Here is a 72,089-nt window from a genome sequence, read left to right on the forward strand (position 1 = left end):
GTATGTGGTGCGGCGAATTGTGAAAATTTGTATGAAAATATGATAATTATGCATTGGCTACTTGGCTAGGCATGGAATTAGCTTAAGATTATGTGAATCTTTTACGTTTGTTTTACTTGTACTACTAATCGAACACCAACCGTACAAAGATCTTTACGTGTCCTACCACAGAAAGTGATATGCATGTATACTAATATATAGTTTTGCTTAATATAATTTTAAGAATGGTCTTACAAAAATCCAATAAATTCATACAGATATTTCCCATGAAATTTTATAAAGCTGTAATAATTGAGAGATTGGTCTAATTTTTTTTTCTTTCTTAAATATAAGATATGAGATCTATCTGGTCCCCATCTTGGTTGCTGCGGGCTGCGGCATATTTATTAGTCTTTGTTATTTCTTTTTCATTAAAAAGGATAATTAATGAGCCACTATATTGTATTTTAATCCTAACAATTTGCTTTATTATTTTAGCGTGTCGATTTAATTGGGGTGTCAATTGTATATTAAAATAAAGGATAATTTACACAAAATATATATTTCCACTATTAGTAATCCTACAAAAATGTACTATACATTATCCATCCTAAGCTCCTAACTATTGATGAATGATAATAATAATGCTTTAGATTAGAATGTCCATAGTATATACTAATAAATAAATAAAAAATAACTATATAATAAGCATTAAAAATTGTAAGATAAATTTGAACAATTAATTTAAGCAACATCTTTCCAAAAAAATATATAAAAAAAAATATATAATTAAGCAACAACGTTTCAACGGGTTTAAATCCTGTTCCATTTTTCATGTTCCATTTGTGTTCCACTTAATAATTATTGGTTGTAATAATTACAAGGTCCCACTTCTCAAATTTTAAAAAGCAAATAAATATTTTAAGAACCAATCATATTTAGTGGAACACAAATTATGGGACAGATGATTTTCTCCCCATTTCAGGAGATCAGATATATACGTTACTTAGAAATTCTCATTGTTTCCATTTATTACGCAACAAAAAATATATTTTCTTTATTAGTGATATCACCTACAACATTTTTTTTAGCTTTATTATTTGCTTTATATTTTCATATATATTGGGAGATAATTTATTCAAATCGTCATTTTAGCTACACAATCACTAAGAAACAAAGAAATTCATCATGTAACTAGGTAAAAGTAAAGATGGACATACAATTATACAAAGTAGTAAAATAATTAAATTAGATAAACTTTGAGAGAGGGTCAAAGGATCCCACACCCGAAACAAAATCAATTACAGATAGAATATTGACAATTTGACATTCGAATATTAGCTGGAAATTTTATTTGAGGCTGGCATTACCAAATGACTGTCACGATGGAATATATATCGATCTAATACTTTTTTTTTTTTTTTTTATTTATATAATTTGTAGTATAACTTTATTCAGTCTTTTTGGAAGCTTATCCACTATCGATGGAAGGAGAAATTGAACATAATAATTTTAACGTTAGTGTTACCAACATATTACGTAATAAAAAGCAACAACATTACTTAGCTTATTGCTATGATTTTTTTTTTTTTTTAATTCATCTAAAGAATGTATGTCAGCTTATATATTACTCCGTATTGGTTTAATTTTGTGATAAATTAAAATCAGTTTTGATTGGATATATAAAATTGGATAGCAAACTAACCAACTAAATGACATCAAAAAAAGTAGGGAGGTGATTAAAATAAATAAATAAGCAGGCCAGGATAATAATCCTTTTGGAGGGAAAAAACAGTATCGCTTTAGTATTGAATATAGACTATTCTAGAAGAATATCCAATTGCGACGACATGTAGAATTATGCTAACAATGATATTGATGGTACTATGGTAGGGATTTTTTTTAATTATCCCTCAAAGTAATGGTGTATTAAAGACTACGTATATATGTAATCAAAATATACTTATACATTATTACCATGGTATACATATTCCTACAATATACTTAATACTCCATATATCTCTAATATTGTTTAGCTTATTCGCTAATTTGGCCAAGCTAATTTTTGAAGAGTTTGGATCTAATAGTCTCTTTCATTTTACCTTAATTAAATAGAATGGGAAAATAAGATTAAACGTATGCAATTATCAAATATTTAACATCTTCAGCTAGAAAGGTGGAAGATCCCATCCAGTTGTGATCGAGTTTGTGGCAAATAAAGCTCAGTTGGAAAATACACGTACTATATGAAGCTAGTTGATCAATTATAATAAGAGTTGACTTATATTTAATTTGTTGGGGTGACGAATTCAACCACTAGGTTATATAAATAATAACGACGTTATAATTTTATAATCATATAGTAATTATTTGCTAACATGAAATTATGTTTGTGTTTATGTACCTAGACTTATATCAGTACAAAAGGAAGCCTAGTCCAATGTGTACTTGTTCAATTTTTACACAATAAAAAAGGAGATTTTAAACAAATGGAAGAAGGTGATTGTCTACTCGTATTAAAAAAAGGCAAGTAGGTTATATATTTTCATTTATAATTATTTTTTCCTGTTTTGGAAAATACGATGTCGAGACACTCCAACTCCAACAACTAATTATTATTATTTCCTAAAAAAAAAAAAAATTATTATTATTATTTTTTTTTTGCTAAAACTAATTAAATTTTCAACCAAGCAAGTAAACTTGATTATTTTATTTTTTGTATCAATAATAAGAGTACAATTTGGTCTTCGTACAGCCTTAAATACTTGAATTTTATTAGTTGGTTCTTTTTCTTATTATAGTATTACGGAGTAGTAAATTTGTACTCGTATTATTAGCTGGCCTGGTTCTTTGATATGGTGTCAAAAATCATACGGATTAACAAATTGTATAAAAAGAGGACAATTGGACAAATACAATATATCTATCATCCACACTAGCTTGAAGGCTCATACTCCGTGTAAAATTGGTAGGATTTATGGATATACATTAATTTTGTAATTCAAAAACCTATTTAGCCTCTATTATTTTATACTTATAACACTTTTTTGACATAATATTTGATAGAGTGATCAAAATAGATCAACGGATGGATTAAGATAAAAGTATTTCAATAAATTTTTCACTTACCTACTATAATATCTTAATTAAAGTGACGTATCAAATAAAAAATAAAAATAAATAAATAAAAAAACGGTGGAAGTACGTGTAAATAGTTACAAAAATTAGTCACAATTATTGTAAGCATAAATGATCACCATAATTCCATAAGGAATGCAAGATTTACGTGGTAACTCATGAATTAAGAAGAAGAAAAAAACATGGGAATGATGCACCACGAGCCCACGAATCCATGACATGAGCTCATGATCAAAATGATCATTACAGAGTATAGCTTAAGATTTACGTGGTAACTTCTAAATGAAATCACACGAAAATTAAGCTTACTAGTTAGCCATATGCTAAGTATAGATTAAGGTGTGAAATAATACATATACTATTATTACTACTAAGTACTAACCTCAAACTAAAACTACAATAAATTAAAATAAAATAGGTTTAAAACATTAAACTCAAATTAAAATAGAAAATAATGACTAAGGGTCTGTTCACATTTACTGAACTAAGCTGAACTGAGCTGAAATGAATATTTTAATAGAGGGGGAAATTAGGAGCCGAATTGAACTAATAAGAGCTGAACTGAACTGGACTGAAATTAAGTAAAATGTGAACGAGCCTTAAGACGGCTAAAATCTATAAGAACTTAATTGATCAAAAACATATCGGCACAGAAGTGTGTATAGTAAACCAACTAGCATGATCGAAATATAGTAGTGGCATGGAAGAGTAACGAACTACTTACAAGTTTATAGAATCTTCTAAGGTATCTCAAAATCAATTGGTAAAAGAAAGAGTAACTTCTAGAGTTATAAAGTGACCTAATCATCGTCCTCTCCCTTCATAGCCCTACATCACTTGGTTATGCACAATTTCCCATCCTTTTTCTAACTTGAAAAAAAAAAAAAAAAAAAGGAAGGTCAATACACACTCCTTCTGCCCCTATCAAATAAAGCAAATAAAAACGAAGGGGTAGTAAAATGTATATTAGCAATAAAAGTCACTCGTATTTTGTAATTTGTGATCAATTCAAGACTTCATGTTATGTTTGTTAAGCCTATATAGTGTATAGGTTATGGGCCGATAATATGAGCCCTAATCTCTTTAGGTTGTATATATACTTGTACATACTCTAATACGAAATACACAATACTATTCTCTCTATTCTTGACATGGTACCATCATTTTCCTTTTTTCTAAGATTAACCCCCAAAGAAATAATTTCACCATCACCCGAAATTTCATTAATGAAGCAAAATATCTTATACCCTACTATACATGCATGCAAGATGGAACAGAGAATCTTACAAGTTTGCCCTTATTAAGAAACCTCGATAAGTCGATGATATTTCATATTTATAACTTACGCATTGTCAAGGAAAGTTTAGTAATTGTGTCAAAAAAAAAAAAAAAAAAAAAGGAAAGTTTAGTAATTAGTACTCCGTTACCTGTTATTAACAAAAAAGGAAAGACGTTCGTACATGTCCTTTGTAATTAGTCCTCCGATACCTTATGCAATGAAAAGCTAAAAAGAGTAGGGGGAAAAGAGGTGCGTGGAGCATATCTTGTCACCACTTGAAATTGTCTTATTCCTTGATTTCTTTCGAAAGGAAACTTTTATACGTAAAATTTAGGCCCGGATTTGTTTACTTATTTTAGGAAGAATGAACAATTAATTTATAAATTTATACTAGCAAAAAGAGTTAATAAAATAAAAAGGTTTAATTTATTTCAAAGTATATTTAAATTGATACAAGTTCAATTCACCTAATTTTATATATTTAATTATAATCGAATTTATAGAAGTTTAATTACTTGTTTCTCCGTATCTGTTTTATTCACCTAATTTTTACTTAAATATTTCAGAAAATTAAATTCATATTAAGATTAAAAAGTTCTAAAAAAAAATTTATATAAAAATATGAATCAATCTTGATATTTAACCGTTAAATTAAGTTTTAAATTAAATTAGTCCCCTAAAGATCAATAGTTGACGTGATAGACTACTATTCTACAATGGGACCAATAGTTAACGTGATAAAAGATCACAAGTTTAAAACATATTCACTCTTCTTCAAGTGAAATAATGTGACAGTATGACCCGCCACTTTTTCTTTTTACTACCCCTCCTTTTCTAATTCCCGCTACTAAAAGTTAGGATCGATCAGAGGTGGGAGTGAGAGGGAGTGGGGGTGGAACCACAGAATTCTTAGCTTTCCACTGATCGAGGGTGGAGCCCTAAACAATGATGTGAGGCAGATTATTTGATAGATGATGCTATATATGCTTTCTTTTATCTATTCAATAGATAGCATCTGAGATATGTTTTAAAGGTGTATACTTGTATAGTTGTATGGTGCCAATAGAAGTAGAAGTCTCCAGTTGAGGTTGACGTGGACTCAAATTAATTGCATGAGAGTCACACAGACAAAGAAACATGTACATATACGCTTGGTACCACCACCATCGACCATCATCACCAGTTAGCTAGTTTTCAATGGACCCATCATTTTGAGTGGTCGACGACTCCTATCCACTCTCTCACTTAGGAATTGGGGAAGTGCCTTGCATCCGAGGTCTTTAATTTTCAATTATAATAATACTCCCTCCGTTTCTTATTTCTTGCAACAAAGGGGGCGTGCATGGTTCCCAAGTTAAAAGTTTTTAAGGATGATTATTAAAAAGTAAGGGCATGTAAATAATGTAATTAAGGGGAGAGGGTGAATAATTAATTAAACAACTAAAACTCCAGCACCACCACCGATGAACGTGGCAAGCCACCCAGAACCACCAGCAACAAAACACTACCACCTGGAACCACCAACGAAACCACCCAGAACCACCCGGAAACCACCCAAAACCACCTAGAAACCACCCATAACCACCCGAAACCACCTAAAACCACCCGAAATCACCCAACGAAACCACTTAAGCTTCTACCAAAAACCACCCAGATCTAGAACCCACGCCACCAAGACCCCTCATCCACCCCTGCGAAACCACCAATACCCCTCCTCCACCCCTGCGAAACCACTAACACCACCGAACCCAGTTCTGATCCACAAACCACCAAAACCACCAACTTACCAAACCACCTACAAACCAAACCACCGACAAACCCCTGCGAAACCCATCGACACCACCAAACCTCCCCGATCTAGGCTGATGAACCGCCAAAACCACCCACAACACCACCAAAACCAACGAAAGCACCAATAAGCCAAATTTGATTATGAGAGGTGAAAAAGATGAAATGAGAGATAAGGAGGAGAGAGAAAGATAATGGGGAGCTGATTTAATTTGGGTGGGAAGGGTTAGAGATAATTAAATCTGATTAGGCCCGATTAGGGTTATAATGAATTGTAATTATGTGTAGTGTTATGTGTTAATTTTTTATAAATAAGGGTATATTGGTCTTTTTGGCAGAAAAAAGTTTCTAAATAAGGAAAAAAAGAAGTTTGTTGCAAGAAATGTGAAGCATCCAAAATGTTGCAAGAAATAAGAAACGGAGGGAGTATAAGTTATTGGATCAATTACAATGTTATATTTTCATAAAATATACAATTTGGAATCTATCAGTCCCCTTCAAACGATTATCATCTCATTATTCAATTTCATAAAAAAAAATTGATGAACGAACCAAGATCGGAAAAATTCTCTAGGAATTAGATAGGCTCTGATACCATGTTAAACTTAACAAATACTGGAGAAAACGGCTTAGCCTTTCGTATTGATATTATTAATTACATATATATACACACTACACAACAAGACCCAACTTGCCTATAACTCCTAATAAGATAAACTAGCCAAAGATACAATATTAACAAATATATAACCATACCGACTCTAATATTTTGGGTGCATTATATGAACTCTCTTAGGGTGTAACCTAGCCACATTATTTTGTAATTATATTGTATTATCCTCAATATGAATAAAACGTTCATCTTGCATGTCATGGACGTAGCTAGCTAACTCATTGTTAGTGATCGAATTGAACCATACGCGTGTAGAATTTGTAATTTAATTTGTTTGTTGATTTCTTTAATCTACAGATTTTATATTGCATCTATTACATGAACTCTCTTAGGGTGTAACCATATGCATGTAGTATTATTAATGTAAAACCTTAAGTAATTGTTCCAAACCGGTTAGTGATACGAGCATTAGTCTTAAACTTGGACCTTTACCATATCTATGTCCCCCAAAAAAATGGTGAAAAAGACAACAGAACTATAAAAACATGTGGTTTAGAAGTATGAAAATTTCGACCACGAAAATTTAGGGTGCTCAGATACATTTTATTTAGTGAGATCCTATTGTAACCCATATATTGATATATATATATGATCGTATGAGTGTATGACTTATTCAACACCTTAAAAAAAAATAAAAAAATAAAAAAAAAAAAAGTGAAGAGATGAATATATTATCTTCATTTTGGAATACAACATGCATGTACGGATGTACTCATTCAAGTTAGTGGCTTATTAGTGCCACATAAAATCATTGAATTTTAGAGGAAGGGAAAGTAGTAGAGACTCTCCGTTCTTGTATTTAGATACTTTTAGAAATGTAATAACGTGATTGTAGTATTGACATTAGAGATTAAAGGTAAATAATTAACTTCATTGTAGAAGAGGGTCAGTCGTCATAACTCGATCATAGTGTACTAGTAATAGACTTATAATGATCTTCGCTAACTTTGAAATTTAGCAAGGGACTAATACCGAAGATTCAAAGCTATTTTAGTATTATATTATTTTAGGCCCTTTTCACATTACTGAATTGAATTTAACTGAATTAAATTGATTTGAGCTAAACTGAACCGATTGGAACTGAAATGAATATTTTATGAGATAAAGAAATTAGGAGTTAAACTGAACTGAACGGATTGGAGCTGAGCTGAAATGAATTGAAGTGAAATGAAATTAAGCTGAAGAGAATAGGGTTAGCTTAATTTCTGTTCAATTCAACTCAGCTCCAATTACTTCATTTCAGTTCGACTCAGCTCCAATCAGTTCAGTTCAATTGAGGCTATATGAATAATGTAATTAAAGACTTGAATTTATTAAAACTTAAATTACAAAGTAATGAATGGTATATATACAGAGTAAATATATTCTTTATCTTAAAACAGTCAATATAAATGTAGGATAGTAGTCACTCCCATAGTCCAAATCCCATGTATCCAGAGTGAGATTTGTTTATGGAAAGCGGCAACTCTATCAAAGAATTATCGTCACTTAGTGATGGGTCCATTAAATCTAAAATGCTGTTAATAAAGAGATACTACCTAAGTAATTTTGTTTCTTTTTCTAAGTCTAATTAGTTAGTTGTCCTAATTCTTGTCAAAAAAAAATTATTGTCCTAATTCCATTATCTCAATTCCATATATTCGAGGGGGAAAGTGTACTTGCTTTTGTAGCATTGTTTGGAAAAACAATATATTGAGGGATAAAAAGGTCATTTCACTAATAGTGAAAGAATCATCAACACTAATTAATCAATATTATTAAAATCATAGTGGCTAATATAATTAATCTTGTAGCCGCAGTAATAGTTAACTCCGTAATTTTAATTGATGTGCCAGAAAGTTATGCATCTGATGCATGTGAATATACTAGACTATTGCTAATGGAAAACCGTATAAGAGTTGGTAGACGACCGCAATGTTATTACATGATTAATTAATCAATTAAGTGCACTTTATTTTTCCTGTTACATTGCCTTTTCTATTGGATATTTATATTATATAAAGTACAATTTTAATGTCACTAAATACAAAATAATTGTATTTAAAATATGAGAGCTATTTTTTATGTTACTAAGTTAACGTGTGCGATATGTGTTAGGGATGTCACTAGGGCGGGTCAAGTAGGAGACCCGTCTCATTGGGGCAGGTATGGGTCTTGGTTTGGCGGGTGGTGGGGCAGGGATGGGGATAAAACCCATACCCGCCATGGGTAATGAGGTGGGGGTGGATTTTAAGTTGTACCCGCCCCATCCCCGCCCCACCCCACCCGCCTGTTGGGCTCGTGTTACCAAGCAACCCAATGATCCTAGGGTACGGCCAAACACTCAAAAATACATCAAGAAGCAAGCAACGACTTGATCGGTACAAGTATAGCAAAGAAGATCAGAAAATTAATTAAGAAGATACTTGCCAAGAATACATCTGTTGAACAAGGAAAAAAGAATAAAATCAAGAAGATCTCCCACGATCGACCATAAAAGTTTCATATACGGCTGGCCGTACGGTACGGCAGCCATATATTTTTTTAAAAAAAAAAATCTTCTCTCTCCTCTTTTCTTCTTCCATCTTCTACTACATTTTTCTTCTGCCCCCAATTTTATTTTTCTCTCCTCTTTTCTTCTTCCATCTTCTACAACATTTTCCTTTTCCCCTAATTTTATTCCTCTCTCCTCTTTTTTCTTTAAACTTCATTAATAGTGTCATCTTCTTAGCCCAAATTTCTTCAAACTTCATTAATGGTTTACTTTTGGAAATTTATGTTCTATGAATTTTATGTTGAATTCAAGCTTATTCGGTGAAGATTTTGATTATATAACTTGTAAGTTGTTAAATTTTATTACTTAATTTTTTGTTTAATTGAAGAACGAAAAACAAATTGTTTTTGTGTATAGTGGTGGTTTCATGGGTGGGTAGTGGTGGTTTCGTGGCTGGGTAGTGGTGGTTTCGTGGTTCTGGGTTCTAGATCTGGTTTCGTTGGTGGTTTAGGTTGGTAGTGGTTCGTTGGTGGTGGTTGTTGGTGGTAGTTTTTTGTTGGTGGTGGGTAAGGGGTTACTAGATCCAGTCAGGGGTTACTAGGTCGGCGGTCAGGGGTTCCTAGGGGTTACTAGGTTGGGGGTTACTAGATTGGTTCGGGGTTACTTGGGGTTACTAAGTCAGGAGTTACTAGGTCGGCGGTCAGGGGTTACTTGGGGTTACTAGGTCCGTTAGGGGTTACTTGGGCTTACTAGGTCGGGAGTTACTTGGGGTTACTAGGTCAGGGTCTAGTCAAGGGTTACTAGGTCCGGTCAGGGGGTACTAGGTCGGCGGTCAGGGGTTACTAGGTTGGGGGTTACTAGATCAGTTAGGGGTTACTAGGTCGGCGGTCAGGGGTTACTTGGGGTTACTAGGGGTTACTAGGTCGGGGGTTACTTGGGGTTACTAGGGGTTACTAGGTCGGGGGTAACTAGGTCAGGGGTTACTAGGTCGGTCAGGGCCCTCAGGGGTTACTAGGTCAAGGGTTATTAAGTCAGTCAGGGGTTACTTTTGTCTTGGGGTTACTTTGTCTGGGGGGTTACTATGTCATTTGCTGATTTGGTACCCTGCCGCATGGTGCGGCAAGCCGCACCAGAAACGCACTGTTCTGTTATCTTTGTAACCATAGTTGTTCCTAGGTATAAATAGCATAATTAGACATTATAATACTCATGTACACACACTCATACATCAATAGAAACGGATTACTCTACTTATTCTCTCAGGACCGTGTCCTTGCTGAACAAGGAAGTCCGTCCTTTCTTAGTATTGTATCTCTAAACTTAATCTTCTTAATATAACCATTTACTCATTGCTTTATTGTTTCTCTTTGTTATTGTATTTGATATTTATGGTTTGATTGTTATTACCCCTAAATCCCCAAGCAAATTCCTAGATGCCTTTCCTAAAATTTTCCTAAACACCGCCCCACTTCATACCCGCCCCATCCCCACCTAATACCCACATCTATATATCCTTAAAGCAAAATTATATACTTCTATACTACTTTATAAAATAATTACGTGAAATAAAATATTAATTATAATACTTTGTACTATACTTATATTATAAACAAAAATGTATGTAATTTTAAGAATGTTTTTATTATTATTATTATTATTATTATTATTATTATTATTATTATTATTATTCGTATTAATTACGTAGGATTATGTATTTGAGAGACAGAGATTAGGTGGGGATTAGGTGGGTCTTTGGTGGGGATAAGGTAGGAATGAATATCCAAGTGGGGGGTGGGACGGGGATTGTTTTGGAGTTGTACCCGCGGGGACGGGGGTGTGGATGAATATTGGACCCGTCGCAGGGATGGGGATGGGTATGAAAATGTTAGGTGGGGATGGGGATGAGGATGGGAAGGATAACATCTGACCCGCCCCGCTCTATTGACATCCCTATGCGCCATATCTAGATATATATATATTCAAAAGTCTTTTTGGTTTGACCCTATGTTACAACTTTAATTGTTGGTAGGATTGTTGAGGGTAAATATATTAACAAATATTTTTATGAGCATTAATATTTGCACACTTATTTATACAATAGTTAAAAAAAAAAAAAAAAAAAAAAGAGGCAATTAACATTAATAAGGGAAAATAAGTAAAAAAACAGTTTAAATCATTATTCAAATACTATTCGTTAGCTAAAACTGTTTGAAAGGTAGAGACAATAATTATTTAAGTTTAAAACCAAAAAAATAGAGCAAATATATAAATGAAAGGTAAATGTGTACATATAGATTTTAAAGGCTTAATCGTCTCAACATTATTCATAAAAATTTAGTCATACTTTTAAAAAAGGATAAATATGTAAATAAACATTTTTAGGTGCATAATCATCTCAACAATGTTCATAAGAGTTTAGTACTTTTTAAAAGGTAAGAAAGGCTTGCTTGAAAATAACATTTATGAGCTAATTGAAGATGTAAATTAAAACAATTTCATTGAGACTACCAATAAAGACATTTTTTCATTGCCAAGAGTGAAGCTCTGATCTCTCTCTATATCATTAAAAAAAGAGAAAAAAAAAAATTAATCTCATAATTTTCTATCGTAGAATCGTACAATCATACAAGGTTACTTTAATCACTCAAAAGAGGAAATTACTAGTAATACATTGTGCAGCGGATAAATTCAAGTTCCTTGATTTTATTTTATTTTTTATATGACAAAATGAAAATAATAAAGTGACACAAAAAATTAATGCATGAAGTTGTGAGATCAGATAAAGTGAAATGTTAATCTCTGATATTAACTAGGGCTCCCAGCCGTCAATCATTAAATAAAGCATGCAAATTAAAAGCACCCTAATGTTTACAAAAGTTGTTATTATCTTAGAGAGCATTTGAGAATTAGTGAAAGAAAACATAGAAGATTTAGGTATGAATTTAAGTTGATAAAACTCTTCAACAACCATTGATTCTCTCACCCTTCAAAGCATCGATCTATATAAATAACAAGGTCAAAGACTGATAGTAACTAAAGTTGCAATCTCGCAACAATTTGTCTCAATTGTGATTCAATATTGAATTTGAATTGCTTGATGTTCAAAATTTTATCAATTTAGGAGGATGGAAGGCATAACTACCTATGGAGAGCTCAATGTAAGAACACCCAGAAAAAATAATAGAGTTTCTTTTTTTAAGAAATGGAGTTATTCTGTTGTACATACTCGTGTCAAAGTGGAGCTTGGTGATGGAAAAGTTTACAGTACGAGAATCGAAAATGTAAAATCTCCATAAAATTCAATTGTATTATTAGAGCATTCACTACTATGTACAAAAAAATGCTCATGAGTAAAAATATTGAGGAAAAAGCAAAATAAAGTTACATGTGCCATATTCTCCTATATTTACACCAATGAGCAATTTGAGAAATGCTCATGAGCAAAACCAAAAATGCTCCTAGGATGAGCAAAAAAATTGATGATGGAACTCTCATTAAAAACTAACTAAATCTTTTTTACTTTCCTCACCCCCAAAATGATGTGTTTTGAATGGGAAAGCACATAGAATACCCGCCCATCATAACGATGCGTTTAAATGGTGTGGAGAAAAAAAAAAAATTGTTTTAGAAATTTTTGGCATTTTTATGATAATAAAACCAATACTTTTGACAATAAAATCATAAAATATAACAATAATTTTCTTAAACAATATAATGACAATTTTACTAATTACATATTATTTACATTATCAATTTGATAAATTTAGATTTTAATGGCTCATAAAAGAATTTAAATTGGAATATGAGTACGGTGATGTGTTTAGAGAGAAAAATGTTGATGGGGTATTGAAAAATAGGGGTGTCCGTTCGGTTTTCGGTTTGGATTTAGTCTAAATCCGATCCAATCCGAAATATAATTCGGTTTTCAATTTTCCAATCCGATCCGATCCGAATTTCTCTCTTGATCCAATCCGATCCAATCCGAATTAAAATTCGGTTATTTGGATCCGATCCGAAAATCCGAATTATAATACATTATTTTTTTAGCGCCTAATACAATTATAAAAATAAAGCTTTACTATAAATAAAAGTCTTCAAAATCATGATTAAAATACACAGTTAAACGTTAAGTCATTAATTAATTAATACAAAGTCTCTCTAATTTATTTTATGTAGTATTATGTATTTGAGCTAAATTTCAAAATATACAAAATATACAAGCTTAATTTTACAATTCGGTTTTTGGTTTGGATTGGATCCAATTAGGGTCAATCCGATCCAATCCGAAAATCAGAATTTCCAAAAAATCTCAATCCGATCCGATCTGATTTAAAGTTCGGATCCGATCCGAATTGATAATTTGGTTTGGATTGGATTGGATTTCGGTTTTTATCCGAATTATGGACACCCCTATTGAAAAAGGTAGGAGAGAGGATGGAGAAGAATTTTTTTTTATTTTTATTTATCATTGTTGAGATAAAAATATGACCACAAAGTGGATAGAGAGAGAAAATAAAGGAAATGTTTTTATGCTCATTGTAGTGAATGCTCTTATTGTATAATGTTTTTTTTAAAAAATAAGAATGCTCAACTTTTAGTCTTCCTGTGTTCACTAATTAAATTTCATTATATTATTTCAAAAATCTTACCATTTTATAACCATTTTTTTTTTTACAAAAAAAGAAAAATTCTCCTTTAATGAAATGAAAGAAAAGGAATTTCCCAACGAGTAAAAGGAAAATGAAGAAAAGTCTTGGTTGTAGTCTTGTAAAACATATAAAAATCAAGAATCTAGTGCACCATGCAAATACATCCATTACTAGATGATTATAAGATTCCAGAATTCCACAAATTACGTACTCACCTTTACTATGCTTACTAAAGTACTACAGTAATAACTTAATTAATGTAATAATTCACCTAAAAAAGGACATTAGCATAAGATAGACGATTAGAAAATGAAGAAAAATGTACATATTCTCAATATTCAAATGAAGTTGTATTTTTACATTTAAGACAGTCCAAGAGTAAAAATAAATCATCCTTTTCAACCCAACAACTAGGCTGCGCACAAAATTGAGGAGAGAGAAAATGTGGGATTCCATTCTTATGGAATCACCATCAACCTCTGAAAAGAAATTTATTTATTATTCCCACCACAAAAATAACAATAGTACCCCATTAATATATTTTTCTACCCAGTATTAAATAAATTTTTTAACCCACATAAAAAATAAATATAAAAAACAAATCTTTTTTTTTATTATTTTAACTTTTTTGGGAGATTTATCTAATCAAAATCACATCTTTATCTCTCTCTCCTCTTCAATTGAAAGGAAGAGAATACAAGAAGAAGAAGAGGAGGAGAGAGAGAGAAAATAGTGTGTAAAGTTTATAGAAGTCATTGATTGATTATGTCCGAAGCAGCAGCAGCAACAGCAACATCAGTTGAAGAAGGTAATCAGACGGCTGGGATTAAGCCATCATATCATCATCATCATCATCAAATTCCAAGAACTCGGGAGCTACAATCTGGTGTGACGCAGCTACACCTTGACCCTTGTTCTTCAACTTTCATGGACCTTGATTTTGGGGATCTAGATGCTTCTTGGTCGTTTGATCAGATCCCTACTTCACCTGTTTTGATTTCTACTTCTGACCAGCCTTTTTCTCCTCTTTGGGCTTTTACCGACGGTTCTGCCGCCGCCGCCGTTAACTTTTCCGACGACCGGAATATTCCCGGAATTCGGATTCCGGCTGAGCTTGCTCGGTTTACTCCTTGTATGATACTTTACTCCTTTTCTTGTCTTGTATAACTGGAAACTTTTGATTGGATTGAATTGACTTTACCTAGTAATGTTTGTTGGGGTTTTTCTAGTAAATTGAAGAAATTATATATTAAATGAGGATAAAAATTTATGGGTTTTTTTGGGAATTTTTTTAACCTTTGACTTTATGTTAAATTGTTCAAATTTAGGAGTGTCAATGGTGGATGAGTTTATAAGAATACTGGGTTCATGCCTTTGACTTCTAGGGGATTGATTGATTAATTGATTGATTGCATATCTTGTAGTATCAAAGTTGAAAAGCATTGAATATTGGATTGATTTTGTAGGGTAGTTACTGAATATTGAAATTTTTGTTTGTGATATGTTAGTTTGGTTGATTGTGTAGGTAATCCAGAACCTGTGGTTGAGAATGGAGGGAATGAGGGTGGTGAGGAGGAAGATGATAAGAAGAAGATTCCGAGTCCGGGTTTAGGACATACTCCACTGGATAGCTTTGATGTATCATTTATAATCAAAGAGAGGATGACACAGGCACTTAGGCACTTCAAAGAATCAACTGAACAAAATCAGATTTTAGCTCAGATTTGGGCACCTGTAAAGAGTGGGAACCAATATGTGTTGACAACATCAGGGCAGCCCTTTGTGCTAGGGCCTCACAGTAATGGATTGAATCAATATAGGACCGTTTCTTTGATGTATATGTTCTCGATTGATGGTGAGAGCATAACGACTCTTGGGTTGCCTGGCCGTGTTTTTAGACAAAAGTTGCCAGAGTGGTCACCTAATGTGCAGTATTACACCAGCAAAGAGTATCCAAGGGTTAAACATGCCAAGCATTATAATGTTCGAGGGACGTTGGCTTTGCCCGTACTTGAACCTTCAGGGCAGTCTTGTGTTGGTGTGCTTGAGCTCATAATGACTTCGCAGAAGATTAACTATGCTCCTGAGGTTGATAAAGTCTGCAAAGCTCTTGAGGTTAGTTTATCTTTGTTCACGAAGGCAAAATGCCTAATGTCTTCTATCCCCTTTCGCTTGCTCTTTGCCTCATTTTCTATCCCCTATTTTGATCAAGATATGTCTGATTTGATTTTGGTTGAATACAGATTGTGTCATTGATCTTGAATAAAATATTTTAACGCATCTTGAGCCCAAATATCAGGCATTATGCTTGACTTAATACATTGTATGCTGCATTATACACATGGAATGAGATGTTAATAATGCTTCTTCCTGTAGCCAAAGAGATGGGAAGTCAATAGAAGTGTGTTATGGCTGAACTATGTTGCTTCCGTTTTGGCTGATTTCAAATTTTCAAATATGATTTATATTGAGCTCTTTCAAACCCTCAGGGGTAATGTTGGTCTGATGTTGAGGTATTGGAAAATTTATCATAGATTTTGTGTCGATGGTATGGAAATCTGTGTGCCCGAGTTCTATGGACTTGACAAGAAATATTCCAACAGAACTATGTTGGACTTGGGTAGAAATGTCCAACAGATGTTGGACTTGGCTGTTTTCAAAGACCTCTCGATTTTATTCGCCATTGAAGTATCTGCCACTCTGCCTCATATAAGGTGTAATTGACACCACTAATATAAATTAATCAAAAGGTGCTTGAACATAAAGCATGTCATGTTATTATGATTTTTCCAGCCACAACCCCTTCAGGATCCTGCTCCTAATTAGTTTATGGTTTTTGCAAAGCAGATTGAGGAACTAGAGTAAGAAGGATTCTCTGAGATATGGTTTATATATACCCTTCTTGCAATGTGTACTTATTTAGCAGAGATGGCCATTGGGCTCTTAATAGCCCTGAAAAAGTGGAAAGTTGTATATCTAGTTTACTCCCTCTATTTCTAATAAGTGCTTTGTTTCAACATAGGCACCATACTTTGTACTCAGTGTGAGATTTTGGTCAAAATTTCTTATTTCACTAAATTAGTCCATCTGTATAAGATCTTTCAAGTCAATCAATTTGAAAAAGGAAAAATGGAAGGGAAGGGTGTATGCTCTTCTTAAGCTGTCTTAAAATTTTAAAAATATTGCATGTAAACAACCTGTGTTTTCTGTCAGCAATTCAACATATGCTTAGACATTTATTTATTTTATTTTTTTGAAACAAGCATATGCTTAGACTTTATACTGTCTTTCTGCTTTCAAACTTCAACAAGGTCTAAATTGCGTAATTTCAATTCTTTTGCAGGCTGTAAATCTGAAGAGCTCAGAGATATTGGATCATCCTAATATCCAGGTAAATGATCTTGCAATGCTTAAGTTCCAGTGTCACCATAATCTCTGAAGACTAATATGACAATGATGTTTGTCCAGATCTGCAATGAAGGTCGCCAAAATGCACTTGCGGAAATATTGGAAGTATTGACTGAGGTATGTGAAACCTATAAATTGCCACTGGCGCAAACTTGGGTTCCATGCAGGCATAGGAGTGTTCTAGCCTATGGTGGTGGTGTGAAGAAAAGTTGTTCCAGCTTTGATGGAAGCTGTATGGGACAAGTATGCATGTCCACCACTGATGTCGCATTCTATGTTGTAGATGCTCATATGTGGGGCTTCCGAGAAGCCTGTGCCGAGCATCATCTTCAGAAAGGGCAGGGTGTTGCTGGGAGGTCATTTTCATCCCATGGTTTGAGTTTTTGTCGAGATATATCACAGTTTTGTAAAATTGAATACCCATTGGTGCACTATGCTCGTATGTTTGGGTTAACTGGAAGCTTTGCTATCTGTTTAAGGAGCAAACATACAGGAGATGATGATTATATTCTTGAATTTTTCCTCCCTCTTGACTTAAAAGACACTACAGAGCAGCTTAAATTGCTAGGCTCCATATTGGCTACAATGAAGCAGGATCTCCAGAATCTAATGGTAGCTTCTGGAAGAACTCTGGAAGAGGAAAGGAAATATATGGAAATCATTGAAGTGTCCGCAGATGAGAATCAGGACCTACAAGTTGAATCTAATTTGTCGACTAACCCTCAATCTGTGGCTGAAACAATAAATGGTGTACCACCGCCGCTAAATATATCCCAGCCCCAGTTGGTGGAACTTGATTCTAGAAATGCTGGAAAAAGTGTTGTTGGAGCTGGTCAATGCCACAATGGAATCTCTGTAGTTGAAAATAAAGAGCCCAAGAAAACCTCAGAAAGAAAACGTGGAAAAGCTGAAAAACAAATTAGCTTGGAGGTTCTTCAACAGTATTTTGCTGGGAGTCTTAAAGATGCAGCAAAAAGCCTTGGAGGTTAGTCTTTATTGCAATCTATTCATTATTTATTAACATGGTTAAGTGTCTTATCTTAACGGCATTTTTCTGTAAGGTTATGTCTGTTTATTACATTTGGATAACCAGTAATTAAGGGTTTTGCATTGTATTTGACAGTGTGTCCAACAACGATGAAGCGCATCTGTAGGCAGCATGGCATATCACGTTGGCCATCTCGCAAGATCAATAAGGTGAATCGCTCCCTTACAAAGCTTAAGCGTGTGATTGAATCTGTCCAGGGAACTGATGGAACATTTAGCTTGACTTCCTTAGGTCAACCTACTATCCCCGTTCCTGTTGGGTCTATTAGTTGGCCTGCTGGTGTGAATGGAACTTATCAACAACAATCACCAACTTCTAAATCTTATGATCTTCCAGATGAAAGGAGTGAGGTGCCACAGTTTAGCCAAAGAGTCGATAGGCAAACCAGCGGCAGGGAATCAAGTCATGAAGAAAGAACTCATGAGCAAAACGAGTTTGTGTCTAAAGCAGGGAGTGGATCCCGAGAAGTAAGTGCAGGGACATCAACTTCTCATGGATCATGTCATGGAAGTCCTGGAATTGAAAGCAACCCACCAAATGGCCATTTCATTCCCAACTTTCATGATCAAATAGGTAACTCTACTGGTATGATGGGTCAACTAAATGGAGAATCACATATGGTTTCCGGCTACTCAATGCCAGACGCCCTCCTTGCAGCACATCATCCTCGAGAAGCCTTTGGGGGCATGCCTCTTGAGGATGCAGGAAGCTCAAAGGATTTAAGAAATCTATGTCCTTCAGCCAATGACACCAATGTAGAAGAAGTCATTCCGGAACATGGGTGGACAAATCATCATTGTCCTATTCCATCTCCCAGAGTGTCTATGAGTCCTGCTGGTATGATGCCCAGATATTTAGCTCGGCAAGATATGAATGCTGTTACCATAAAGGCCACATTTAGAGAAGATATTATCAGATTTAGATTCTCTTTGAACTCCAATATTGTGGAGTTGAAGGAGGAGGTGGCAAAAAGGTTTAAACTCGAAGTGGGAACATTTGAGATAAAATATCTCGACGATGATCACGAGTGGGTTTTCATAGCTTGTGACTCTGACCTACAAGAGTGCTTAGATATTTCAAAATCATCAGGAAGCAATATGGTGAGACTGTTGATTCAAGACGTATTAGGTAATCCTGGAAGTTCGTGTGAAAGCTCGGGAGGTTGAAAACCATTTGAACAGTTAGATACTTGCATAGATTGTAATCCATTCTTGTAGTAGTATTAGGATGGTGGGCAAGTCAGAATTTGTAGATGGGTGTATCAGTTGGTTGTTTATGCAAGCTGTATATAGTTTGCTGGTAATATTTAGGGGTGAGCACAATGTGGATGTTGTTCTCTTTTGCCTTCAGTTTTGCTAAATTTTTGTTCTCTGTTCATTGTAATTGTAAACAGAACATTTTCAATTATAAGACATGTTTTTCTGGAAAGAAAACAATTGCTTTCCACTGGTTAGTCCTGTCATTTAACCAGCCATGAATTTGACTGTTCTGTTGTATAATACTTGTAAACTCGTAGTATATCAGTATATGGGTGTGTGGCTTGCATAGATATGTGGGTGACGTATAATAAAAAAATTTACCATTAATGGAAGAAGCTCTTTTTTTTTTTTTTTTTTTAATAGGCTGTTGTTAAGAGAGCCACAAAGAAGGTTGATGAGAATTGATCTCAAAATCGAACCACTTGAGCTACGGAGCATTAATTATTTTGAACTACGAAGCATTACAAAAAAATTTGAATGTATGGCTATTTAATGTTTTTGAGGCTCACAACCTTGCTGCTAAAGCAAGGTGGAAGTCTTAGCTCTCTTGTATGCTTTTTAGGTTTGTCCAAAATAATACATAAATAAATAAATAATAATAATAAATAAAATAAATAAATAAAAAAAAAAACATTTTAAACTTAAGTTCAAATACGCTATTTTTGTACAGGGATGCTATATTTTACTCCGTATTTATTTGTATAAAAGATTTTAACAGATAAAGTAGACTATTTACGAACTTATAGTTTCAAACTCTCAACCATCAACTTTGTCTATAGAATTGCAAGAAACCCAACCAAATGATTCGGACAAAATCTCACATAGCAGTTCAATTTCGTAGAGTTTTTTTTTGGTCTTTGAAGAGCCACAAGGGCGAATGAAGATAATCAATCTCTTAGAATTGGGAGGGACGCTTTAATCAACTTAGCTATCCCTCACTCTCAGTTAAATTTTGTAGAGTGCTTAGAAAGTGCAAGTATCTGTCTAAGCGCGATTGCATCTGAGTGTGATGTGCCATTGAGAAAACTCCCTGTGCAACAACGAAAATAGTGTGGCATTTCCTAACCCTGCAAATGCTCATCAACATCTCCCATAGCTTATGAATGGTGCATCTCGACCTATGTACATTATCAAGTTATGTACTTAGAAGAAATTATAAGTTCAGGCAGTTTTGTTGAGAAGGGCTGTAGGCTACTTATAACATTACAAGCAATATTCTTGGCTTGGGTAGTTTGTTATTGATTGTTAAAGTCATAATTGGAGAATGAACCAACTACTTCGTAAATTTTAATTTTCATTAGGGTGGGCACGTTAACCTTTTTGTATGTTAATGGTCGGAAGGTGCAGTTGAATTTTGACTTGCTCCTTGGGACTTGATCATTTTGCTGTATAGTTGAAAATGTTATTAGCACATACATCGGATCTCTACTAATCAAATTCTCTTCTAGCTCCACGTTCCTGCTCATAAACAAAATGTCAACGACCGGAGCTCGTGATCAATATGTGTGGTCACTTATGAGGAAGAAGTGGATCCTGGTATGCTCCCGCGGTATATCTCCTTCTGGTCAGCTCTGTTTGAAGGGGGATCCGGGGCCTTGGATTGAAAATAACCCTGCGTCTCTTTTGTTAGTTCAATGTTTGGAGTTGGATTTTGCGAATAATGATGTTGAAGGAGAGATAGCAGATTCAATAAGGGAACTGTCAAGGCTCACCCACCTTTATATCTGTTTTTGTACAATCTTGAAGTGCCTTCCTAACGCCATCACTAGGCTACACAACTTGAAAGTATTGCAAGTTGAATGTTGTATCAAACTGGAAGAATTGCCAGCAAATATAAGCCTCTTAGAGAGCCTAAGACATCTCTCTCTTTCGAGTTGTTTCCGGCTCAATTCTGTTTCTAGCATTACAGGACTTCACAACTTGCAAAAATTAGACCTCAGACATTGTTACAATCTCACAGAATTGCCTGCTGATTTGGGTGATGAGTTGCTAGAATTGTTTTACATTGATATTCAAGGTACTGCCATCAAGTGCCTACCTGGTAGCATTACAAAGCTATGGAATTTGCGATTCCTATTACTCCCCTGGTCTTTCAGACTTGAAACATTGCCATACGATTTAAACGAGTCCATCGTCGTAGCTTTTGCAGATATGCACATTCGAAAAACCTGGAATGCACTCAGAAAAGAGATTGCTCCTTTGTCATTTCCACTTCTTGGAGGTATAGCAAGTCTTTTCTTATTATGTTCAAAAAGAATTTGTCACATATTGTCAGTTTTTTTTCTCCAATTTTTGTAAGTACTATCTATTGAGCTTTTTTCTATTGCTGCTGTTGAAATTACAGCAGAAGCAGCTCATAATCAATGCAACTGCTCATATGAGAGAATTGCTTGTCCCTCCATTGTATTTCCTTGGGGATACCTCCAGTTGAAGGGAGACCCGGGGCCATGGATTCATTGTCACTATGATTCTCATTCGCTGGTGCGTTTTCTGGACTTAGACTTATCATGTGATACAGATCATATATCAGAGTCCATAGGGGAACTTGCAGAGCTCACTCATCTCTACATTTATAATAGTTCATACCTTGAGCACCTCCCTAAAAAAATCGCAATGCTACAGAAGTTGGAACTGTTGAGTGTTCAATATTGTGATGTTGAATTGCCACCAGACTTGAATCAGTTAGTCAGCCTTAGACACCTTTCTCTTGCAGCTAATGGCGTCGAACCCATCATTTATGGCTTAGAGAAGCTATCCAATTTGGAAACTCTAAATCTCCAAGGATCATTTAATTCCCTCACAGAATTGCCAATAAATTTTGATAAGTTGGTCAGTCTTAGGCATCTATCTCTTGGATATTGTGAGATCAAGTCGCTTCCTGTTAGCATCACAAAGCTGTCTAATTTGACAACTTTGTATCTCTACGAATGTCCTTCACTCAAAGCATTGCTGGAAAATTCAAGTTTCAGAAGGCTCAAACTTAAAAATTGCAGCATAATGACACTTCCAACAGGTCTCTGCCATCTTGAAATCTTACATTTTAAGGACTTTTGTGAGGAGAAAACTGCATGTGATATCCAGGAACAATTTCTGGACCATTTAATCAACCTGGAGACACTTTCTATTACATGCTACCGCATCAAGTTCCTTCCAAGCATTGCAAGACTACGAAACTTACAAGAATTACGACTCAAAGACTGTTTCAGCCTCAAGGAATTGCCAGCAAATTTGGATGAGTTGATCGGATTGTGTATACTTGATATTAGCGGTACCAGAATCAAGTCACTTCCTTATAGCATCACGAAGCTGAACAATTTACAATGCTTAATCCTTCCGAAGTGTTTCAGACTTGAAAGTTTGCCTAGTAATATGAATAGTTCTGTCAGGGTTTTTGTTGACAACACAGATGACACATATTATGAGAACCTGGGCTACTATGACTGTCTAACCTCTGCAAAAGCCTCAACTGAAGGTAATTAGATTCCAGCAGGTTCTTTGAGGGGTTGATGTAGTCAGTAATTTGAGAAAGCGATTACAGGACAAGAAATCATTGGCTAGCGGCTAGCACACATAACACTATAACAGCACAAAGAGCTGAATCTGTGTGACGCTGATCAAGGGCCAATTGTCATTCTCTGCGTCACAGCTCTTTTACATTCAAGATAGTGTGTCATGCTCAAGTTCTTGGAAACGTTGGAGATGTGCTTCCAATACTCCGTATAATAGCACTTTAGGTGATTATCAGCTTTTTTGTGCAAAATAGATTATCAGCTCTCCCATTTTCAATTTCTCTAATATCTCTTTTAGGAAACAAAGAAATACTAATTTGCTATTGTGGTTGTAGAACCTGAATTCAGACTAGCAGTATCTAATTGTAGAAATGCTTCATAATTAGGCCTGCGAGTAGTCAACTTCATACAGTATTACTTTTACAGATGTACACCTTCAACTTCAAACCCATCTCTATATCTACTGCTTCAGATGTTGCTTTTGAAAATCACTGATTGAATGAATGAACATGAAAACAGCTTAAAATCACTCTTTTGGATCATATCTATGTTTTTGATCAATAAACATCTAAATAGATGTTGCTTTTGAAAATCACAAGCTCTTACTCTGAAAAATTAATGAACTCAGTCAAATTGCTACCAATGAATAAATAGCATCAAATAAGTAAATAGAAATCAAAGAATCTAATACAAGTATCAATCCAAATTGCAATTTACAAAGAGCTAAAAAATGTAGTAAAAGACCAATTGAGCTGGTATAAGCAGAATACTATAATAACTTATACCCAGAAAGATCTTAAAACTGCTTTTGTCAAAAAAAAAAGCGTCAATTAATTTAGCATCAATTGAAACTGAGAACAAACATGTTAAAAAAGCAATATATATTTCATATATTCGATTCAAATTTCCAATTACATCAGAAAGTAATTAAAACTTCTTCAAACTACACTTAGATCTAAACACAAACCCTAAAAACAGTACAAAACCCTAACCACCAAAACCATAAAGAGTACGGCCTTGCCTCTTAAGAGCGTACACAACATCCATAGCAGTAACCGTCTTACGGCGAGCGTGCTCGGTGTAAGTAACAGCATCCCTGATGACATTCTCCAAAAATATCTTCAAAACACCACGAGTCTCTTCATAGATGAGGCCGCTGATCCTCTTAACACCGCCTCGACGAGCAAGACGACGAATGGCGGGCTTAGTGATACCCTGAATGTTGTCTCTCAACACCTTCCTGTGCCTCTTGGCACCTCCCTTTCCGAGACCCTTTCCTCCCTTTCCTCTTCCTGACATTTTCTCTCTCTGAAAATTTGTTGGTTTATTGAGATTTGGTTTTTCTGGGTTTTGGTTTTGGTTGTGATGGTAAATGGTAAGTGGGGAAAAGGGGTTTATATAGGGAAGGGGGAAAGGGTGTTTGAAATTTTTGAAATTTTGGTTTTGGAGGGGTTTGTTCCGCGCTTGTTTTTGATCGTTGGATGTGTTTTAATCGGACGGTGTATATTGGCGATCCGTGTCGATTGTTATTTTTACTTTTGGAGCGTTGATGCTTTATATCTGACGGTTGGATGTTGCTGGTGAATGCGTTTTGGATTTGCCTTGGGTATCTGAGAGTTCAGGAACCGAGACTATATACAGAGTACTACATACAAAAAAAATACTCCAATAATAATAATCTTCCCTAATACGGCAATTTTATTTCTTTTTCTTTTATTGTACTCAAATACACCAAATGGTCCATATTTAAATATTATGCTGCACTAGTTACTCGTACAAAATTATTGTTGTTAATGTAAAATTATCCTTCAATAGTTCAATTTATACTCAGTATTTTATATTCACATTTTCTTTCATAGTGTAATGAATTAATCTTCAATTCTTCATATTCTTAGGTCCTGTTCTTTTGAGCTTCTGGGCAGAGCAGATTGAAGCAGAGCAGGACAGAGCAAAGCAGATTGAAGTAGGGCAGAGCAGATTGAAGCAGCTATTTTTAAGTACTACACATTGAAAATAATTCAACAAAGGTCAAACATGACAATTTTATATTTTATAGAGTAATTTTTTTTTTTGAAGAGAAATATTTTATAGAGTATATAAGTAGCAATAGACAGTATTTTAACAAATACAAGTAATATAGCACGGGAGTTGGAAAAAAATGAAAAGGCGTACAAAGTAAACTCGACAATCTTTAAAACAATAAAAAATAAATAAATAAATAAATAAACTAGCCCAAGCTCATTATCCTCTTGAAATATTCAGGCTAAGACCTAATGTGGCTCCGAAACAATAACCCAAAACGCGAAGTGACTCGCCATATATATATATATATATATATATATAAAGGGGAGTTTTTCCCGAGTTTTTAAAGAGCCACGTAGGATTTAATTATCTTAACGCGCCATGTAGGATAATAAATTATAGTGGTAACCAATTAAATAAGAGATTATTAATTTCTTTTAGAATTAATTAAATCAAATGTCACGTAAGAAAAATTGACGAATCATATTTTTAAGTTTTTAATTATATCATATTTTTAAGTTTAAATTAATTAAATATAAAATATTATCTTTTGATTTTATGAATTTTATCTAAATATGTAACAAATTTTAGCACATAAATAAAAAATATATATATATTTTAGAAAATTCAAACAAATCGTGCATCACACGAGCTTCATCTAGTTTACCCAAATCGAAAGTAATTACCTAATACCCAAAGTGACCCAACCTTGATTTTAACTCAAATAACCCTAATATCTTGACACCTAAATTGATCTCAACCTGAATTAATTAACTCAAGTAGACCAGAAAATCGAAATTAAAAAAAAAAAAACCGAACAAACAAATTGAATCAACTTGTTTTTTTAAATCAAAATATTACCTCCGTTTTTTTTTTTTTTGTAACACCTTTCTTTATAACGTTTGTGGCGCTTGCTAATAAAATATTTTAATGATTAATATCTCTATCTCGATAATGTAAAATTATAAAAAGTGGTTATTAATAAAATATATATATATATATATTAAGACGATTTAGACAATATCTCACTTGATTATGTCTAATCACAGCTATTAATAACAAAAAATAGTCAAAGTGTAGTTTGTAAATAGTATAAAAGTCAAGTGATGTCAACTTAAAGGACACCGGAGGAAATATTTTTATTGTACAAATTGCATACTTTGAGTATTCCCTTTTAAGCCTTGAATTCACTTATCAAATTTGAAATTCAAAACAACCTATTTTCTTAATTATTCGAATTCTAAAATATTTTATTGTTCAAATGTTGACTTGATTTGAAATGACATGATTCAAACTTGACCTGGTCATGAAAATCTAAAATGGTTCTATCCGATCGAACTTGACCTGAAATCCAACTCAACCCAATCAACTATCACTCTGACACACCCAAAAAACAAACTGGACCAACCTGACCCGAAGTCATAGTGGACTTGAAATTATCCGACCCATATATATATATATATATATATATATATATATATATATATATATATATATATATATATATATATATATATATATATATATATATATATATATATATATTGAGGGAAACTCATCGAGTAATTCATTAATCAAGAGACAAATTGTCTGAAAGTACATATGGTGTTACATCCGAAGGACAATGACTAATCCACACTTGTTCCACTCCAAAAGGAATCATCTTGGCAAGATGATGAGCTACCCAATTGCCCCCCCTTTTGACATGAGACCAAGTAAAAGAATTAAAATTACAACTTAGAGATAAAATGTCCTCAATCACACCATCCAAATCCGAGAAGAAAACTGCAGCATTCGAGAGACGTTTAATCAATACTTCACAATCAGATTCAAGCACAACATCCTGCAGTCCATAACTTCGTGCAAGCTTCACTGCCATAAGAAGTGCTTTTGCTTCTGCTATCTCTGGTGGCCACCACGCACGCACTCTCCTGGTTGCTGAAAATAGGACTTCTCCCACATGATTTCGAGCAACCACACCCATCCCCACCCACCCCTCTGTCACCAAACAAGCATCTGCATTGAGCTTGATAATCGGATCAGATGGTGGCATCCATCTTGAAGGGCTTCGCCTGGGAATAGGCCTTGTCGTGCCATAAATCTTCTTAGCATATGCTCCATATTCCTCAACCAACCTCTTAACACGTTCCAGTAGTATTGTGTTAGGGGTGATTTTGCCCTCGAAGACAAAATAGTTGCGTTCAGACCAAATAGCCCACGCCAAATAGGCTGCGGTTTGCATTTTCTTCAAGTCTTTTGTACTCAAACTCGTAACCATGTCACAGAAGGTACCTGTTGTATCTTGGATTATCTCCTCGCAGCCACTCTCTTTCCACAACTCAGCCACTCGCACACAATCAAAAATAGCGTGACGTGCAGTTTCCTGCTCATCACACCACGGGCACTTAGCGCTCTCCATCAGGTGGCGCTGCTGTAACAGCACCTTAGTTGGTAGCGTGTTGGTGCAGAGGCGCCAAAAGAAATGACGAACCTTGGGGGAAGCATCCATTCCCCAGATTCCCACCCAATCTTGGTGAAAATCGTCGAGGTTACACCCTTTGCCAATCATATAAGCAGTTTTTGTAGAGTAAAGTCCATCATTCGAAAATGCCCAAGTGATTATATCCTTCGTAGCACACATGTTCAGAGGAATAGATAGGATGCATTTTTTTATCTCGTTCTTCGAATTTTGTTGAAATCAGGTCATAATTCCACTCCATTTCCCCGAAGTCTATCAAGTCACACACGTGGGTAATACCCTCAAGCCTCGGGCTCAAGACAAACCTACCATCAGAATCTGCCAGCCAGGGATCGTCCCAAATACGGACATTAGAGCCATTACCAATTCGCCAAATGATACCTTCCTTGAGGAGAGCCTTGCTGCTCCAAACACTCCTCCAAGAATAGCTTCCACCAACCCCCAAATATGCCTCCAAAAAGGAGGTTTTTGGATAATATTTCGCCTTCATAACCTGACTCAACAACGAATCTTCTTTATGCACTAGCCTCCATGCCTGTTTACCAAGTAGAGCCACATTAAAAATTTCAAGGTCTTTGAAACCCATACCTCCTAGGCATTTTGGAGTGCACATATCATCCCACGACTTCCAATGGATCTTTCGTTTCCCTCCTTGTTGACCCCAAAAGAATCGGGCCATATTGGATCGTATACTTTGAATAACAGAGGCTGGAAACTTGTATACCCCCATCAAGTATGTTGGTATCGCTTGTATCACTGATTTAAGCAAAATTTCCTTCCCGGCCCTTGAGAGGAGCTTTTCCTTCCATCCCATCAGTTTCTTCCAAATTCTATCAATTACAGCTTCAAAAATGGCCTTCTTTGATCTCCTGCAACTGTGGGGATCCCAAGATACTTCTCATGTCTATCAACCTGTCTCATCTGCAAACAACCCATTAGCTCACCCCTTTTCTCAACAGTGATACCTTTGCTAAAAGAAACCTCCGATTTTTTCATAATTAATTTTTTGCCCTGATGCTACTTCATATCTGTTGAGTAAATCAACTATAACTTCGCATTCTCTTCGGTTGGCTCTAGCAAATAATAAACTATCATCCGCGAACAAGAGGTGAGAAATAACCCGACCACTTCTGCTTGCCTTTGCTCCATGAATCTCCTTATCCTGCACTTTATTTCTTAGCATGTGAGAAAAAGCATCAGCTACCAAAATAAATAAATACGGGGATAGAGGGTCCCCTTGCCTGAGACCCCTAGAAGGGATCACTTCCCCACACACTCTCCCATTAACAATGAAAGAGTAGGACACAGTCGTCACACAGTCCATAACTAGATTCACCCATCGGCCATCAAAGCCCATAGTGAGAAGTAATTTTTTCAAAAATCCCCATTCTACTCGGTCATAAGCCTTGCTCATGTCCAATTTCAAAGCAATGGTACCCCTGCGACCCCCACTTCTTTTCTTCATTGAGTGGAACAACTCTAGTGCTACGAGGGAATTATCAGTAATCAAACGACCCGGGACAAAAGCGCTCTGATTCTCCGTAACCACATCAGGGAGAATATTTTGCAATCTGAGAACAATAACCTTCGAAACAAGTTTGTACAACACATTGCAAAGACTAATAGGCCGAAATTCAGTCATATTACTCGGTGATTTCACTTTCGGAATTAAAGCAATATTCGTATTATTGACAAGTCTAGGGGATAAAGAACCTTGTAAAATATTTCTCACAAATTTAGTCACATCATCACCAACAATATGCCAGAATTTCTGATAAAAAATTGCATGCATACCATCCGGCCCCGGTGCCTTACACGGGTGCATTTGCTGTAGTGCCGAGAATACTTCCTCCTTGGAATACGGACGAAGCAAATCAGCATTGTTTTCCTTCGATATAACTGACTTCACATGCTTGAGGACTTCCTACATGTCAGAATTACTCGGTTCATTTGAAGTGAACAAATCCGAGTAGTACGCACTTACTACACCCTCCAGTTTCTTCGCATCTGTCTGCCATATACCATTAGCATCATGAAGGCCTTTTATTCGATTTCGGGACTTCCTTTGAGAAGCTTTATGATGAAAATAGGAAGTGTTGCGATCCCCATCTCGTACCTCAATTACCCTTGATCTCAAAAACCAGTAGGCTTCGTGCTTTGAGTGTAAATCATCAAGCTTTGCCTCTAACTCCAAACTCTTCTCACAAGTTCTATGAGATACCCCTAGCTGCTGAACTTCCTTTAATTGCTGCTCCAGCTCCTCGATTTTTCCCCCCAAATTGTCAAATTTTTCCTTGCTCCATGCCATTAAAGCACGACCAAGAGCTCCTAATTTACTCGTTACATCCATTGCAGTCTCAGCCCAGGATTTTCGCACCAACTCCTCACAAGATCCATCTAAAAGCCAAGCCGTTTCGAACTTGAACTTCTTCTTTTGCTTGCGCCTCTTTTGGACATCCTGTTTTTCAGTTCGAACTACAATGGGTGTATGATCAGATCTGTAACGTAATAAATGTTCTACTCGAGCATGAGGATAAATTTGCAGCCAAGAAGAAGAGGCCAAAAACCGGTCTAGCCTCTCACGAACTAAAGTTTGCAACGTTTTGCCTTTCTCCCATGTCCACCATTGTCCCTCAAAGCCAAGATCTCGTAACTCACATGTATCCACAGTCTCTCTGAATTTTGCAATTTCTCCTCTTTCACGAACTGATCCACCCTCCCTCTCTTCGTGTGAAAGGAGCTCATTAAAGTCACCACCAAAAATGATAGGACCCGTAGTCTCCTCACACAAGTGCTCAATAAGTCGCCAAGTACAATGCTTATTTTCGGACTCCGTCCACCCATAGATTCCTACAAAGCGCCATTCCTCTCCATCCCTCTTTACATCGCCACAAATGTGGTGTTGCGAAAAAGATTTCAAATTAAAAGAACACACATCCTCGTTCCAAAAGACACACAATCCACCAGCTTTACCTCGACTTGCCACCCCAAATGCATTGGAAAAACCAATTCTGTTTTTAACATTCTCCGCCGCTTCCTTACTAATCATCGTCTCCGAGATAAAAACGAGATCAGGGGCAATCTTATTACTCCATTTTCGGAGTCGACGAACTGTCTCGAGGTTGCCCAAACCTCGGCAGTTCCAACATAGAAGACTCATAATGCTTGACGAGGTTGGTTCACACCAACCTCCGTCGTTGAAGTGGAATCTAGTAGGGCATGAGAGTCTTGCTTATACCTTTTCTCACCCCTCTCATCAGTCCCTTCTACACACCGCTCATTATGATCAGTAGTTCGCTTTTTACCTCCCCTCTCCACACCAACCTGCTCACCATCCACCTCCATCTTCTCAGCACACAAGGGCCTATTAATTCTTTTCCAAGACTTCACAGGTCCACTGCTCGAAAGGGCACCAAAGACAAAAGGGGCTTGATAATTGGTCTCCCCTCCATTGCTTCCATCAGTCACGATGTGTTTTGTAGCCCCTGCATTGTTCTCACTCGCCCTACACACTGCAGTGGGAGATTTAATCATCCCCACCTCTTCTCCACCATTCTCCAGAGGTCTCCCTGCATCATTTTTCAACACACGCTAAAGTGCCCTCTTCTAGAGATGTCGTAGCATTGAGTAATACAGGTTCTGGATCTTTCTTCTTCGTCACAAAAAGTTGTCTCCTTGAAGATGTTATTTGCGCCACTTCCTCAGATTCTTTTGTAAAACCCCTTCGAGGAGAAGCTCTCAAAAACATTCCCCAGCCCATCTTGCTCTGTTTTTCATCCTCCGAGACAGTGTCACAATCCTTTTCTGAATGTCCCATCACTCCACAAGCAAAACAAAAATAAGGCAGTCGCTCGTACTTGAATTCAACCTTCACCTTATTCCCACTTTTGTCCTTCATCCATTGATAACGGCGAATGGGTCTACGAACATCAATTAGCACCCTTACTCGTCTATAACGATCCAATCCAAGGGTATCATCCTCAATTTCCAACAATTCTCCCAAATTCAGAGTTAGGGCAGCAATATCATCATTCGATCTACAATTAAAGGGAAGTTTACAGACCCTAACCCAAAACGAAGAGAAATCAAGGCAGACTTTCTCCGGTTGTTCATCCCCTTTAACTTCCTTGAGAACTAGAAGATTATTCTCCCAGCACCAAGGTTGACCCTTTAAGACCTTCTCTTTGTCCTTCCAATGAAAGAATTGAAATGCATAAAGGTTCGGTCCTATCACCCTAATTAGCATATTGTTTGCCGGCGCCCAAACTTTCAACATCGTGCGCTTGAAAGCCTCTACATTATAGGGTCTTTTTGTTAACAATTTCCCTACCAACATCAAAGCCAATTTCTCCTTTGTTTCGGTATCCTCAGTGCCCTCTAAATTCACTAAATCATTCTCGTCATCCTCTAGATTCAACGCAGAGTATTGCTTCGCCAATTCGTCGACCATGGCCGGAGCAAAATCGTTCGCGACGGAGGTCGTCTTTTCTTTCGAAGGAGGCAGCCCTATCTTTCGAGGGAGAACTTATATACAAAATGATGCATCTATCCAACCCATATATGATTGTGAGGTCTTGTACAAAATATAAGATCATAGTATGGAGTAGTGTGCTTAAGGCTATTTAAACCACCACTTTAAGTTGCGTGTTTATAGGTAGTACCACTATTCAAAACTCTATGAGAGTGAGGGATAACTCAAGTGGTTAGAGCTTCCCTCCCAATTCCAAGAGATCTTTGGATCGATTCTCACCCCGCCGCTCTCTAAACACCAAAAAAAAAAAAAACAACTATTCAAAACTCTATAGGACTTTTTTTTCTTTTTATTAAAAAAATAATATGTTCAAAAATAGTTTTACTCCCTCCATATGTTTATTAAGTGTTACACTTTTCATTTCCGACCGTGTTTTTTTAAGTGTTACACTTCATTTTTTTGGCAAAAAAAGTTACATTAAGATATTATATCTCTCTTCTCATGGTCTCCACTTAAATCCACTAGTACTTTTTTGTTATATTTTTTCTCTCGCATTCATTACTTTTCAATAAACTATTAACCCCACTATCTTTCTTTTACAAATTTTTAATACTCCAACTACCCCACTAACCTCATAATTTATTTAAGTCAACTAAAGTGCCTAAAACTATGTGGCGGTCAAACTATAACATTTAAAAAAAAACACGGAAGGAGTAGCAATTTTCAAAAAAATTGTCCCTCACTACGGATATGTAAAAACTCAAAGTATTCCGTATTAATGTATTAGGAAAAATGGAATCTAAAAATCTAACCTTTGGCCGATTTGACAATAAAAATCCAACCTTTCAGTAATCTCAGAAAAATCCAACCTTTGCCCCTCTCCTTCTCCAACAGATCCATTACCTGTTGATGACCGTTTTTTGTAAGTTATATGTCACGTGTCAGTCGTTAATTGGTCAATAATTTTTTTAATCATTAAAAAACAAAAAAAAAAAAAAATTAAAACAGAAAAAAAAAATAAACAAAACAAAAACAAACAAACCACCAGCCACCTCCCCCACTCCCCTGCTATTTCCCCCCACCCCAACCAGCCCCACCATCGGGGTCGCCGGATTTTGGCGATCTCCCCCCACCCCACCCCTTGCCGCAACCTCCCCAACCACCAAACCCACCTACGATCTAAACCCTAACCACCCTAAGCCCGACCTGTTTCCACCACTCCCCTCCCCACCCTAAACCCGACCCCGGTTATCTAATACCCCTGATCCGTTTTTGGGGTTGTGGGTTCGATTTCGGGGTTGTGGGTTCTGGGTTTGAGTTCGGGGTTGTGGGTTTGAGTTTGGGTTGTGGGTTTAATTTGAGTTGGGGTTGTGGGTTTAATTTGAGTTGGGGTTGTGGGTTGTAGTGGTGGGTGGTGTCGTGGTACTAGGTGGTGGTGTTGGGTGGTTTCGTGGTGCTAGATGGTGGTGTTGGATGGTTTCGTGGTGATAGGAGGTGGTGGTGATAGGTGGTGGTGGTGTTGGGTGGTTTCGTGGTGCTAAGGTGGTGGCAGAAGTGGTGGTGGTGTAGAGAGGAGAGAGAAAGAAGAGGAGTGAAGGAAATTAAAAATAATTTTTTTTTGAACCTGTCAAAGAAGGTGGGGTGCAAAGGTTGGATTTTTTTTTGAGATTAATGAAAGATTGAATTTTTATTGTCAGACCGGCCAAAGGTTGGATTTTTAGATTCTATTTTTCCAATGTATTATCTTCATTTACAGTGTAATTTTTAAAACATGTTATGCAATTCAAGTATCCGACCCTTTTCCTGGATAAAAAGTGAACTGGCCACTGGAAACCTCATAAAACTCTTGTCTTTTGCCTCTTCAATTCATCAAATACCCATTTTTAATCTTTCATCACTCTTCTAAATTCAACAACAACTACTCAAGTCATTACAAATTTTATAATCCCTTTACCTCCAATTATAAAATCCAAACAGAACATGCAGAAAAGAATGGATTTGAAAAGGAGGGCTTTCATAACTCATACTAGTACTTCCACTAATTACTTTTCTGAATGGAAGCTCAACCCCAAAACCAGGGATTATGGAGGAGGAAAGAGGAGAGAGAAAAAGAAGAAGAAGATGAAGAAAGGGTATTTCTGGAATTTGAGTATCCCTCACCTGAAGCTCAGCTCATTCCTACTCTGTTAACTTTGCCTTTTTGCCACTCTCCTTCATCTAATTCCTCTTATCATGACGACTATGCTTCGGATTTGGATTCGGATGCAAATTCAGGTATATTTCTATCTGCATAATTCTGCTTATGTAAATGTAATGCTTGTTAATTGTGTAATTTTAATTTGGTTTGATAGAATTATTTGCTACTGATGCACTTGAAAGTAGGAACATAGCTTTTGGTTAAAAGAGATATAAAAGCTAATTAAAACAAGGATGATTGTGAATGTGGGGTTTTGTCTAATTTGTACCATGGGTTTGGAAGTGTAAAACTCCAATTGTTACAAATTTGCAATAAATAAAGAACGGAGTAAATTAGCATTAGCATGAGTGCATGACTTTTATTGAATGTGGGTTTTTTTTTTTTTTTCTAATTTGTACCATGAGTACCTTATATATTAGCGTTAGCATTATAGCATGAGTGCATGGCTTTTATTGAATAGTTCAAAAGTCAGTAAAATTTGAAGATCACAGAAGCTTTAGTGCTTTACACTAGCTGACTAGCAACTTAGCAAATACTAGTAGTAGTAAGTATGAATAAGTTCAGGAAAGTTAAAGGAATATATATATATATATATTCCGATGAAGTTATTAGGCTTTTGGCTAGTGTTACTATCTGCTTGCTGCTGCATCATTTATGACTTGAAATCACTAATTATGAGTCAAAACATTGAGGATGATCATCATAAAATCATGCTTTCAACTCGGTTTATGATGTATCATCTATCATCAAAGAGAGGATGAAACAGGCGCTAAGGTTCAATTGAACAAAACCAGATTTTAGCTCAGTTTTGGGCATCTGTAAAGAGTTGGAACCATTATGTGTTGACAACTTTAGGGCAGCCCTTTGTTCTAGGGAGGTATAGTAATGGGTTGCATCATTAAAGGAGTGTTTCTTTGATGTTTGTGTTCCCTACTGATGGCTAGAGTGTAACCACTCTCGGGTTACCTCTTGGGCGTGTTTAGACAAAAAAAATGTCAGATTGGACCACCAATTTTCAGTATTGCACCTGCAAAGAGTTCCTTAAAGTCAATCATGCGAAGCATTATAACATCAGAGGAACCATGGCTTTGCCTGTCTTCGATCCTTCAGGGAAGTCCTGTGTTGGTATGTTGGAGCTCATAATGACTTCCCAGAAGATCAACTATGCTCCTGAAGTTGATAAAATCTGTTAAGTTCTTAAGGTTGGTTTATCTTCATTTACAAAGGAGAGATGTCTAGTCTCTTACACCCCCTTTTATTAGCTCCATACCCCATGTTCTGATCTTGTTGTGATTTTGAGTTTGTCATTGACTATCTGGCATCAAGCTAATACAACTTGTGGGCCTTAATATTGTTAATTTGTTGTATACCATGTTTGATGGGATGATGTAAATATGTAGTAAAACAATTCTTCCTGTTGGGGGGTGGTGGGGAGAGGTCAATAGAGAACTGTTAAGAATGTTATGGTTGTACATGTTGCTTCTATATCAACTGTACCATTGAGGGCTTTCAACTGCTCTTTAGTAATGCTATGTATCTAGACCTCCCTAGATGCTGCGTACTTCTGGATAGATACTGAGCTGTTATTGCTCTCACATTGAGGTAGTGATGAATTGATGGGGAGTTCATTAGGGAGTTTGGTGTAGATGGTGCATGCAATGTAGCAAGGAAACATACAAGCCCTGTAATGCATGGACTTGGCCCTCGTATAAAAAGGTTAATCCTTGGAACATTCAAGAAGCCCGTGCTGAGCATCATCTTCAGAAAGGGCCCAGGGTGTTGCTGAAGGTCCTTTTCATCCCGTGGTTTGAATTTTTGCAGAGATATTTCACAATTCTTTAAATTTGAATATCCATTGGTGCACTATGCTTGTATGTTTGGGTTAACTGGCAGCTTTCCCATCTGATTAAGGAGCAAACATACAGCAGATGATGATTATATTCCTGAGTTCATTCTTCGTCTTGGCTTAAGTGAAAGTGCTGATCAGATTGGTAGACTCCAAATTGACAACAATGAAGCAGGATCTCCAGAATTTGATGGTTGCTTCTGGGAGGATACTGGAAGAGGAAAGGAAACATATAGAATTCGTTGAATGGGAATCTATCTGGACCTACAAGTTGAATCCAATTTGTTGACTAGACCTCTATCTAGCAACATCATTAAGGATAATAGCTCTGTTGCAAAGCTCAAGCATGTGAATAAATATTTCCAAGTTAATGATGAAGCAATCAGCTTGAATTCCCTAACTCAACATCCTGTCCCAGTTCCTGTTGGTACGGAAACTCTAGACGGACAGCTAACATCTGAAACATGTTCTTCAAATGATGAAATAAAACTTGTTGGTGATAAAAATCTCCCTCCTTTAGAATTCAAACAGATAAAAATGACTAGACATGCAAATGCAAAAGCTGAGAAAGATATACTGTAAGCATTAAGGATATTGTTCACTGTTTTCGCTGAAGCTAGTAGATGCAGCAAAAGAACTGAGGTATTTTGATCTTTACAGTTCAGAAGGAACAAAAATTTGAAGCAAACTTTGCTTTTACTACAGTTAGTGTTGCCTAGAGTCGTAGACAACTAGCTATTTTACTCATCTTGGTCATCATTACTACAATTCAAGCATTTGAGGAATTATTATTGGACTGTGGCTGTGGCCTGTAGGCATTTAACATTTTTTTTGGCTTTAATTTTTTTGTGCTTTAGGTAGTAGTTTTGTTGCATTACTAGTTTACTAAGAATTTAGTTGCTCTTTTGTAACAAGTTTACATTTTACATTTCAGTTAGCAGGTCCACATTGAAGCGCAAATGCAGAAAGTTTAATATTGATTGCTGGCCATCAAGCACAAGAAGGAATGCCAGGAATGTCAAAAGCAACTCTGGATCTGCTTCTACAAGTGAATATGCGCAGATGAATTCGAGCACCACTGCTAATCCAGTTGGTCATGAGCAGAATCCTGAGTTACTGCAGGCCTTGAATCATTGTCTGTCAACTGCAATAATAGATGGAACTTGTGTCATCTTCACAGTGAAGGTCTTTTATAAGGAAGATGTTATTATATTTGACTTATCATCAACATCCGGTTTCACTCAGCTGACGGAAGAAGTGGGCAGGAGACTAAATCTGGACTCAAGTAGTTTTAAGATCAAGTATCATGACGAAGATGATGATCTTGTGTTAATCACTTGTGACTCTGACCTGCAGTATTTTCTGTGTAATTCAGAGTTGTCCAAGACAGTGGAATTGTTGATTTATGACTCAATGTGAGAGAACCAACATGACTATTGAAATTCTATCTGCAATGTGCATTTGGGCTGCGCATAGATCCGAGTAGTCATCCGACTTTCAATGTACTTGGTAGAATATACTCATATTGCACTTCTGAAATCTATCATACTGGCAACAAACTCAAGTTTGTGCCTGCAGAATAATGTTGTATTTCTGATTTCTGAAATGTGTTCATTGAATCAATTAGTACTCATCCTCAAATGCATTAGAAAAAGCACCTTTCTTCTCTGCCTGATCGACATTTAATCTTTCATAGGCTTCTTTTGTTAAGTTCTGTAAGGTCTCTATTCAAGCACAAAGAAGTATGGAAATCAGAATTGGTAAATTGAATTGAGTCACTCTTCAATTGTTGATGATGAGGAGATATTGCATCAAAGTAAATATCTTTAACTACGCAATTATGGTTAATTACACTGCAAATCCTTTTTCCATAGAATTAATGGTTGAAACAAGGCCATTAACAGTTTAAACACACTAAACTTGTGTCGACTGACAACTCATCTATAGATCAGGTCCATAACTCAAAATCGTATTTTGCTTTTGAGAAACTTGTACAAATATGAATGAAAATGGGAATGTAAGTACATTATCATCTTCCAGCTTAACAATACAGAGTAATTCGTAATTTATTTTGCTTGTCTGATTAAACTCATTAGCATAAAACATCCTAAATAAGCTGTAAATTAGCCAAATCAAGAACTCAGGCTATCTGATTACTAAAACTAGAACAAATTGATAATTTACTTTTTATTTCTTTGAACTTCAACTCTGTTTTCTAAAGTCATTACTAACAATGAAGCAAGTTTATCCCAAACAGTTCTACAGTCAATAGGTCATAATCCGAATTGATTGATTAAAAACACCCAAATGCTTTATCAAATACATAATCTATTAACCCTAAAGTTAGTACAAAACCCAAATGTACTTATTCAATCACCAATTCAAAAAATTAAACACCATAAATCCAATAGAAAACCAGAGAAGAATATCACATTAAAGAGTAACTAATTTCATTTCATATAACAATACTTTCAGAATATTACATAACAGAGATCCACAAATCTCAATTTAAAAACCCCTAATCACAAAATACTTTCAATAATAATACTACCACTAAATAACCCACATAAACCCTAAAAACAGTAAAAACAACCTAACCACCAAAACCGTAAAGAGTGCGGCCCTGCCTCTTAAGAGCATAGACAACATCCATAGCAGTGACCGTCTTACGGCGAGCGTGCTCGGTGTAAGTAACAGCATCTCTGATGACATTCTCCAAAAATATCTTCAAAACACCGCGAGTCTCTTCATAGATGAGGCCGCTGATCCTCTTAACACCGCCTCGACGAGCAAGACGACGAATGGCGGGCTTAGTGATACCCTGAATGTTGTCTCTCAGCACCTTCCTGTGCCTCTTGGCACCTCCCTTTCCGAGCCCCTTTCCTCCCTTTCCTCTTCCTGACATTTTCTCTCTCTGAGAATTTTGAGGATTTTTGAGATTTGGTTTTGGATGTGAATGTGGTGAGAAATGAAGTGGGAAAAGGGGGTTTATATAGTGGTGGGTGAGTTGGAAAATTTGAGATTTGGTTTTGGAGGGAGTTTTTGCGCGTTGATTTGAGACTGTTGGATTGGATTGTATCGGACGGTTTTTGTTGGCGATCCGTGTCGAGTGTTATGAAGCTTTTTGGGTCGTGGATTAGTTTGATCTGACGGTTGGTTTTAGCGATTGTGTGAGTTGTGGATTGTAGGTTTGGAATATATTAGGGATGTGGGCCAGGGGCACGTGGTGGTTCTTGCTAAATATGGATGGTTTATTGGTTTTAGTCTAGAATCTCTTCCCCTGAAACACTGAATTTTTTACTCTTCTGATCTGAATTTTTTTTTGGGTTTTGCTATACATAGGGCTATGTATAAGAATCAACAATTTCATATCTTTAATTCTATTTTTCTTGTTCCAATGGAATCTTATAGTATTATTAATCCAAAATTAATCCATCCCAAAAATGTAACTAATATTTTTCTAGTTTTCTTACCTACACAATTAAATACCATGAAAATGTTTTTTCCAAAAAAAAAAAAAAAGTTCAATATCATCATCCTCTCTCTAGTCCAATCTATCCTAAGATGGATTCAACTGGTTGTTTGGGTGCCGAAGATATGCGAGGTCGTATGTGGCACTTCTAGTAAAATACCTTTATTTGATATGTATGAATGAAATATTTTGAACCAATGAAGATTGGCTAGGCATGGGAATAGTACTCCATAGTTTTGTTGGATGGGAGTACGTTAAAACAAATTAAAAGCTTGAAAAGGATGATAATAACTAAGTTTATCTTCTAATAAACCAAATCAGGCGTATAAACAATTTTTTTAAAAAAAAATTAAATATCTTAGCAGCACACTAATATATTGCAGTATTGTCCACTTAGTATTATCTAATACGGAGTAGATGGTTTGGTTGCTATATGTTGTTTCTTGGAAGAATGTGGGTAAAAGATTGACTTGTACGGTGTTTATTTTGGATTTTAATACTACTAAATTTTTTTCTTTTTTACAGTATATATAATATAATTTTCTATTGGTATGATGTTAGATTGTTAATGCTTAACTAACTAAATAAAATACAAAAGTTTAATCCTGAAAGGAAAAAAAAATAGCTTTAATGGGTTAATAAATGCATTTTGATAATAACTTATCCCATAAACAATATTACATTAAATTAATAATAACTTAAATTAATAATACTATAAGATTCCATTGGAACAAGAAAAATAGAGTTAATGATATGAAATTGTTGATTCTTATGCATGGCCCTTAGGGCTATGTATAGCAAAACCCATTTTTTTTTATCTGGTTTGGTGTGACCTCATTCAACTAGATTTTGAGTATATTTTAATACTCCCTCCGTTTTATAATGTTAGTCTCATATATTATATTTTAGGTGTTTCAAAATGATCTACCCATATTGAATCTATTCCTTTTTTAATTTTATTTTATTTTCCTAATTTGGTCTTATAATTTCTAATCCCATTAGTCGATTGATGACATGGTAATAATTAAATATTATGATTGGTCATCAATCCCATTAGTGGATTGATGACATGGCATTTAATTGTTATTACTCACGTTAAAAAGGCATTGTAATTGATGTTTTCCAAAGAAAAAAACAGAACATTTAATAAGATAAAATTAATTAAGCAATTTTTGTACTAAAATGTAAGATTCTAAATTTATTCATTCTCTTATTTTTTTGTGATTGATTCTATATGGTACTAACAAAGTGAAACGGATGGAGTACTAATTTATACAGGAAAAACATTACTCTGTATCAAAATGGATTTGTTAGATTCGTCTCATCATGCACTTTTTAAATATGTAATTTTTATGAAAATTTTAATTCGCAATTAACAATATTTAACAATGAGTATTGATAATAAAAAGTTATAATCTGATCTGGTTTGAATCTTTCTAATCTAATCAATTTATTAAGGAATAGGTAATAAGTAGAGGAAGTCCCAGTTAATCAATATGATAAACAAAATTTGTTTATCAAATGGCCAAAATGGTAAATAAAACAACATAAATGTCCAGTCATCATGGCATTTTCGTAAATGTATTAACAACAGTGGGACCCATATTTACTAAAAAGTGCTTTCAAAAAAAAATATTTACTAAAATGTTGTTGATTTATTTACAATTTTGTCATTTGATAAACAAATTTTGTTTATCATATTGATAAACTTGTATTTTCTCGTAAAAAGTTGAAGAGAACAAATCATGAGTACTTTTTTTATATATATACAATCAATTAAGTACTTGAGTTTGCCTTCTAATTTAGGAGTTTTTTTATTTTCTCATACAATGAATGTTTAAGTAGATTGACGAGCCTTATTTGGTTGGCTAAATATTTTGTGGACAGTCAAAATTTTCATAAATTTCGTTTACACCTTCTTGTTTGGTTGACACAAAAAAAGTGAAAAATGAGGGCAATGAAAGTTCAAGAGAATTTTGACTCCCACGAAACATGAAAATTCACTTACATTACCCCCTTGGTAAGTTGAAATTCCCATGGGAATTCACTTTCTCTATTCTTAACCAAACCAATTTGTTGAATTCCCATAATTTTGATGCTAATGAAATTTATTTCCCACAAATTGAAATTTTATTGGAAATTACATTTCCCTAATGAGTCACACGACCCCTGATTTTGTGGTTATATTACATTAGAATTATAATACAGTAAAAAGTGCTTTCAAAAAAAATAAAAAATGTCTGTAAAATAGTATAATTTGTTTATGTGTTTTTAACTTTTTATTACTTTATTTCTTACTTACCATAAGAGATTACTAAAATTTATATTAATTTTTATTTAGAAAAAATAAAAACCATTAATCAAACATTTGACATTTCTGCTCAAAACAATCTTACCTTTTGAAATATGGAAACAATCCAACATTTGACCTGTTCAAAACATTTCTTTTTACCTATATTTTTTAATTTGTTTTCCTTAATCTATCTCCTCACACTTCATTATCCTCTTCCATGACAACTCACCATAACTACCACCAGCCTTTCATAACTATCACCGCCTAACTATCACAGGCAAGGGAAAGCTACAAGCTCCTGTTAATGAAGGACTGACACCAGACCACCACCCTTTTCCATGGTCACCATCATTCCAGCCCTAACCCTGTCGTAAAAGATGCAACCTTTAGCAGCCATCAGTCTTACCCTTTGCCAACTTAACTACCCCTACCCGAAACCCTCACTAGTAGAAAAAAGCAAAAAGGCACCGCTCAATGGCCACCGGTTTTCAAAAACCGGTGGCAAAGATAGGGGAAGAAATGGGCGGGATTTTGAGGGATTAGTATTGCCACCGGTTCGGTTCAAACCGGTGGGAAAAATATTAATCCCACCGGTTCAAACCGGTGGCAAAAATATTAATCCCACCGGTTCAAACCGGTGGCTTTGTTAAAAAAAAAAAAACCCGGCCTTTTCTAAAACCCACCCCTTTTGTTCCTTCCTATATATTAAACCTTTTTACCAAACCCAGCCCCCTCATCTTCTCTCTCCTCCCCTTTTCTTTCTGAACTTATCTCTCCTCACTCCTCACAGCTCCTCCATACCCATTTTCTCATCTTTGTTCTCAGCTCAGTCCACCTTCATTCTTTTTTCTCTCGTCCCCTCATCCCCTCTGCTCTTCTTCTCTTATCTTCCTCGCCTCCTCCCTCCTCTTCACCTCTTTTGAAAACTGCCGCCGCCGCCAGTTACTTTCGCCGCCTAAGGTTTTCTGGTCAAATTCGACCATGAAAACTCTAGATCTAGAGTTTTCATGGTCGAATTTGACCTTTATAACCCAAATTCTAGATAATTTCGGGGGATTTTTGGTGAAATTCGAGGTAATTTCTCTTTTTTCTTACTTTTATTTTGTTTTTTGTTTTTTTTTGGTGGAATTCGTGGGTTGTGGTGGTGGTTGTGGTTACGGTGATTTAAGGTGAGTGGGTTTTGTTATTTATGGTGGAGTTCGAAATTGATTTTCTGGGTTTTAAAATTTAATTTATTTCGAAATTTTTTTGTAGTTAATTGATTTTCGAAATTTTTCTGAGTTTAAGTGATTTCGAAATTTTTCTGGGTTTAATTGATTTTCTAAATTTTTGGGGTTAATTGATTTTCAAAATATTTGGATCGTTTTTTGTCTAGGTGTATGCATGATTTCGTGAACTATTCTGGGTTTGTGAAATATTTGGGTTCGCGAATTTTTTTTTTTTTTTTATAATTTAGAATTCGTGAATTTTTTGGGTACTGTTTTTTTTTTCGCATTTTTTGGTAAGTTTTATTAATTCTGGGTTTAATTTATGCAGGTCTTAATTGATGCATCAAGATTCAAGACATGCAACAAGATTCAAGACTTTGATTTTGAAAAATTGTTTTAGACGTATTTTTTTTATTTATTATTTTTTATTGTACAATAATTTAAAGCTGAATTTCATTGTTTGATTATAATTCAATGTAATTTTTTTAATTTTTTTTAGTATTTTACAATAACAATTTACAATAACAATTCTTTTGCGCTCATGTGATGTTGTTTGCCTTACATTGATTGTTTTTATATTATAGTATTAGTATTATAATTGCAGCAGAAAAGAAAAAGGAAAAAAAATAAAATTATGTAGCTGTTATTGCCACCGGTTAACCGGTGGCAAAAATGTTTAATACCCAAAAAAAAAAAAAATCCGCCAACTGTAACCGGTGGCAATACTTGTTTTTGCCACCGGTTTTGAACTGGTGGCTTTTGCATCAGATTATTGCCACCCCCCAAATGACCACCGGTTCAAAACCGGTGGCATAGAGGGGTTTTAAACCGGTGGCTAATTGCTTTTTTCTACTAGTGCCCCCACCCCTAATGATCCCGACCACACCAACCACCCCTAAATTTAACCACCCTTTTCAACCTCGGCCACCCCAAAACCCCTACACTCAACCACCATAAGACCCTTGAATCCAACCATCCTATTTAACCCCAGCCACCCACGAAACCCCTAAACCTGACCATTCCATCCACCCTAAAACCCGGGGAAAAGGGTGGCTAGCTTCAATGGGGAAGGGGATATGGCTTCTCCGACAAGGAATGGGAGCAGACTTCTCCGGCATGGGTGGTGGTTTAAATTGCGTGGGGTCGAGAAGAAGGAAAAACAACGAGAAAGGGAAAATAAAGGGTTGTTAAAAAAAATATAAAATAAATATAAATATAAACCAATCAAATGTTACACATGGCAAGCAATAGCATTAGACTGACTTGATTCAGCAAGAGCAGATCCCAAAATACCAGAAACCTGATTAACTTGTGCAGCAACTTTTGGAGCAAATCTACCCTTAGGTTTGTTAGTCCACCACTCTAGATAACCAATCAACGTGAAACACCGATCCTTAGTATGACCTGTCCTCTTACAATGATCACAGACACCTCTCGTAGCATTCAAAGCATTAGGCTCAAAAGTATAAGCAATAGTAGTCAACTTATGTTGCTGTTCGACTTGCTGTAGAGTATAGTATGCCTTATTCACATTAAGCAAATTAAAGGATTTGAGCTCAATAGATTTGTCTTAACCTGATCATACAATATGTTAAGTCCTGACAAAAAACTGCATTAACTTCCTCCTTTCTTCAATATCAAAGATCTTCTTCAATAAACCACAACTGCAATTCTTCAATACACCACAAGAACAATATGGAAGTCCTTCCAGAATCTGTAGCTGATCCCAAATCTTTTTTCGGATTACCAAAATACTCAGTATTACTAGCATCATTCTGCTATATATGTCCTAAATTTCTATGTAACTCAACTATTTGAGGAACATTTGTATGACCAAATCTCTCTTTGATTTCACACCACAATTCATTAGAAGAATTAACAAATAGAAAACTCTCAGCAATAGTTTTCTCCATAGAATTCAAGATCCATGACATGACCATATAGTCATTCCTTAGCCATTTTTTATGATCATCAGAAGCAGAATCAGGAGGAATAAGAGTTCCATCAACAAAACAAATTTTGTTCCTAGCAATCAATGCCATTCTAACAATTCTACACCAATTAATGTAATTAGAGCCAGTAAGAATTTGGTTACCTAGTTGCATGCTCGGATTATCACCACTGGCCAAATAGTATGGATCATTGTAATTAATTCCAACATTCAGAGTAGAATTCACTAAATTCTCATAAAAAGCAACCACTGCTCAATTCAGAAGAAATCGACAAGAAAAATCTCCAGTAAAACGAAGATTAGCAAACAAAACTGATCCAAAAAATTCGTCCAGAGACTAGATAAATCTAAAAAGTAGAAGAAGATCAAAATTCCAATAGAATTCAAGAACAAATCAAAGAAAATAACCAAGAATCAAGCGTTGTGCTCTGATTAGGGGTGTTCAAACCCGGGTACTCGAGTTTCGGGTACTTGATAAGTTGTCCCATGTCCCGACCCGAATTTCTCGGGTACCCGGGTTATTCAGGTCGGGACATGGGTACCCGAATCTCTTTTTGTGTTTTTTTTTTTGTTTTTTTTAATAACTTTTACTTAATTTTATGTATTAATACCTACTGTAATTTGATTTATTTTAATAAAAAAACCTGCTGCATTAAATTATTTTTTTTTTTATAAAAAATCCAGATTTCCAGATTTATAGTGGCTGACTATTTATTTACCAAAAAAAAAAAAAAAAAAAAAAAAACATGTTCTGCTAGAAATCCTGTAAAACCTGTTCTGCTAGATGCATGTATTTCCAGAAATACTATTCTGTAAAATGTAGCCCTTGAGTACCTGCTACATTTTAGTAAAAACCTACTTTTTATAACCTGTTTTAACATATTAAAGTACTAGTAAAAGCTAAAGTTTAGGGGAAGTCTTTAGTTACATAATTAAAAACATACAAATTACAAAGTACAATAATATAACAAAGCCACAATGCAAATTAAAATGGGATTGGAGGTCGTGTTTCATTCACTTGTGAGATCCGAAACTTCAACTGTCTCATCAATAATAATCGTTGGTTGCTCCAAACAAAGTCTTTAATTCCTACAAAACCAAATAATGCGAAAAAATAATTACACATCAAATATATTATGTATAACAAAGTAGTAAAACAAACATATATACATCAATTCAAGACATATACTGTGAGACAAATAAGTCCATACATGCTAATATACATCAAAAAATTTACAGATTATACAATCAGTCCATACATGTTAATATTCAAGGAATATACTGCATATAGAAAGATTATAAGAGAAGCAAATAAAGACAATGAGACAAATCCTCAGGCCACACATGTTAATAACGATTATACAGCATATTAATCTGGTGAGTGGTGACAAATCCTCACGTACATATCAAATTCAAGACACATATCAACATTCAACAATCAATTTTCCATGAACAAACGCAATACCACGAATTTCGATAAATTGTTTCCACAATTAGCACAATTAGCACGAAATACATTATCAACTAGCACGAAATACACTATCAATTGGATTACCACAAATTACAACGAAATTAAACTCGCATGAGAATAGAAATTACCTGAGATTGAAGGCTGAAACTCCCTTGAACTCGCGTGAACAGGAGACTAAGGAAAGCAGATCTAAGAGAGAGAGAGAGAGAGGCGAATTTTTTTTAGAACCCTAATCCGTGAAGGCGTGAACTACTGAACTGGTAGAGTGGAATCAGTATGGGCTGGGCCTTTGAGGGAATGAGGGTGATTATTTTTTTTTTGCTTTTATTTATTATCGGGTAATCGGGTACTCGATAATAATAAAATCCGGCCCATGTCCCGACCCGGATAGAAGGCCATTTTCCCGGGTCGGGTACCCGACGCGAAAAAACAACTTTTACGCCTAAAATTCCCATTGGGTATTTACCGGGTCGGGTTTTTTTTAACACCCCTAGCTCTGATACTATATTGAAGCTTAAAACAGCTTCAATATATTCGAAGAATAGAGGAAATCAAAGAGAAAAGAGGAAAAAAAAATTAGAGAGAATTTGGGAAATTTTCTGTCATTGTATTATCAAAATGAATTAGTTGTATAAGAGGAATATCTAAGCTATATATAGATACATCATAACATAATCTAAGCTCCAATTAATTAATTCTAGAAAATTCTTTCATTGTTTATTGGGGTTTTTAAAATAATGCTAGTTGCTTGATCTGTAGTTGAAATTTGATGCTTTTTTTCTTCCTTCTAGTGTGGACTTGAAGAGCTTGGTGGAATTGAACAAGCATAATTTCATCCCGCCTTCATCGAGGATGACTAACTATGTTGTTTTGAAGTTTGGAAACCTTAAGCCTGAACCAAATGTGAGTTTAATTTTGTTCAAGTGCATTTTGTTTGTTTCATTGTTTCAGTGAGACTAATTTCTGTCCCTGTCCTACACACAATATTTGCTTGCATATTACTGTATCATGCACAATGCGTGTGTAATATGAAATAGCTTGAAGAAGAAACTTTATTCAACAAAACTAGTATACTCCGTGATTTTTAGTCGCAAGATGTTAAAATGATGAGCAAACATATTGTACTTTATAAAAATAAATAATTAGATAATGTAGTTTTTATTGTATCCACGTCATAATTTAAGTGGATTGAATTTTATTTGAAAAAACAAATAGTGTCACTAGGCGAAAATTGCTAACAGCCACCGGTTGAAAACCCCCCATTACCACCGGTTTTGAACCGGTGGTCATTATTTGGGGGGTGGCAATACTCAGTTGAAAAGCCATCGGTTTAAAACCGGTGGCAAAATTAAGTATTGCCACCGGTTAACCGGTGGCAAAAACAGTTGGCGCTTTATTTATTTTTTTTGTATTAAATATATATGCCACCGGTTAACCGGTGGCAATGTCCATTATGTAATTTTTTTTTTTGCCTTTTTCTTAAAGAAATATAATAGAACAATAAAAAAAAAAAAATAAGAACATCAAAATCGAAAGTATAACAATAGATAAATATAGTCGAAAAATTATAATATATAATCAAAAATAAATTACAATATAGATCAATAAAATCGAAAGTATTTCCTACAAAAAAAAAAAAAAAAAAAAAAAAAAAAAACGAACAATTACAACATATAAATAAAAAAAATTACAATATAAATCAAAAAAAAAATTTAAACATCAAAATCAAAATTCTTGCATCTTGATTCTTCGGCTTGATTCTTCGATTTAAATTAATTCAACATACCTGCACCAATTAAAACAAAAAAATAAATCTATTTAAATAAATAAACTGCAAAAAAAAAGGACGATCTGCATGTACCCTTTAATCGAATAAAATCAAACCCAGAAAAACAACCCACAAATTAGTTAAAAACCCAGAAAAAAAAACCCAGATATTGATGACCAAGAACTCAATAAAAAAAAACAGAATTTAAATCGAAATCAAATCGATTAAAATAAAAAAAAATCGACTTCAAATCGATTTCACCCCAGAAAATCCCAAAATAGATTAAAATAAATCGATTAAAATCAGTTTTAAACCCAGAAAAAACACACAAATTAAAACAAAACCCAGAAATTTAATAAAAACCCAGAAAAAAAAATAAATCAGAAAAAAAAAAAACAAAATCCCAGAAATCAGTGAAAAAACGAGAATTAAATGGAACTCAAAAAAACAAATCGAATTGATTTTCAAAACGAGAATTAAAAACAAATTGAGAATTAAATCGAACTCAAAAAAACAAAAAGAGTTGAAAACAGATTGATTTTCACGAACTCAAAAAAAAGGAAAAAAAAACCCCAGAATTAAATCGAATTAAAACCCTAACCTCGTGCATGTCTTCGCGGTGTTGGTCTTGGAAATGAAAGAGAAGGAGACGAGAAGGAGATCAAAAGATCGAAGAAAGATAGGGGACGAGAAGGAGAAGGAGATCGAAGATAGGGGATGAGAAGGAGATGAGAACAGAGAAAAGAGGTGAGAGCAGGAGAGAGAAAGAGGAGAGGGAAGAGGAGAGAGAGAGGAGCGGCTGATGAGAAGTAAAAGAGGTAGGGTTTGGGGTTTATAAGGGGGGGTTTTTTTTTTAACTGATTATTGCCACCGGTTCAAAACCGGTGGCCTTTATCATTATTGCCACGGGTTTCTTTGAACCGGTGGCAATTTGGTTTTGCCTCATCTCGCCCATTTATTAAGCCATCGGTTTTCAAAAATCGGTGGCCATTGAACGGTGCCTTTTTCAATTTTTCTACTAGTGTGTAGCTTGTTTGAGCAGGGTTGCTTAATCAAACTACATCAATGTTTCACTCCAACAATTAGCTACATGCTTGCATTTTTTAAAAATTTAGGTTTGATGAGTGTACACATCAAAGACAGATTGAAGAGGTAAAGAATGAGAAAATAATTATGGGATAGATATAAGTAGTAAAGAAATTGAAACACAATATTTTACGTAGGAAAAGTATCAAAAAAATCTTACTATTGACAAGCACTAAAATAATTCAATTCAATATACGAAAATAGGAGAATACAAGGACCATTAAAAAGGCGAGTAGTACAAGAAAACTTTCACTATATAAACTCATAATGGAGTAGTACAAAAAGGGAATATTGGATTCGTAGAGAAAAGGTGAATTGTTTGAGAATTATAAGAAGACAGAAGACTTATGTGTATGGTTTGGCATCTTGTGTATGTATGTTGATTGAATGGCCAGACATATATTTATAGTTGAAAATGAAGCTTGGAAGAAATGGATGAAAGATTTCAGTACTATCTTCATTACTCTTGTATCCATAATATTGTAGAATGTTCACGAACCATGCATTCTAGTTGCTTCCTATGTTCAGGAATTTTCTAAATCATCTTAGTGGTTTGTATGATACAAGTTAGTAAGAAAATACCAACCTTGCTACATGTATATAGAAACTTCTAGATTATTATCATTTTAGTGGTTTGTATGATACAATATAATAGTAAGAAAATATAGAGAAATGAGGAGCAATACCAACCACAAGCTTCTAGAACATGAACAAATAATCCATCAAAATAATGGCCTGGACTATTACAATTTGGGCTACACCCAACCACAAGCAAGTCCTTTTTATGCACCATTGGACTTTAAAGTTGTTAAAACTAAAAGTGCATTAAATTCACGTGAATTTCACATTTCCACTTATATAACCTTAAACCTAAAAATATTTAAACTTCTTTTATTCGTAAGTTGAACTTGAGCAAACTCATTAGCCTTCGCTTTTTTTATTTTTATAAATTGATTTTAATATAATTTTTCACTTCTTTTAGCTAGGAAAAGAAAACTTGGATTAAAGTAGTTAAGATAAGTAATTATCAGGTGAATAGATTACACTCTAATTCTCTAAATAGGTTTAGATAAGTTCATAGATGGTCAAATTATTATGCTCACTTTGTTTTCAATTATTTTTGAGATATATAAGTTCATTCAATGATAAGCTTATTTGAGAAAAATAAGTTATGAGGGATTAATAAGGGTAGACATAGACCAAGTTCAATTTATGGATAAATAAACTCCATTACTAATAATATCTAAATTGTTTTTGTTAAATAAGTTCACATATTAGTGGTTTTTTTTCCCTTCTTAAATTTAAATAAGATTATTAGTTCAAGAAAAATAAGGGACAATTGTCTTATCCACATTTCACTCATCTGATCTCGTATCATCTTATTTGAATTGATTATCCCTTGACCTTCATTTCATATCACTTGAGTAACTAGATTTACATTATATATTATCTTAGCTCAACTAATTATAAGGTATCATCCCAATAAATGGTAGTGTTTTTTTTTTAAAATTTTATTTTAAATTTTTAAAATTTAGAAAAATAAGATTCATAATTCTTGAACTAAATTAAATTATTGATTGAAGTCATATAACATTGACAATAAAATTTGAATAAGACATTTTATTATATGGATGCAACACAACATACATGGCTACTATATTATTCAAAAGAAAAAAAGTCCCATACTTAATTATTAAGATGGGTCCAATTACTGGCAAAAAATTGCATGGTTTTTCATACTTAAAAAAAAAAAAAAATTATGGTTGATCAGGTGGTCCAGCTTGTGCACCATCCTAGCTCCATTAACCCACAATGGGATTGGACTTTTATGGTTTTTGGGCCCGACCATTATGGGGTAATTGGGCCGCCTTTGCAGAGTCTTCGTTGTATATAACTTCAGTTAAGCCCACTGTACTTTTGAATTTCCTTGCTGCTATCTGCTCTTTCGTGGACTTGTAGTATGTTGCATACAATATCAGTTGAACCAATGCAAATATTGTACCCAGTCCATTTGGTGCCTGTGTTGGGAAGCAATGACCCTTTATTAAAAATTCAAAACTAATACTCGTACTAAAAATTAAATAATACGGAGTATATCTGTAATACTAATTTTTTTCCCGATAATTTTACAATGATTACAAGAATTATGTAGACATTGTAATAATGTATAAGACCTTATCAATAAAATTTAAGCCGATGGTTAGTATATTTGCCTTCATAATTGGTTTTATTTGTTAATTTTATACTCGTAGTAGGGAAAAAAAAAACTATATATTGGTTTATATATTGGACATTTGTTAAATTCTATATGAATGTTTCTGCAAACTTGCGGTTGTTATTGTCAGCATAGACTAAGGCCCTGTTTGATTCACCTTAATTTTGCTGAACTGAAATTATTTTTACTGAACTGAAATTATTTTTACTGAATTGAACTTAATTTTACTGAACTGAACTTAATTTTACTGAACTGAAATTATTTTTACTGAACTTAAATTATTTTTAATTTACTGAACTGAAATTATTTTTACTGATTTTCTATTATAATTCTTCTTTAAGAATTTTACTGAACTGAACTGAACTTATTACTGAACTGAAATTATTTTTACTGAACTGAAATTAATTTTACTGAACTGAACTTATTTTTACTGAACTGAAATTATTTTTACTTAATATTATTTTTTTAAGGTGAAGAGAACAGGGCCTAATTAAATGCTTGTTTAAAAATAATAATAATAATAATAATAAATTAAATGCTTAGCATATCTTGTAATCTTTACAGTGTTAAGATCAATGTTGTTGTATTCATGGCGGACAATTATATTGCAGACTGGCAGAGTGTTCTGTGATGTACATGTATTGATGTATAGTATAAAAATGGTTTCAAGCAACAATTTTTGATTGATTTTTGTTTTGTCTCTATTTTATTTTTTTTTTGGGAAAATTGTGTACACGTAGCTTTAAAACAAAATTGAAAGCCAAACATATTAATTGATAAAATTCTCTCTTACATGTTTAAAAATGAAAGTTCACTTTTTATACTATTACAAATTAGTACGTTTCCTCAAAAAAAAAAAAAAAGTACATATACTATACGAGTACAATATAACATATATACGGAGTACGAGATAAGTACCAAGCAACCCTTGACAAGTTAATGGGGTATCTCATAACATTAGGGGTTTAAAAAGAGACATAATCGCATTGTATTCATGAACTCTTATGGCAAAGTTTTCATGCTTGATTTTATCACAGAATATTTCACTAGCCTAAATTAGGCGTTATACCAAGTAATTGCTCTTAATTATATCTACTCCTCGTAATTAAATTTTCCATGCGTTGATGCATGCGAGATATATATAGAGAGAAGGTACTTACGGCAATGTAAGGGTCCAAGGGAAACAAAGCATAGACGGTCCATGCAATGCCATTAGTAAATGAAGCAATTGATAGAGAAAATGGCATGTACTCCACACTTTTCGTCGTTATCACCAATTTCTGTACAAATAAACATAAATTAGAAAATCTCTAACACGTATCAAAATGAGACTTAACCAATTTCTATAAATCGCACAAAAAACTTGTATAAAACAGGTGTATTTTGTACGAAGTACAAGTTATACTAATATATACTTTAGTTACGGAGTATTAATTAAGGAGTAATAATTACCATAACCGACAAAGGAGAAGCGTACATCATGATGTTGCAAACGATGGCAATCATACCAACAATTGAAGACCTACGCTTGGTAGTATGAGTTAAACCGAGGACCAAGGCAGTCATAATTCCCACAATTATAATCTCAACAATTGCAATTAACACAATCTTAAGCTTATTTTTCTTGTCAGAGTAAATCACAAAGAGTATCAAGTAGATTAGCTCAATAAAAAAGCCAGCCCCATTAATTGTCACCACCAAAATGCTATTTGGGTGAATAAATGGTAGACCATACACCACCCAAAGCATGCAATTCACAAATGTGGCTAAGTATGGCACTGATGAGTATTGTCCCACCGTCTTCTTCTTGTGTATTCCGATGAATGTTGGCCTGAAATTAGGGAAGCAATTTCAAATGAAAATCTCCTACAAGTTTAAGCATAACAATTTACGATACTTTTTATATGTATGTGGATGTCAGCTACCTTAGTTTATTAGCTGATTAAGATTTTAAAGGTCGTGACACTTAAGAATTAAATCCAATTTACATTTTTGCTATGTATGACTTTCTTCATACCAAAGATAACGAAGCCCTCAATTGCGTAATAATACTACTTCATATATAATCCTAGAAATTAACTATTATTACATTGGTATTTCAAACTGACAAGCATGAAGTATTACGATATTGAGCTACTAACATGTTTGCTACCCCGGCTATCCACGCACATTTTAGTTTATGCTCCGTATATGATTTATATGCACAATTGCATTAATACAAAAAAATCTATCATTGATAGAAACTTACAACGGAGACAAGAACAAGAACAAAGCTGTTATATTCCCTGAAAAAAGATTACAATGTAAATTAGTTTATAGAAGTAAAATTAACAAGGCCTAGGTAGATTAATCATTATAATTACCTATAATTCCGGCCGCAAAACGAATTGCACTAGGTGAAATCATGATTAAAATTGGATAAACAAAAAATTTTGACCAAGAAGGAGATTAATCAATAAATTTGTGTAGGAATAATGGTATTAAAAGAAAGAAAAGAGCTAGTTATATATCTATAGTTTGAATGTAAATAGGTTTTTTTAATTTTTGGGCTCTCCAATATATAATTTGACTTATCACAAGTATCTAAATGTAAGTTGAACACGTACCAAAATCCAAAATAAAGGGAAAATGTTAAAAAAGGAAAAGAAAATGGAAGCTAAAACTGGTTGTTCACTTGCATGACATGCTAAACAAAAACTAGGGAGATCACGAAAATGTGAAGGGCTAAATTGCACATGCAAGTGATAATTTGCTGAAATTTTTAGGAGTGATAATTTATAGAGAGAAAGTTGCAAAATTTGGCACTGCCTTCTAGAATATTAATGACATTAATTTGCAATTTGGTAGTATGTATGTACTTCTTATATATTATCATATCTTATTTTATTTTCATGAAATATATATAATAATGTTACTAATATATACTTGTCAAGCCATACCGATTTTATTCATATATAGACATAAAAATATAGAGACAAGCTCTAACTTATCCTCATAAATGTTTTATGTCCAGGCCACCTATATTTACATATGGCAATTTGATTGCATGCATGCCATATTGCTTGTTGCATGTAGGATTTGCCTTTGTTTATGGTAAGATCGTTTTAAGTTTAATATAGGATAATGGCGTAAACGAGATCAAGAACCTTATACGAAGTATTTTTGAGATAAGGCAGTCGACGAATAATAGATTAGTTAATTATAAGAATATATGCTAATAATCATGCAAAAGCTAGGGAGATTTCATCAATCACCTTATTGACTAAGCTAGCTACTTAGACAATCTACTTATTAGCTAGGAATCTCATGCTTCTTTTGATGTAGTGGAAAAGGAACGAAAATGGGATATTGTTTGCTTGTGTTACGTTCACACAAACATTTTTTCCCCTTGCTTTATAAGTAATCGTTAGAAGGTAAAATTGTTTAACTAGCGTTAATGTAAAACTAAGAAACTTGACCTTACCTTAACTTACCGTGTAACACAAAAAGCTAAGGAAAGAATGAGGTTTCAATTAGAAACAAAAATAGTAAAAAGGACTAATTGTTGATTATATATATAAAGACATTACTTGTTAAAAGACCTAAAATGAAAGCAAATTTCAAAGTCAAAGTGTAATTCCTCTTAAAATGAATATTGCTTTTTAATAGAAGAATGACAGCAACATAAATAAGATTGATTTTCCCTGCTAAATATCATGGGCCTCATCATAACATCAATATATCCATGTCATGCAAATATCAAAAGCTCCAAGAGTGGGGGTTCAACTTCAAGTAGTCTCCCAAGGTCACGTGAAATTAAGGTAGAGCCCATGTTGGCAATTTGGATACATCATGACACTTGCACCCAAAGTGGCACATAGAAAAACTCTTTATCAACATTACCCCCCTCCCAAAAAATTAAAAAATTGAAAATAAAAGGAAGTATAAAAAATAAATCCTACTACTTAAAAAAATTTGTTATCAATAAGACAAGTCTCATTAAGTTGTACGTCTAGTCAACCGTCGGTACATGAAACCAACATTAAACATCGACATATTATACCTAGGCACATAGTATTGGTGTTGAAACCCATTGTAGCCCACTTGTGAGTGTCCCACATTGGAGAAAGAGGAGATGTGGTTCCACGTTAACTCCTATTATTACCAATTGATTTTAGTATAGAAGTTCTTAAGTCTTGTTTGTGGACCAAACTCTCCTCCTTCTTGTTCGGATTGCTCAGACCCATTTCATATTGTTTCGAAATTTAACATGATAAGATTGCTAATAGCTGAGGATAACAATGATTAAGTCGATCATTATATAATATTATCCCTTCACTTTACACACAATTCATAATTAAATACTATATATATATATATATATATATATATATATATATATATATATATATATAGAAAGTGTAATTTTCTTTTCATTAAACATGTATATTTTTCTTTATCACTAGTTCAATTCGTTGTGTATTACATAGTTCTTGTAATCGTTTTATGATTTGCATGCATTGATGTATGTTTGTTCCTTACATGTGGAAATAATGTTTACATGCTTCATGTGAGGCTAATCTTGAGCACAAATGCGTTTTTATTTATCGTAAAGGGAAGTGTTGGGCCCTTGTCTTGGTTTGTCCAACTGACTTTGAGTCATGGAAACCTAGGTACGGCCCACGTACACTTTGTAGATCAAAATCAGTTGCAAAATTTGGAAATTCAAAGTTCAGAAAGGAGAGTAAGTAAATGGGCCTAACTGAGTAGGCCAATTAACATAAGTCGAATACATTGTTTTGTAAAATAGCTGAAAAACGGAGCCTTATCAAAGTCACAGTGTATTTTACATCCCTACCCACCAAAATATCAATGACCTTGTGTCCTTGTTTGTCCATTCATATTCTCAATTAACATCTAATTCAACCAACTAGTAAAATCAATTAATGCATCAATTCTTAATTACCAGTTATATCGCTAATTACCAAATAGGGCGTCCAATTACTCATTTGTAATACAAGCAAGGGAAGTTAAAAATAAACAATAAATAAATTCCTATTTATGAGTTATGATAACAAAGAAGTACTATTGTTACCATGTTGTCAATAACTTTTAAACCCTAGCCTCCTCTCTCCTAAACTTTAGCCTCCATTGTCAATTTTATAGGGGCTTTCATCGGATTTCACCAGTGGAAAGCCTCAATCTTTATTTTCTTTTAAGCTTTTTGTTCCTTAGGTTACAATAATAATGTCTCCCTCGAAAGAAAGGGTCTATCTTCTTCGAAAGACAGGGTTTTTTCGATCTTCTTTGAAAGACAAGGTTTTATTTATAGTTAATTTGGTCTTTGGTTGTGCACTAGAATTAACTTTCTCACAAAATTGCGAAGTGCGACGGATCCAATCAAAAAGTTGTATGAGACAACGAATTGAGAATGTGCTGAATTATTATATTTATGTATTTGGATTCTTATCCTTCCCCGATTAAGTCTGATTTGATTTTATTAAATTCGTTTTCATTATCGTTAATTGTCAATCATAGATGGCGCATGACTTTATTTAATAAAATTTAATATACGTTAGAACTTCTTTAAAAAAAATAATTACTATTACTATTGTTGATGTGGTTAGTCACTGGTAATTGATGTAATAAGATTCTAGAGCAAAGAGGCACGTGGACCGACCTAAGTGTTCCTGCATCATAGACTGAGTAGAGAGCATTGGAAGTGGACTTTTATCGAGAGATTCACGTGAGTACGTACACTAGTCTTATTATTACGTGTCAACACAATTTCTTGTATTGATCTCTATCTTTGAACTACTTTCCTTTGTTCATACATAAGCAGCAACCTAAACTATTACTTGTATGAAATATTCATGTCTTCTCATATCACCATCATCATTTGCTTCTTATCCGATCTCATTTCTTGTATCACATGAACTATGACGTTTATATTCTAACTACACTACAAACTACGGAGTACTACATAGTCATTCTCCACTTTTATTGTACAATTTGTAGATTTGGTATCTTATTGTTGTTAGTACGTTTAAAACGGAAGAAGTATTTATTTTAACTTTATTTTGACATATCAACCTACATACTACTACAAAACACGTACTAAGTATAGGTGTATGTTTTACTCGTACTTGAATCACTTTTTTTTCTATGATATTAAGCCAACATTATATCTCATGTAAATACCAATGATTCAAAGGTCTATATAATAATGTTAACAATAATTTACAAATAATTGGTTATATAAATTTGATTTGGAGGTAATGTGTCTTTTTCTAAATAATACTTCGTATTAACTTGTTCTATTGTTGACTCGGTCTTTCCATCTGTTATTTACACTTTTGCTTCTACATTGATGATCGATCAAATTGTACTTTAAAACTTTGACAATTGATTCTAGAAGAGGTAGATTACACTTACTGTAGTCTTAATTGGTCTCAAGATACACTACTTTTAACATTTGATTAAATTTGAGTTATCTGTGATTATAACTTTTCCTAATAGGCGACAAATTAATAAACATTTTCTCAAAAAAAAAAATAAAAAAAAATAAAATTAATAAACATTAATTAAAAAATATTTCCTCTTTATTAGTTTGCCCTAACTTTTTCCAATATTTTATTTCTTTGACTAGTCGGCTATAATTAATTTATTATATAATTTGCAAGCCGCAGGTTAGACCTTAGACTAGTGTGTTTACTCGCATTTGTTTGACCAGTATGCACGTAATTAAATCTTAGAGAATATATTCAGGTGAATTAAATGTTGCATAGTTGCATTTGCATGAATGTAACGCTTTATACTTTCGGACTTTCCTCCACTAGAGACTTCTTTCTTTATTTTTATAAGCATTGACTAGTTGATTAGTTTTTAAAGCATGGATTAATTAATTTAAAACTGTATAATTAATTAATTGATTAGTTTATAAAGCATGGTTTGATTAATATAAAACTATCTAAGACCTTGTTCAAGTGTTAGTTTAATATATAATTATGAATGTAGTCGAGCATAAATCACTTTTATTTGTATGGATCTTAGAATATCACATGATAATTTAAGACCATGCACAATAAATAATATAAACACTTGCTAGAAAAATAAAATATTTCAGAAAATCAGCAAAGTAGAAGCTTTGCTTGTGTAATGGTGTATAAATCTTTTAATAAAGCCAATTGGAATTTTCTATCAATAGAAAGGGATCGGATCAGCATAAGAAAAATTCATTATATTGTTTTAGAATACAATCTACTTACTTTCAAAAAAAAAAAAAAAAGAAAAAAAAAGAAAAAAAAAAAAGAATACAATCTACTTATCATGGACACGGATGGTGAGGATTAAAAGTATCGAATATCAAAAAGTTAAATGATAAGCGTTTCTTCATTATCATTTTTTTTGTTTTCGGTTTCTAATTTCTTAAAAACTAAAATATAAACCCGTATATGATAGCTAGTTGATAGAGTATAAAACATATTCCTAGGCCTCAACTATAAGTTTAAGCTTTTGGTTGAGATGGTCCTCTAATATGGTATCAGAGTCAATGTGACATAGAGGTCACGGGTTCGAATCTCATCCACCCCTCCTTTAAAGTGGAATTAATTTGCGCCGGGTATGAGAGGGCATGTGCTGCATCCATATTTCAAGCCCAAAGGGCCTTTCATGTGAGGGGGAGTGATATAGTATATAACATATTCCTGGGCCTCAACCATCAGCTTAAGCTTTTGGTTGAGTTGGTCCACTAACATGGTATCGGAGCCAGCGTGACACAAAGGTCACGGGTTCGAATCTCATCCACCCCCCACTTTTCAAATGGAATATTAAGCGCTGGGTATGAGGAGGGCCCATGCTGCATCCACACTTCTAGCCCAAACATGCTCTCGTGTGAAGGGACGTGATAGAGTATAAAACATATTTCTGGGCCTCAACTATAAATTTAAGCTTATGTTTGAGATGGTCCACTAACACTAGTCATTTAAAAAAAAGAAAAGAAAAAACTCTTTTATCATAATTTTTTTAATAATTAAAACATAATTAGTATAATTATCATTGGTTTTAATTCAATATACACACAACACACATTATTTGAATTGATTTTTCTTAAAAACAAAATCGAAAAAGTCGCAATGGAACTAAATGGTACAAGTGGTACTTAATTATCAATCTGAAGGGAATGAAAAAATGCTCTCTTGCCCCATGAAAGTATGAAACATCAGATGTGACATAATTAAATTAAAGGTACATTATATTGTTATAATATGTAATTAAACAACACATGTAAGTGTCCCACATTACTAAAAGTTAAGGAAGTTAAATTGCTTTATAAGATTAAGGGCTACATAGTACATACTCCTCTTATTGCCATCATGATTTTAAGCCGGTCTTGTGAAATGAACTCTAGCTCTTTTGCCGTTGATTGACTTTTTTGATACATATATATATATATATATATATATATATATATATATATATATATATATATATATATATATATATATATATATATATACTTTCTTTGTCTCTATATACTTGACACACATTAAGATAAATCAAACAGTAAAACAACTTACATACTTCTTAAATACGGAGTACGAACTAACATTTGCTTTAACACTAGCAAAAAACAATGGTCAAACAATGCTAAAAGTCAAAGAAAGTTAAGTAAATAAGATCTAGATAAGTATTCTAATTACAACAATGATCTTCTTCTCAGATCTTGATGCTATCTTAAATGATATTTTATCTTCTTGTTTTTTCTTTACTTCTGCTGTTTGGTGTCATGTTAAACGGGACGGTAATGTTGTGGCTCATAATTATTTCGCCCGTTTAACCCCTTGGTGTAGAACAAGTATGGGAAAACCATGCCCCTTGTGAGGTTTCTCCCTTCATTTTGATGGACAAACTATCAATATAAGACACCTACAACGTTTTCCTAAAAAAAAAAAGAAAAAAAAAGCTTTAACTTCTAAATAAATATTTATCTAAGTTATATACTACATACCATTATCCCTTTGATTCTATGCTATGAATATAAAGATCGCCCTATAGTTTTTTCATATGAGTCAAGAAAATTACGACAGAATCTAATACGCATGCAAATTGCAGAGGAAACATTAGTTATGTTCCACCACATTTTCAGCAACTTATTTACGTAACTTTGAAAAATGTTAACCAATGTTTGCTTCTCAACACTGCAACGCATCATACTCCATCAAATTGTACGCTAAAAAGGTTGCATGTGAGATTCCATGTAAATTATGAATATAGTTTTATTGTTTGTGATTCTTTATTTTGGGGTTGTATTGTAATCAGAAGAATTGATTGATTGAAGTTATGTTAAAAGCTAAAGATAATGTTATTTCTGGAAAGTGGATAATTGCTGGAGTATATGTTTTTGTAGACATTCTGATAGTTAAAATTTTAAAGTGGTTTGTCTTTAAAGATATTTTAATTTGAATGAAGGGAGTTGATGCAATATGGGACTGTGAATTTCGATCTCTTCGAATCTTAGTTACAACTTATAACCTATCTTATTGGTGCGAATTTGAATATTTTATGTACGACTTATAGTTTATGCGATTGATTTATTGTTTATGCGCCAGCGCCGTAATTGTTGTTACTTAGTTTTTGATAGTTAGTATGTGTTTCTTATTTCATTCAATTTGTATTAAAGTCATTATTATTAATCAAATGTCTATTTTATACTCACGAGAAGCACTTAAATGATCCTAAATATGGACTACAGAAAATTACACATATATTTTCTAATTATCAAAGATGATCAACAAATAGAAATCGAGTAAAACACAAAAGCCATAGCTACCATATTAACTAATTTTCAAAACATCGCAGCAAGACAATTTGCATTGCAAATATCTATTAACTAATACTAAAATGCTAACGTCACACTGCCCATGTGTCACTCTCTTAATAAAAAAAATTCCCGCCTAAAACCTATCATTTTATCGTAGGAAATTGAAATAATTTTTAATATATATCACACTAATAACTTACCTCCTACGTTGAACTATGAATTAGATGACGTCGAACAAATAGTATATCATAATTTTGATGGAAATAAAAGATTTTAAATTACAAAATGTACACAATTCTTATTTATATTCATGTATAATAGCGATTTATTATTAAAATGTACAAATTAAAAATATATTTATATAAACCGTGCATCGCATTGGTTCTAACCTAGTATACAACTAATGTCCAAGATAGACTATAAAAAATGGGGAAAACCCAAAATGTTTTATTACAATTGTGGAGGCCAGGGAACTCAAATTTATTAATGTCATGCAATTTGACTCAATTTCCACCTTAATTTATAAATATGTTACATTTTATGTAATTTTATACGGTTTATAATTTGTACACGTACAATCTAAATTCAACAATATCATCATACTAGCTAGCTAGGATATTAAGAATGCTTAATTATCCGAAATAGCTTAGAATAGTAAACATACAAATTAATAATTTGCATGACATACTATTTTGTAATATTCATGATAAAAATAGCCAAGCATGTAATAAGCATATATACTAGCTTATCTACTTGTATATTAGATTGAGAAAATTTTGTACCTATAAAATTAAATTGTGGTTTTCCAAATCTGAATTTGACATGAGCACATGCAAAATTCCACAACTAAGAACAATAACAAATCAAAATAAATAAAATCTATTCCAAGCTACAAAAATGCTACCTAGCTACTTTGCTTGAAAATTAGAAATGGAATTTTATTTTATGCAAATTAAAATTGAAAAAAAAAAATCCTAAATTATAAGACTCAAACTCATCACAAATTCACAATCTCATTCTCAGGTACAATTTAATTGTAAATTGTCAAAGACTTATCTTTTTTTTTGGGAAAGATCAAAGACGTATCTTATCCTTTTATTGTTTTGTTTTGTTTTATTTATTATTATTAACATTTATTTATTTTGTGGAAAAATCTTATCAAAATTATCTAAAGAACAAGTATATATGCACGAAGGATCAGAGGAAGGATCGACAGCTGATGAAAATATGAAATAACATGAGACAAGATAGAGTAGCATGAAATAGTGGCTAATATGTATCACTAATATAAATCGGACATATTCTTTATTTATTTTATGGTATGAAGTTGATTGATATTTATTGTCTCTTTTTATGAAGCTAGTTTAGCTTACCTTAGCTTAGCTTATAATTATTCTGACGGAAAGCTTAAATTTAGACTACTTCAATTTCTACACCCTTAGTTTTTATTTTTTGGAGAATTGAATAATTATGCTATAACTTTAAAGTATTTTCTACAAGTGGATTTTATCTTAATTTTCTAATCTCCATATTGTCATGTCAATTTTAATTTATGTGTCAATTTTGCAAATATCTCAATGTTAAATCCATTTTCAATAATGCTTAAATGGTTGAGAGGATTACCAGTAATTTTTCTAACTACTACTAGTAGTATTCATTTGTTGTGTCTTGAATCAAATTCTAGTTTAACCCTTTAGGCAGACATATTCTAGTTTAGATGCTAGATTTATATGTGTAGTTACTATAAGAATCCATTTATGTCCCGAAAGATATTATCTATTTTTATCGTTTCGTTCTTCTTTTTCATCCTAGCTTAAAAAATAGACACTAAATGAAACCTATAATAAAAGAGAATTAAATAAAATTCACCATTTTCACGAAAAAAGTTTGCTAATTAGTCATAAACCGCTCAATACTCAAACAATGGTATCGATCAAAAGTAAATAATAGGTAGAGCTTTAATTAGAGATAAAAGAAAAGTTGAGGAATATTTCGCCCGACACTTGGAACAATGGTTGCTTCATGTTAAAATTGAGAAAAATTAGTGTTTCGTAAGGTAGTTCTACCTTTCAAATGATAGTAGGGCAATTCATATGCATCCAATTTGACTTTATATTAAGCTTCTATTAGAAGAAACTTATAGAGTAGTAGATGGCACATATCCCATATGAATTGTAATAGTTGTGTTTTACCTAAAATTGTCCTAAAAGGATACAAAAAAGGGGCTTATCTAGTGATGCATTTCATGGTTTATTTTGTGTTGCGCTAATTTATCTTTTGATCAAGTAGTCACAACTCACAAGTTAAGATGATAGCATTTGTTTGTTCCCAATACTCCTCTAGCATCTTGCATGTGTTGTTGCTTTACACATTAATTAAGCACGTGATTAAACAACTTAGCTTCTTTACACATACTATACTTAAGTAACTTTTTTCATACCTTATCATTTATTGAGCTAGTATCAATTGGAATATCAAAGTACTATATCCTTCGATTATTATCAATGTACTGTCTTTTGATTTAAATTTTAAAGTAGTAGGCTTGTTCATCATCATTTTGTCATTTATACATTTATAATTTAATAACAGACTAATTTTACTAAAGAGTTGTTGAAGTGTCAATAACTCGTAAATATGTAAATTGTAAACCAACACAAGAGTGAATGAGAAATTATATATATAGTAGGAAATGGCAAAGAAAAATTTATTTCCAATAAGAATACTCCCACCAAATAAATGATTACAAGGCTTATAGATACATAGAGAAGAAGCAATGCATTTATAGTAGTCGAGAGCATAACTAATGCAAATAATACAAATTAAATATTAGTATCAAAATCATTTTCCTTCTGCTTGAGGGTAGGACAGTCATTTTCAGCCAGGGTAGGATAGTCATTCTCTTGAAGGGTAGGATAGTCATTTTCTGGCAGATTGTTGACCTTGTTGGGCTCCCTAGTAACCACAATAATTTCTTTAAGGCCCATTTCAACTTTCTCAATTTCAGCCACTTCCTTGGCTGCCATTTGTTGCTTAGTGGACTTGTAATAAAATGCATAAAGTATCAATTGGGCCAGCCCAAGAAAACACCCGATTGCATTTGGAGCCTGAATCACAAAACAATAATAAATAATGTTAATATAATAATCTCATATTCCCAATTATTATTAACAAGATAATCACCAAATTAATACATTTGTGGAGCATTACATAAGAGCAACAATTTTTACTTGACTTTTGTCTTTTCAACTTTTTTTTTTTTGAAAAATAATTTTTTATTAATTTATTGTTCAATGAGTGAAGTAGGTCCAAAATATACTTGTCATTTTGGTCCACGTCATCACTTGGGCAGAATCCCATACATTAAGTGGGCCATAATAAAATTTAAGGTTAGGTACAATAATAGAGACTCATCCCATACTTGTGGGAATTCTGAAAATTAATTAAATAGAAATAGAAATATTATACACCACTAGTCCCACTACTTTTGAGTCTTTGTGTTTGAAAATGACATTTCCACACTCCGTAGCATTGTAGTACTTGCTACTTGCTAGCTAGGTTGCACCAATGAGATCTCAACATTTATTTTTATTTATTCAATTAAATTCCAAAAGTGTCATTCTTCAAACTTAATTTTTTATCCAAATTTTTTTTATACCATTACTATATAAGGAAATATTAAAAATTTACTACGGAGTGTGTTTAAGAATTACGTGGAAAAATCTATGGGTAAATAGCTTCACGAAATATAAGAGTAGTGGTTTGATAGTCTGTCTTCACGGATACTAACTTATAATTCATATGAGAATATTTGATTATCTATCTCACAAAATTGGTGTAAGGCAATATGTTTTGTGAAAAAATTAGTAAGCCCGTCTTTTATTAAACCATGCATATTTATTCCGTTAATTAAATATGGTGTAAAAATCTAGAGAATCTTATTCCAAGTAAGACAAAGTAATTAGAAAGTAACACTGATTGTCTATGCATCTAATGTTACTGACGACTACTAACTTTTTACATGGGATATATGTTACCAAAATCTGGTGTCACTTGTACCCAACACTACCAAGGTAACTAACTAAGGTAAATGTATTTTCTTTTGGACAAATAATTTGGGACCATCTAGCCTGGGTAATTTTATTTATTTTTTTTTTTAAAAAAAACTAAACATTCTTTGTAATTGCTAAAAAATAATAGGTGGCTCATGCAAAATTCATGATCAATATATGAGAATGGTAAGGGTTAGTCGGGTTGGGTATTTTTGAACACCCCTAACAAATCAGCATGCGTGGACATAAGCGCGACGCAACAAGCGCGAGAGAGAGAAATGGAGAGAGAATACGTACCACAACATATGGATCGAATGGGCGGATGGCATATAGAGTCCATATAACAGCACTGCCGAAGCATGTCACCGAGACGGCCAACGGCATATATTCCACACTTTTTGTTTTAACCACTTGTTTCTGCACATTTGTAACCCAAAACAAATCGTTAGTCTAATAACCTTTACTATATTAATTATTATGTAGTGTGTATGACTAATCAACCAGAAACCAATAATTTCCATTTTTATCACAAATGATCGTGATATTTTTTTTGAAATAAAGTCAAGTCAGATAAAGGCAAAATTGTGTTTGTAATTATTAGTTGATGTGCTACTACTCGTAGTAGCACCACATCATCCATCTACTTGATGTTCGACCAACTTATTTACCATTATTCAAATGATAATTACAATACAAAAATCATATTGTTATGAACATCTAAAAAATAAAACAATATTTGTAAGAAAAAAACATACCATGACGGCTAATGGAGAGGCGTACATAAGAACACCGACCAACTTATTTACCATTATTCAAGATGATAATTAAAATACATACAAAAATCATATTGTTATGAACATCTAAAAGTTAAAACAATATTTGTAAAAAAAAAAAAAAACATACCATGACGGCTAATGGAGAGGCGTACATAAGAACACCACTAACATCACCAAGTAACCCAAAAATGCGAGTCCGATCTTTGCTGGTATGCATGAAGGTAAGCACCAAGGCCAAGGCGATACCGACGGCGAGTATCTCACCAAGCACAAGAATGATTAAAGTGATCTTCTTCTTCTTGTTCTCGGTGTTGATAATGAAGAGCATCAAATAAATGGACTCGATCAAGCACCCGCTCGCCGAAATCGTAGATAGCAAAATGTTGTTAGGTTGGATAAATGGCATCCCATAAATAGTCCATAACATGCAGTTTAAGAAGGTGAGCAAGTATGGAGTTGCCGAGTATTGTTCTACGGATCCCTTCTTGCATATCCGAATAAATGTTGGCCTGAAAGTATCATAATCGAAACACCATAAAAAACAATATTAGTTTACAAATCGTATATATATGTTACATGTACATATATATAATATGATCAAAAACCATATACTAAAAATATGTGTGTATGGTATAATTCTTAGGGGCCCACAAGCTAAACATGTATGAAGCATGAGTGAGAAGTACGTGTGTAGAAATAAATAAAAATAAGAGAAAAATGAAGGTGAAAAATGAAAAACTTACATTGGAGATAAGTAGAGGGAGAAAGAGATGATATTCCCTGGAATCAAAGTAAAATGACCTTACGTCAAAATTGATGTATCATAGTGAAAAATATAAGGAACATGCATAATCATGGTATTTAAGATTAATCACAATGTTTAATTAGCATGTTCCTATATATATGTACATACATAATTATTTCTTCATTTCATTCATTGAGTATAGTAGTACTACAAAATAGTAATACCTAGAATACCGACGGCGAAACGAGCAACGGCGGGAGAAACCATGACTGCTATTAAGATCAGCTTAGCTAAAAATTAAACAAAAGAAGCAAGGGGATGTAATGAAGATTACAAAAAAGAAGTTAGTGTTCTAAGCTAAGGTTAATATTATGAGCTAAATAAAAAAGAAAAAGGGAAAAAAAGAGAGAGGATTTAGAAGTTCTAATGTTAGGTGTTACTTGAAAATGAGTGAGAAGGGGAGAGCAATATATATAGATCCTACAAGGACACCTTTAGGGTGGAAATAACCAATAGACAAAAGTTTAAGGGCCCCTGAATATTATTTCAGAAAATAAAAAGAAGAAAAAAACAAAAAAAATAAAAATTATAAGAGTAGTCAATAATATTAATATTCATTTAGCAAATTGTTAGTGCTCTTTCAAAGTACGTATTAGTTGTATGTGCTGTCCCATATTCGTTTTTTAATAAAATCTTGGGTATAAGATTAGATGCCTGATTTTCCTTTGTAAATTGTTAATTTTGTATCTCCGCCTTTCATTTAACCCTTTTGTTTGTCGAATTATTCTAGGCCCATATTTAGGGAAGCTATATATTCTCGCATGCTAACTTTTTTTTTTCTTTAGAAATTTCACTTATGTAATCTTTCTGTTTCAATGTACATAAATATGAGTCTTTTAATGTTATACGTACAGTCTAAAGACGGTTTGTAAGCTATTATTGTATAATTCTTTTAATTCAAAAGCAATGATTTATTATCTAGACTGTTGTATTCTACATTACCAACACATCAAATTTTGAATGAATATGTTGATTAGCAAAGTGAGATAACATAAAGAGTAATTGTACAATGGCTTATCTATATACAACGTATTGATTCATAAACTAGCGTATATTATAACATCATCATTTATTCCGAAATTCCATTTCCGTTGAAATGTCCTATTATATTTCTCATCTAACATGGATTATATATGAATTACATCAACTCAAGAATATAGAATAAGAACTTAGAATTAATTGTGAATATTTGGGAAGGAAATCGAGTTTTAAGTCAATCTCTTTTGTTAATTTTTGTGAAAAAGTAGCAAACATAAACATATATCCGTACAATCCAATAAAATAAAAATCAAAATCAACCGAGATATTGTAGTAGTAGCATTGGAAATGGGCGGCAAGAGAGTAGGAGTAGTGGTAGTAATCTTATAATATGGGATCCAAGTCATATTAATTTATAATTTCATGCAATATTATTACAAAGTCTTAAGCTATGAAAAATATACAGTCTTTATAATACTATACTATAAATACAAGTAATAGTGACCTAGTCCTAGCATTATATTTGTAGTAGCCGCACCAAGTAAAAAAGAAAAATAAAAAAATATAGAAAAATAATTTTTATTTTTATTTTTTTACGAAAATTGATCGGTAGAAAATAAAAGTTGGACTGTTTTCATGATATTTTTGTCCCCTAGTTGCTTGCAAGTAGCTAAACAGTAAACTTAATCCTCTCTTTTTAATAAGAGCTTTTTCAAAAATTGCCTAAGAACTTTTTTCACCTGAAGTTTCCGCGTTTGGATACAGCTTATTACAAGTACTCAATGTATGACTCATGACTTTATAATATAACTAATTAATATAGATTAAATAATGTAACATAATTATCATAATCAAGAATTAGTAAGGTTGTACTTGGTAATAACATGGTACTTGAGAATTATTATTCAATAACTTTGGGCGCCAACATTTCCCAAATTGCAAAGTGCTATTGCAAGCCAATTGGAACCATATATGGTGCATGCACATACAAGGCCTAGTCAATGCCATCTCATGGTGAAAAAGATTAATTTTTTTTCTTCCATTATTTTCCTTTTTTAGTCTATTGTTTGGATTGTTTTTACTAAAGATAAAAGGGGTTTAAGATAGTCTCATAGTTTATGACATAAGATATTTTGTTTATATCTCATTTTCCTTAGCTTGTCAATCTAGCTAGGGATTTTAGTCCATATTTTAGATAGTTATTCAAATTTAACTTTTTTTACCATGTAAAGTTGACGAACCCTATTATGATTATTTTATACTTATGGAGTACATATGTAGTACATATTAAATAATGATACTTTGTATTATTATGCGAACTGTAATTGTTTTTGATTTATTGTATATTCATTCACAAAGTATGTGCATCAACTTTTTAAAAATTAACAAGTAAATACCTCGTATGTGGTAATTTTAATAATGAACAAATTAAAATAATCTGTGTGATAAAATATGAACATATGATCGATTGTTTGTGATTGTATTTCTTTTGTAAAATTGATTGATTATATTGGAAAAATTACATATTCCAAGAAATAAGTCCAATGGACATACAATGCACAAAAATAATTACTACGTACATCGGTACATATATACAATCTAATGTAGAGAGTACAAAAAAAAAAAAAAAAAAAAAAAAAAAAAAAAAACTAAATTTCTTCATTAGGTGAAATCTTTCCAAAACTTGTAGCTATAATATACAATCATCTCAAATTCAAATCAATACATAAGGTGCATGTTTCTGAATTTTTATAAAAAAATTATCGTGGTTTGATTCATAGTAGGTTGTATATCTACTATCTTTCAAAAAAAAAAAAAAAAAGGTTGTATATCTACTAGAGAAGAATTACTATGCAAGCATTATATTATAGTAGGTTTACATCTACTAGAAAAGAATTTGACAAAGGGCGTGGCAAAAGAAGATCACGGATACCAGCAAAGGGCCGTGACAAAAGACCACGGACACCAGCAAAGGTTCGTGACAGAAGACGATGGACACTAGCAAAGGGCCGTGGTAGCAAAAGTTCGTTTTTTTTTAAATAAAAAAATTGAAGGCGACATCAACAGAGTAGTGCAACTCGATCGACTTCAACAAAGTGCGAATTTCCAATCGTAACGTTCGTGTTACTGCCGTTACGATTGTGGGAGGGTGTTAGGAATATAGGAAAATATATTATTGTGATATATTTTCCATATAGATCTTATGATATTATATTTAAGATAATAATATATCTTAGTGATATTCTAAGATAGATTTATGAAAGTTTATATGATAGAGTTTATATTGTGTAGGTTATCTTTTGTAGGCTATAAATAATAGCCAAGATCACTAAGATATATTATTATCTTAAATATAATTTCATAAGATCTATATGGAAAATATATCACAATAATATATTTTCCTATATTCCTAACAGAATTACTATGCCAAATTAATAAATTAATTAATTAAATTATTAGAATAGAAGGTGGAATTTAAAAATTAAGACTGAATCTTGTTATACGTACACTATATAATTAAAGGAAAAATATATATATATAAATAAAGACCAGCCTTTGTTTGAGGTAGAGCAAGAAACTCAAGGTGGTTGTTGGCTATCTATGAATATTATGATGTATGATGATGATGCTAATCATGGTCGTTATCAAATTTTAATAACATATGTAGGATTTGACTTGAAAGCTTTCAAACAAATTTCAACAACTAACACAAATGATGCTCGTACTAATTAAACACTGAAGTTAGTATCATATAATTATGACATCGTTGAATAATAAATTCATGTAGTCATCATAAACTAATTTGATTAATTATGGCCTAGACAATAATTATTTAATTAATAGAATCAATCACGTCCCCTTTTAATTTATTTCTTGATAGCATGTGTTGTGAACTTGTGATTCATATATTAGGTGTATAATATGCTACTTAAATTCTTGTTTATGTATCACGTTTTCTTTTCTTTAAGAATGTAATTTAGTTGTTGCACACTTATAAGTTGAGTTCCAAATAGTTAATATTATTAAACTTTACAACGATATCTATTTATTCGTCAAAAAAAAAAAAAAAACGATATCTATTTAAAAACATTTTACATGATATTAATTACTTTTCATACATTACCCAAAACTCTAATACATAGTAGTCAAAGTTGAATTGTGAAATAAATTAAAGTATGTCAATTCTAACTAGTAGAAGGAAGGGAGCTACTATTTTTCAAAATTTATGTTGATAGGAAACTAATGATAAACGATCAAAGTTGTCCCATTGATGAATGCATAAAATACAAATAAAAGGTCTTACAGAAACACAAGATGTAAATTTTACATTTTTTATTTTTAGTTGGTATTAATATGTTTCAGTTAACCTATTATGTAGGTTTTATTTGAAAATGATATTTCTTTCATTTATTCTAACTATCAATAAAATTTTAGGTCATTTCACCTATATATATTTTCAATTGCTTATTTTTCACCTGATGGTTATTACTTACTGATGAATACGGGTTTGGGCCATACCTGCAAACCAAGAGAGAGAGTTCACTTCACAAGTCCAAAGGAAGGTCCATTCCAAAACCATATGGCTATAAGAGGTTAGTTGATCTAGGCTATCACTAAGCCTAATTTGAGTATCAGTTCCATTTTTCGTTTTGAAAGTAATGTACTATTATAAACTAATTTGTTCAATATATAATCCAATCTATTTAATTATTAATTAGTTAGTTTATGTGTCCGTTTTTATTATTCTTTTTCTATTTTTTTTTTAAAAAAAAAACTTTTCTATGTATCCGTACATTATAAGTTTATAACACAATGTTTATGTGAATGTAGCCAATACGTTGTTAGAGAACCATGCAAATAGTGCGTGTGCTCTTGATGGTTTTTCGTTAACATTCTTGCATCTATTACAACACAATGCATGAGATCATCATTATGCTTAACTTTATGGCATAGAATCAGCAAAAAAGCATAAAATATAAATCCATGAATTAGCATA

General features: G+C 33.4%; 7 protein-coding genes and 2 long non-coding RNA genes across 9 annotated transcripts; 4 read left to right on the forward strand and 5 right to left on the reverse strand.

Moving 5' to 3' along the window:
* Window positions 1–14,382: 14,382 nt before the first annotated feature.
* On the forward strand, window positions 14,383–19,897 carry LOC110722728 (protein NLP6-like). Its single transcript, XM_021902017.1, has 5 exons — window positions 14,383–15,111; window positions 15,505–16,094; window positions 17,323–17,370; window positions 17,448–18,372; window positions 18,511–19,897. The coding sequence occupies exons 1-5, from the start codon at window positions 14,745–14,747 to the stop codon at window positions 19,599–19,601; spliced, it is 3,021 nt and encodes a 1,006-aa protein (XP_021757709.1). The 5' UTR covers window positions 14,383–14,744; the 3' UTR covers window positions 19,602–19,897.
* Window positions 19,898–21,167: 1,270 nt separating this feature from the next.
* On the forward strand, window positions 21,168–23,174 carry LOC110722521 (protein lap4-like). Its single transcript, XM_021901791.1, has 2 exons — window positions 21,168–21,915; window positions 22,039–23,174. The coding sequence occupies exons 1-2, from the start codon at window positions 21,168–21,170 to the stop codon at window positions 23,172–23,174; spliced, it is 1,884 nt and encodes a 627-aa protein (XP_021757483.1).
* An 893-nt stretch (window positions 23,175–24,067) lies between these two features.
* LOC110722731 (histone H4) lies at window positions 24,068–24,587 on the reverse strand. Its single transcript, XM_021902020.1, has one exon. It carries the CDS (start codon window positions 24,500–24,502, stop codon window positions 24,191–24,193), a length of 312 nt encoding a protein of 103 aa, XP_021757712.1. The 5' UTR covers window positions 24,503–24,587; the 3' UTR covers window positions 24,068–24,190.
* A 9,120-nt stretch (window positions 24,588–33,707) lies between these two features.
* Window positions 33,708–37,974, forward strand: LOC110722729 (protein NLP6-like). The gene is made up of 2 exons (XM_021902018.1): window positions 33,708–34,449; window positions 37,153–37,974. The coding sequence occupies exons 1-2, from the start codon at window positions 34,230–34,232 to the stop codon at window positions 37,635–37,637; spliced, it is 705 nt and encodes a 234-aa protein (XP_021757710.1). The 5' UTR covers window positions 33,708–34,229; the 3' UTR covers window positions 37,638–37,974.
* Window positions 37,975–38,646: 672 nt separating this feature from the next.
* LOC110722730 (histone H4) lies at window positions 38,647–39,253 on the reverse strand. Its single transcript, XM_021902019.1, has 2 exons — window positions 39,234–39,253; window positions 38,647–39,160 (listed from the first exon to the last, which is right to left on the reverse strand). The coding sequence occupies exon 2, from the start codon at window positions 39,121–39,123 to the stop codon at window positions 38,812–38,814; it is 312 nt and encodes a 103-aa protein (XP_021757711.1). The 5' UTR covers window positions 39,124–39,160; window positions 39,234–39,253; the 3' UTR covers window positions 38,647–38,811.
* A 3,324-nt stretch (window positions 39,254–42,577) lies between these two features.
* Window positions 42,578–43,733, forward strand: LOC110722732. The gene is made up of 2 exons (XR_002511633.1): window positions 42,578–43,057; window positions 43,520–43,733. It is a non-coding gene; the product is annotated as an uncharacterized LOC110722732 (long non-coding RNA).
* A 2,190-nt stretch (window positions 43,734–45,923) lies between these two features.
* On the reverse strand, window positions 45,924–47,518 carry LOC110722734. Its single transcript, XR_002511634.1, has 2 exons — window positions 46,742–47,518; window positions 45,924–46,231 (listed from the first exon to the last, which is right to left on the reverse strand). It is a non-coding gene; the product is annotated as an uncharacterized LOC110722734 (long non-coding RNA).
* Window positions 47,519–51,006: 3,488 nt separating this feature from the next.
* On the reverse strand, window positions 51,007–54,405 carry LOC110722571 (bidirectional sugar transporter SWEET4-like). Its single transcript, XM_021901835.1, has 5 exons — window positions 54,046–54,405; window positions 53,931–53,967; window positions 53,135–53,513; window positions 52,843–52,962; window positions 51,007–51,485 (listed from the first exon to the last, which is right to left on the reverse strand). Exons 1-5 carry the CDS (start codon window positions 54,086–54,088, stop codon window positions 51,294–51,296), a joined length of 771 nt encoding a protein of 256 aa, XP_021757527.1. The 5' UTR covers window positions 54,089–54,405; the 3' UTR covers window positions 51,007–51,293.
* Window positions 54,406–64,160: 9,755 nt separating this feature from the next.
* Window positions 64,161–67,511, reverse strand: LOC110722735 (bidirectional sugar transporter SWEET7-like). Its single transcript, XM_021902021.1, has 5 exons — window positions 67,279–67,511; window positions 67,053–67,089; window positions 66,437–66,818; window positions 65,831–65,950; window positions 64,161–64,588 (listed from the first exon to the last, which is right to left on the reverse strand). The coding sequence occupies exons 1-5, from the start codon at window positions 67,319–67,321 to the stop codon at window positions 64,304–64,306; spliced, it is 867 nt and encodes a 288-aa protein (XP_021757713.1). The 5' UTR covers window positions 67,322–67,511; the 3' UTR covers window positions 64,161–64,303.
* Between the last annotated feature and the right edge of the window lie 4,578 nt (window positions 67,512–72,089).

Source organism: Chenopodium quinoa, unplaced genomic scaffold (genome assembly GCF_001683475.1).
Source record: "Chenopodium quinoa cultivar QQ74 unplaced genomic scaffold, ASM168347v1, whole genome shotgun sequence".
NCBI classification, from domain to species: domain Eukaryota; kingdom Viridiplantae; phylum Streptophyta; class Magnoliopsida; order Caryophyllales; family Amaranthaceae; genus Chenopodium; species Chenopodium quinoa.

Coding starts and splice junctions, on each gene's coding strand:
- LOC110722521 (XM_021901791.1), top strand. CDS start 21,168: ATGTCAACGACCGGAGCTCGTGATCAATATGTGTGGTCACTTATGAGG. Junction 21,916..22,038: donor GTCATTTCCACTTCTTGGAG/GTATAGCAAGTC, acceptor TTGAAATTACAG/CAGAAGCAGCTCATAATCAA.
- LOC110722571 (XM_021901835.1), bottom strand. CDS start 54,088: ATGATTTCACCTAGTGCAATTCGTTTTGCGGCCGGAATTATAG. Junction 53,968..54,045: donor TTTTGCGGCCGGAATTATAG/GTAATTATAATG, acceptor ATCTTTTTTCAG/GGAATATAACAGCTTTGTTC. Junction 51,486..52,842: donor CCTTGGACCCTTACATTGCC/GTAAGTACCTTC, acceptor TTCCCAACACAG/GCACCAAATGGACTGGGTAC.
- LOC110722735 (XM_021902021.1), bottom strand. CDS start 67,321: ATGGTTTCTCCCGCCGTTGCTCGTTTCGCCGTCGGTATTCTAG. Junction 67,090..67,278: donor TTTCGCCGTCGGTATTCTAG/GTATTACTATTT, acceptor CTTTGATTCCAG/GGAATATCATCTCTTTCTCC. Junction 65,951..66,436: donor CCTCTCCATTAGCCGTCATG/GTATGTTTTTTT, acceptor ACAAATGTGCAG/AAACAAGTGGTTAAAACAAA.
- LOC110722731 (XM_021902020.1), bottom strand. CDS start 24,502: ATGTCAGGAAGAGGAAAGGGAGGAAAGGGTCTCGGAAAGGGAGGTGCC.
- LOC110722730 (XM_021902019.1), bottom strand. CDS start 39,123: ATGTCAGGAAGAGGAAAGGGAGGAAAGGGGCTCGGAAAGGGAGGTGCC.
- LOC110722728 (XM_021902017.1), top strand. CDS start 14,745: ATGTCCGAAGCAGCAGCAGCAACAGCAACATCAGTTGAAGAAGGTAAT. Junction 15,112..15,504: donor GCTTGCTCGGTTTACTCCTT/GTATGATACTTT, acceptor TTGATTGTGTAG/GTAATCCAGAACCTGTGGTT. Junction 16,095..17,322: donor AAGTCTGCAAAGCTCTTGAG/GTTAGTTTATCT, acceptor ATTCTTTTGCAG/GCTGTAAATCTGAAGAGCTC.
- LOC110722729 (XM_021902018.1), top strand. CDS start 34,230: ATGGAAGCTCAACCCCAAAACCAGGGATTATGGAGGAGGAAAGAGGAG. Junction 34,450..37,152: donor GGATTCGGATGCAAATTCAG/GTATATTTCTAT, acceptor TTTACATTTCAG/TTAGCAGGTCCACATTGAAG.